This window comes from Onychomys torridus, chromosome 22 (genome assembly GCF_903995425.1).
Source record: "Onychomys torridus chromosome 22, mOncTor1.1, whole genome shotgun sequence".
Lineage (NCBI taxonomy): Eukaryota > Metazoa > Chordata > Mammalia > Rodentia > Cricetidae > Onychomys > Onychomys torridus.
Window position 1 is genome coordinate 15890142 of NC_050464.1, and position 61322 is coordinate 15951463.

Consider the following 61322-nt stretch of genomic DNA (forward strand, 5'->3'; position numbering starts at 1 on the left):
GATCTATCTTTTTTTTTCTTTTGCATATGTGCGCATGTGTGTATGCGTGCGTGCATGCATGCGTGCATGCATGTACATGTGTGTATGTTTGCAGAGGCCCAAGGTTCATGTCAAGTGTCATCCTTGATCACTGTCCCACTTTATTCATTCAGGAAAGTGCTCTCAGCTAAGAGCTCTCTGCTCTGGCTCCACTCACTGGCCACCACACCCTGAGGTTGTATTTACATGTAGGTCATCAAGCCTACCAGACATAAACATGGGTTTCTGAGGACCCAGACTCTGGCCTTAGTATTTGTGCGGCCATTGCTTTCATTGAGCTGTCCCGTGGGGGTGCTGTAAATCAAACCCAGTTCCTCTACAAGAGCAGAAAGTACTCTTAACTGCTGAGCCATTGCTCCAGCCCCATCCCCCCATATATATATATATATATATATATATATATATATATATATATATATATATATATATTTGTCTCAATAAGTAGTCCAGGCTAGCCTGGGACTCTCTATGTAGCTCAGGCTGGCCTCAAACTAAAGGCAGTCATCCTGCCTTGGTCTTCAAAGTGCTAGAATTATAGGTATGCATTTCCTAACCTAGTGTATGTGGAGCTGGGAACTAGGGCCTCAGACATGTGAGGCCAACCAGGCTCCATCCCCAGCCCCTTGTTCTTGGTTTTGGTAGTTCAGGCCTTGAATGCTAACTTCATCTCTTTAAGCCCTTTGAGTGATAGGGTCCCAAGTACATGTGGCCCTGTGTCCTATGGACTCTTTAAATTGGAGTCCCTGTCACCCCGTACCTAGCACCAGTTCTGAAAAAAGACAGTGGCCAAAACTGGCCATTTGGGAAGGAGCCACCTCCACGCCTTTCCCTCTGTGTCCGGACCCAGGGACCCAGTCAGTCCCTGCTGTTTACTCGGCCCAACTCCTCCTGCTGAGAATGACCTATGGAACAGGGAAAGGCCACTAACCTGCTTCCCTCCCCCCAGCCCCAAGCCTTCAACCTATGGGGGCTTCCTGCGCTAGTGAGGTGCAAGGATGTATCTCCCCACCCAAGATAGTGATCTCCAGGGAAGCAGGCCCAGCCCCACGCAGCTCAGCGCATCTCACACACACCCCACCCAGGCCCTCCACCCAGCAGAGCTGCCCGAGCCATAGGATACGCTGTGAGCACGGCTGTCTTGCATAAGAAGAAGGCAGGAATGTTGTACTGCTCAAACATCAGCTCTGTCAGCTTCTCCCGCTTGGCCCGGGTGTTCCACTGTGGAGAGAGCACAGGAGGGGAGGCGACCAGATGGAGGCACAGCCAGAGTACCTGTGTAAGTGTGTGTGTGTGTGTGTGTGTGTGTGTGTGTGTGTGTGGTGTGTATGTGCATATATGCAGGCATACACAGCAACAAATACACTCATAGGAACAAACACACATAGATAGACATCCCTACACAACGTGTTACATGTATGTATGTAAACAGATACATGGATTCAGACACAAATATGTACACCGCTGCAAACACTCCCATACACACATTCACATACATTTCACATACACGTATGCAAACATTCTTACACACATGCACGTACATAAATAACTTAGACTAGGAAACAGGTCAAGGCCCTTGGTCCACACACACCTTTACAATGTAAGAACTGCAAGGAACTTTTTGATTTTATTTTGTCGTGCTGGGGTTAAAACCGGTGGCCTGGTGCACGCAAACAAGCACTCTATCAATGACCTGCATCCTCAGCCTTGTTTTGTTTTACACTTTGGTTTATTTTGACATAAGATCTAGCTGTGGAGCCCAAACTTCTTGCCTCAGATTGTTGATCTTCCTGCTAGGGTCTTCCAAGCTTTGGTGGAACAGGTAGGTATACACCACCATGCCTGGTTAAGAATGTCATTTTCCTATTTGTTTGTCTGTTGGTTTAGTGTGTGTATATGTGTGTGTGTGTGTGTGTGTCTGTCTTTCTGTCTCTCTCTCTCTCTCTCTCTCTCTATGCATATGCATGGGGAGACCAGAAGTTGAATAAGGTGCTTCCATAGCCACTCCCCACCCTATGTTTTGAGGCACGGTCTCTCCTTGAACTTGGAGCTCACCAATTTTGCTAGGTTGGTAGGCAGCAAACTGCAGGGAATCTCTGTCTTCCCAGAGCTGGGTTTGCAGGCATCTGTTGCTGCACTCGGCTTTTTTACACAGATGCGGGGGTGGGGGGGTGGGGGGAGTGGGGGATGGGGGGTGGGGGAGTGGGGGAGTGGGGGGTGTTTGCAGTCAGGTCCTCATGCTTCTTTGGCAAACACTTTACCTACTGAGCCTCCTCTCTGGTTTTTTGTTTTGTTTTTGTTTTTGTGTTTTTTTTTCAGACAAGAACCCTGTAGCCCAGGGTGGCCTTGAACTTGATACTTAGTTGAGAGTGTACTTAAACTTTTGATCCTCCTGCCTCTATCTCTGAGCACTGGGACTGTGGGCCTGCGGTTTACCAGGTGTCAGGAGTGGAAGCCATAGCTTCCCGCATGCTAGCCCAGTGTTCTACCAACTGAGCTACCGCCTCCGTCCCACAGTTCTTAGCGGGGCTGATCTGGAGTCTCCATCCTTCCACGCCTGGCTCAGTGTTTACTGTACACACTACACCTCAGCCTCTTCCAGGCGTCCACCCACCCCCATCCTGGTTATCACAGATGCCAGGACGCAGGAGAAGACGATTTCTGGGTAACGACGGGAGACTGAATACAAACATCTAATTTTCCACCTCTCAAGATTCCAGCGAAAACAGAGACATTTTTAAAAGACAGAAACCTACAAAAGCCAGCAAGCACATGGAGAGATGTGCCACTAGGGGAATGCAAATCTAGCGTCATTAGTCACTGGAGAAATGCAAATCAAAAGCATAATGAAGTCCTACTTCACACCTACATAGACAATGTGGGTAATTAAAAACCAGAAAGGCGGGGCTGGTGAGATGGCTCAGCTGGTAAAAGTGCCTGCTGCCAAGCTTGACGGCCTGAGTTCAATCCCTAGGGTCCACACGGTGGATGGAGAGACCCAACTCCTGCAAGTTGACCTCTGACCTCCACACGTGTGCCATGGCATGCAGGTGCCAACATACAGACACGATAAACAAAGAACTGTCCCCCACATGAAACCTAGAAAGTGACCTGCTGATGAGAAATTGGAAGCGTCTCATCCCTGGCAGGCCGTGTAGAAGGGTCCAGCCACTGCAGAATGCAGCCGTTGGTCCCTCAAAATATATAATAGAGAAGTTCCACAGGACCCAGTGATTCCAGTGATGGTTATGGACCCAAGAGAAATGAAGCGAGGGTCTGGAGAGAAGGCTCCGTGGCTGAGAACGTTGGCTGCTCTTGCTGAGGACACAGGTTGGGTTCCCAGCACAAACGTGGAGGCTCACAATGACCTATAGGGATCCCATGCTCCCTTCTATCATCCACCGGCGCCAAGAACGCCCATGGTGCACACACACACACATGGAAGCTAAATGCTAATACACATTAAATAGGAGAAAAAAATCCTTTTTTAAAAGGTGAAAACAAGTACTAGAGGAAATCTTGGCACACAACAGCTGGTGGCTGGATACGTGAATGGATGGCTGGATAGGTGAACCGTGGTATGTCTTTGAAGGGGAATATTGTTCACCCAAAACAAAGAAATGAAGTGCTGATAAGTATAACAACATGGATAAAATAGAAATATGTTAAGTAAACAAACACAATGCAAGGCAGCAGGCAGCTCCCAGGTAGAAGGCACAATCACCATGCCAGCCTCTGAGTGCCAGTCCCCACTCTCCAAAAGAACACTGACGCAGAGTCATACTGTGCGATGCCATTTTTATGAAACACCCTGAGCAGGTATCTGTACAGGGAAGGAAGCAGTCAGGTATAGTGATGCACACCTGTGATCCCAGCACTGAGGAAGCTGAGGCAGGAGGATCAAGACTTTGAGCCTAAACCAGGTTATGTAATGAGTTCCAGCTCACACAGTCAACTATTTAAGTAATAGATAAACTATTTATCAGACTCCATGTCTTTGGGCTGTTGTCCACTCAAGCTCCCCAAGTTGATTCTTCAAAGAGAGTCAGCCTGAGCGTCCCAGAGCTGGTGGGACCCTTGACACAGATGGAAATGAAAATGTCATACTAATAAATGAGTGACAACATGTATTTTCAGGACCCCCCCTTCCTATCCCATGCCTTCATTGGGCTCTAAGAAACAGGCAATCAGATAAATCTTGGGGTAGAAATATGTGACACCACATTGAAAAATAGGGGCTGGAGAGATGGCTCAGCTGTTAAGAGCATCTGCTACTCTTGCAGAGGACCCATGTTTGGTTCCCAGCACGCACATGGGACAGCTCACAGCCAGCTGTGACTCCAGCTGCCAGGGGATTTGACGTCTTCTGGCCTCTATGGGAACTTGCACACATGTGAGCCTACCCACACACAGACATATTGGCGTGCACATAATTAAAAAATAACATAAATAATCTTACAAAATAAAAGTTTTTTTTGTTTTTTTTTTTTTGGAGCTGAGACTCAAACCCAGGGCCTTGCGCTTGCTAGGCAAGCAGTCTACCACAGAGCTAAATCCCCAACCCCAAAACAGATGTTTTAAAAATCAAAACAATAGGGCTGGAGAGATGGCTCAGAGGTTAAGAGGCTGCTCGTCCTGAGTTCAATTTCCAGCACCCACATGGTGGCTCACAACCATCTATGATGAGATCTGGTGCCCTTTTCTGGCATGCAGACAGAACACTGTATACATAATAAAGAAATAAATCTTAAAAAAAAAAAAACAGTAAGTAAGCTGGGCAGTGGTAGCACAGGCCTTTAGTCTCAGCACTCAGGAAGTAGAGGCTGGTGGATCTCTGAGTTCGAGGCCAACCTGGTCTGCAAAGCTAGTTCTGGGACAGCCAAGACTGTTACACAGTGAAAAAAACCTGTCTCAAAAAACCAAAATAATAATAATAATAATAATAATAATAATAATAATTAGTTAATTTAGTTAAAATGTAATTTAGGGCTGGAGAGTTAGCTCAGCACATAAAGCACTTACTTGTTGCTCTTGCAGAGGACCTGAGTTCAATTCCTAACACTCTCAAGACAGATCACAACCATTGATAACTCTAGACCCTTCTGACCTCCAAGGGCACCAGGCATACATGTGGTCCACATAAACATATACAAGCAGATCACTCATACACATAACAATTTTGGGAAGACTGACCCTTTCTGAATGGAGACAGAGGAGGAGTGGATGGGGAGGAGGGTAGATGGAAGTGGGGGGGGGGGAGGAAACAGGAGGAGAGAAGAAAGGGGAAACTGTGGTTGGTATATAAAATAAATGAAAAATGTTAATAAAATTAAATAAAATTTTAAAAAAACTTTTAAAAATCTAAAAATTTTCAGTTTAATTAAAACATTTATAAAGATGCCAAAGCAGAGATTTCTCTCAAAACTCCCTGCTCAAATAGTCCCATAGCAGAGAACATAGCAAGCCCCATACACCTTACACAGGAATTATCTCTCTCTCTCTAATGTACCACTTTTAAACAAAATCGGGCAATCCATTTCCATCTTCCAAAATAAGATAGACTGGAAAAACAATGTAGGAGAAGGAAGATTCCTAAGGACAAATTAATGATATCTTTAGTAAAGGAACATGATATTGGACCATGAAACAAGAACAAGATACCCCAAAAAAGAACATTCATAGGGATGTGTCCCGGTGGCAGGGCTTCTGCCTAGAATTCTTGAGGCCCTAATTTCCATCGCTGGTATCCCTCTCCCAGGAAAATAAAAATAGCCTTCAGATGTTTTCAGGCTCCAGTCATTTAAAAAGAAGACGGAAATTAAAAAGAATATTCACAGAAAATAAAAGAGCTTGTCGAGATTAAGGATATGGGAGCAGATATAATAAACTCAGTAAAATGGTTGGACAAGACAAAGTCTTGGAAATTAGAAGAAGGGGCAAGGATGAAAAACAGAAGGGAAAACATAAGAAAATTAGGGAACCAATTCAGGGGGTGCAAATTACAAGTAATTGGATTTCCCAAAAGTGGAAACAGAAGAAATGGAGAGAAATAAATAGTAAAAATTTAATTAAAGTTTTTTTTACTCAGTGGGCCAGTGGGTGCTTGCCACCAATCCTGATGACCTAATTTGATTTCCAGATCTTATATGGCAAAAGAGGAGAGCCAAGTCCTGCAAGGTGTCTTCTGATATGCAATATGACACACATCCTCTCTCCCTCTCTCTCTCTCTCACACACACATACACACACACAAATAAGAAACACGATACACACATAGGTAAGAAAATTACATACATTTTTTTTTCACTTAACTGAAAGGCAAAGGTTTCTAGAACAATTTTTCTGTTTTTGTTTTGTTTTGTTTTTGTTTTTGTTTTTCAAGACATGGTTTCTCTGTGTTGCTGGCTGTCCTGGAACTCTGTAGACCGGGCTGGCCTAGAACTCACAGAGATCCACCTGCCTCTGCCTCCCGAGTGCTGGCATTAATGGTGTGCACCACCACTGCCCACCCGGTTGTTTCCAGAACAATTAATGAAATATGCCAACCTCATGACATATCACGGTAAAGTTTCATATAACACTTAGGATAGAGTGAAAATTCTAACTACTTTTGTGGGGGTGGGGAACAGTAAGATGGTTAAAGATTTCTCAGTATTAACAGTAGATGTTCAAGGACAGCAGAAGGCAGAACTTTCAAGATCTGAAGAAATCTGTCTTCCAACTCAGAATGTGATACCTAGCTAAACTATCAATGCCAAGCCTCAGAAGAAATAGTTCCTGTGATCTAAGTGGTTACTGAAGGATCTGCTCCAAGAAAACAAAGGAGCAAGTCAAGAAAAGGACTCAAGGAACAGATACACCTGCTTTTCTCAGAAGAAAAACAAAGAGAATCTCCTAGGTAAGGCTGAAGGGAGAGGTTAGTGTAACCGCTATTTCCCAAATTTAAGCCAGAGTGGAATGTCTGGGCTCTGAGAGAAGTTTCTTCAGTAAGACTAAATTAATAGAATATATCATGGAATTAGTGTCTTGAGAAAATGCATAGATATCTGATGGGTAACCTAGGGTTACACTGATAAATAAAAATTTAAGTAAAATAAAAACCACAATTCTTAGATCTGGGGAAGACAAAAGTTGCCTAAGAATGAAAAGGTAACCGTGGTTTATTCCTGACTCAGCTCCTATTCGCCTGCAAGATAAAAAGAGTATAAACTCAGTTGTTGTTGTTGTTAATTGAGTCAGGGTTTTTCTGTGTTACAGCTCTAGCTGTCCTGGAACTCGCTCTGTAGACCAGGCTGGATTTGAACTCACAGAGATCTGACTGCCTCTGCCTCCTGAGTGCTGGGATTAAGGGTGTGCGCCACCACCCACCTGCTTTTTTTTTTCTTTGTTTAAGTATAAAATATAACTGTACTTAAAGGTGGGAAAATGAGAAACACTTATGATATAGTCTGGTGGGGAAAGAAAGAGCTAAATATTCATCTTCCATAGTAGAAAACCCTTGGATAATGCATCAAATAATACACAAGAGTTGCCATGATGGTTCAGCCTGACAACCTGAACCTGAGTGCAGTCCTCGGGACCTACAGGCTAGAAGGCAAGAACTGACTCTGGCAAGCTGTCCTCTGACCTCCACACTGACACTGTGGCATCCTCACCTCCCCCCCACACACACAAAATAAAAACAATAAAACGCAATTTTTAAAATGCGCAGAAAGGGGCTGGAGAGATGGCTCAATGGTTTAGAGAGCTTGCTCAGGTGAGGACCGGAGTTCAGTTCCCGGCACCCACAATGGGTGTCTCATAACCGCCTTCACCTCTAGTTCCAAGAGATTGGATGCCCTCTTCTGGCTTCCATGGGGAATTCATGCATGTGATGCATCTACAGACAAGTTGGCCTATACACATACACATAATACAATTTTAAAAATACATTAAATAGTCAATGCAGTAATTCAAGTGTGGTGTTCAGAGATATGGAAGGAGTGGGTCCCGATAGTATCCACCAGTAAGCTCAGCACTCAGGAGTCTGAGTCAGAAGGATCTCAAGTTTGAGGCCAGTATGAGCTACACAGGGAGACCTTGTCTCAAAAAATGGCAAATGGGACTGGTAAGAGGACTCGGTGGGTCAGGACACTTGCCACCAAGTCTGACGGCCTGAGCGCAGTCTCAGAGCCCACGTGGCAGAGTTGGGACCTGCAAGTTGTCCTCTGACCCCCCCCCCCACCCACACAAATAAGTAAGAAGACAGACAGACAAAACATATGTGAAAAGCACATAAGAAAAAGAAAAACAAAAAAGTCAACTGAAATCCCAGCGTGGCGGAGGAAATGACTCACGAACCCGAACCCCCCCAACCCCCCCCCACCCCCTGGCTGTATTGTTGACTGACTGCTGAGGGAGAGGCAGAGGGACAGCTCTCTTTGGGGATGAGGTTTCTGGGGCTACTCATGCTCCAGGAGACAGTCTCACACCCACGCACACAGAGACGGTACTAGATGGGCAATACTAAGTGGACTCAGTCTTCTTTGTTTGGTTGGCTGTTTGGTTTTTAAAGCATGTGGAGTTGGGAGAGAAATGCGGGACACGAAATAAGGGGCCGGGTAGTGGTGGCACACGCCTTTAATCCCAGCACTTGGGAGGCAGAGCCAGGTGGATCTCTGTGAGTTCGAGGCCAGCCTGGTCTACCAAAGTGAGTTACAGGAAAGGTGCAAACTACACAGAGAAACCCTGTCTCGAAAAAAAAAAAAAAAAAAAAAAAAAAAGGGAAGAACCGGAAGGGAGGGTGGAGTATATGTAATTTAAAAAACACATTATATGCAAGTATGAAATTCTCAATAACAAAAAAGACAGACAAGGATATATATATATATATGTATGTATGTATGTATGTATGTATGTATGTATATAAACTGAATCTCTTTATGTAGTCCTGGCTGTCCTGGAACTCATTATGTAGTTGAGGATAACCTTGAATTACTGATTCTCCTGCCTCTACCTCCTAAGTACTGGGATGGCAGTATTAACCTTTTTTCCCTTCAATAGTGGGAATTGAACCCAGAGCCTTGTGCATGCCAGGCGAGCACTCTACCAACTGAGCAATATTGGTAATATCGGTAACACTGACCAAAATCTTAAGCATAATGAACAACCATGGGCAATGGAGTAGATGGAGCTGGAAGCGAGAAGGAGGGAATGGAGAGTGAGCCGGGGAGGGGAGACAGCGTGTGGCTGACGGTGACAGGGTGAGAAGGAAAACTCTGGAAAGGAAGGCGAAGTGGCTGAAGGTGGTGGCTCCCTGTGAGAGGTGATGGTGGAAAGAATGTGTCCCGAGGGACCCAGTGTCCCACGTGGCATGAGGCACTCACCGGAGCCTCCGACATGAGTACTGGGTGCAGGTTTGGCTCGGACTTGACATGTTTGCTGTAGGTATGATCCAGGATGGCTCTGAAACACTCCCAATCCTCAACTAGGGACAGAGGACCAGCGTGGAGAGATAGACGGGAAGGTGGGAAGGAAGGCAGGCATCAGAGACAGGAAGTAAAGGAGGGAGGGAGGCCAACTTCAGCTGACAAGCACCCCCTCCCTTAAGTTCCAGAATTCTGGTGGTGGGGAGTAGTCCCGGTCTGAGACCCCTGTAGGGAGCAATGAGGAGGTTCTTGGGACTTGGGCAGCAGCAAGCAGGACTCTGTGGGTGTGGAGATCTGTGTCCATATGTCGGGGGGCGGGGCTCCCAGTCTGTTTCAGAAGGTGGTGGGTGGGGGCCCCTTACTCATGCCATTCTTGAGGGGCGACATGACCTCCGCTCCATCCCGAGGCACGTGCAGGGCGTTGGTGTCGATGTGGAAAATCTTCCCTTTCTTCTCTTTCTCCCCCTCCAGCTCCAGCCCGCCCCCCTCTTCTGCGGCCAGCAGCCCCACAGTGGTGGGGAAGTCAGCCTGGGAATGCGGAACATGAGTGGGGAGCCAGGTTACTCCCTCCCTTTTTTTTTTTTTTTTTTTTTTTTTGGTTTGTTTTCGAGACAGGGTTTCTCTGTAGCTTTGGAGCCTGTCCTGGAACTCGCTTTGTAGACCAGGGTGGCCTCGAACTCACAGAGATCCGCCTGGCTCTGACTCCCGAGTGCTGGGATTACAGGCGTGCGCCACTACCGCTTGGCTAACTCCCTCCTTTTTTGGAGACAGGGTCTCACTGTGAAAGCCCAACTGGCCTGGAACTCTCTATGTAGACCAGGCTGGTTTCGAACTTACAGAGATCCGCGTGTCTCTGCCTGAGTGCTGGGGTTAAAGGAGTGTGCTACCATGCCCAGCTGGATCACCCCTTAGTCTAGTCCCTTGTCCAACTGTACTTAAGGCCCTCAGCCACCCCTCAGCTTCCTCCCCTCCACTCAGGTGAGCTACTTGGATTGAACCGTGCGAGCTGACCCGCCTGGCAGAGGGTGTCCCAGCCCCAGGGATTTGGGGAGGGGACTGGAAGGCTCACCTTGGGGCAGTCCTCCCCAGCGTAGCCAGCTCGGACTGAGAAGGAACCAATGTCAAAGACGAGCGCTCCCACCTCATCTGTGCAAGGAGACAGGTGTGTGAGGAGACCTCTCTCAAACTGTCCCCCCTAAATAGCTTGGAGAGGAGTCTGGGGAGTATAACCACAGTTTGAACTTCAGCACGGACTAGGAAGGGGTATCCACCTGGACTTCAGGGCGTCCTGGAAGTGGAGGGTCAAAGCCACCAAAGTTCCCCCTCTTGCCTATGGCCTGGCAGGGAAAAGAAAGGTCCAGGGCCCCGGGGGCCTGGTGGGGGGCGGGATGGGGGCTAGTGCACGCTTGGGAACCCGAAAAGGATGGAAAGCAGAAGTATGGGGAGACCCAAACCTCAGGCTGGACCTGATGCAGTACGGAGGTGACAGGCCCGGGGATGCTCAGGCCTTGGGACGCGCGGGTTCGGGATGCAGGGCTGGAGACCAGGCCAAGAGCCCCGGTGCCCCAGGCCGGCTCACCTCCGCCGTAGACGCCCCCGCTCATAGTGCCCTCTCTACGCGGCTCGCGGCCCGTGGGCGGCGGCGGGATCAGCACCGAGGCGGCCGGACAGCTCCCGGGATCCGGGCGGGGCGGGGCGCAGCGGCGGCCAATCCGGAGGCTGGATCCCCTGCCCCCAACGGCGCGGCCGATTGGTTACGAAGAGAGACAATAACCCGGCTGGGGGCCGCCGCTTTAAAGGGGCAGCCGCTTCCTCACGCCGAGGTTGGGAGGGGGTGAGGGTCCAGCAGAGGGAACCCTAGAGACTGGCTCAACACAGTAGGGAAGAGATGGAGACTCGGACTCCACAGGGTGACGGAGGGGATGGGACCCTCTGATGGCATGGGACACCTCTTCCCTTAGTGTGTGTGGTTTTTTTTTTTTAATTTTTTAAAAATGCAATTGAAGGAGAGGTCGCCAGAGCTGTCCATCCCTAGACTCCAGAGTCAGAGTCTACCACATTCAGCCTAAATGCAATCCTAGAGAGACGGGGAGCTGGGAGGGTAGAGAGAGGCACCAGAGGAGTACGTCTCTCCATCTCTCCCTGTGCCGTTCCATCTTTATCTTTGGGCTTATTTATTTTGTAGACCAGGCTGGCCTCTGCCTCAGGTGCCACAACAACTGGTTTTTTCTTCTTTTTGGGGGGCAAGGTCTCATTTAGCCCAGACTATGCTCAAACTCACACTGTATCTGAGGATGACTTTGAACTTGTGACTTCCCTACCTCCACTTCCAGAGTGCCAGCATTACAAAGCCTATGCCAGAACCCCAGTTTGTGAGGCTCCAGGGCTGGAACCCAGGGCTTCATGCCTGTTAGATATGAACTCTGCCAAGCGAACCATGTCTCCAGCCCCTTCCCCTTTGTCTTTCTGATGGTCGTTTTTCCTTCCACCATTCCCTGGGTTCTTGACCTTGTACATAACACATAATGTAACTCATGTGTGTTCACGTGTTTACATGTAGGCACCTGGCTAACCCAGCAAACTTTTATTTTTATTGTTTCTTTTATTTATTCTTATTTTATGTGTATTAGTGTTTTGCCATGAGTGTTGGGTGCCCAGGAACTGGAATTACAGAGTTGTGAACTGCCATGTGGGTGCTGGGAATGGAACCCAGGTCCTCTGGAAGAACAGCCAGTGCTCTTAACCACTGAGCCTTCTCTCCAGCCTCTGTTTCTTCTATTTTTGAGATTCTAATACATTACATAATTTCCTCCTTCCCTTTCTTCCCTCCAGACTCTCCCATATACCTTCCCTTGCTCTCTTTCAAATCTATGGATCTATATCTATATCTATATCTATATCTATATCTATACACACACACACACCCATATATATATATATATATATATATATATATATATATATTCCTAAACATAACCTGTTCAATCTGAATATTAATGTACATGCATTTTCAGGGCCGACCATTTGGTATTCAATAACTAACTGGCTTGCTCTTCCTTGGGGAAGACTATTTCCCCTGCTCTCAGCCCTCCAGTGAGCCTTCTTGACTTACCTCTCTACCCAGACGCCTGTGGTCTAACGTCATTCACCAAGAAGTCTTATTCTTTGCCGGGTGTTGTGGCAAATGCCTGTCTTTCCAGCATTTTGAAGTACGTTTGAAGTGATCTGTGCTACACAGGACTTAGATAAACCTTATCTCAAAAAACTAAATAAATAAGACGGTACAGAAAAAAGGAGTGGAGGAGATGGCCCAGTTGGCAAAGCATGAGGACCTGAGTTTGGATCCCTACCTCTCACGTGAAAATCCAAGTGTGGCAGCTTGTGACCCCATGGTGGGGGGTGGGATAGAGATAGGAAGATCCCAAGGGGCTTGTGGGTTGGCCAGTCTCACTGAATCCATGCTCCCCAGGTTCAGTGAGAGATCCTGTCTCAAAAACTAAGGTAAAGGGTGATTGAAAAAGACACTTGACGTTGACCTCTGTCCTTTACACACACACACACACACACACACACACAAAGTGCACGTGCAACTGAACACTCCAGTGCATACACACAGAACACCACATGTGCTCACAAAGTCCATTTTCTGAAAGGTCTCTAAGTTCTTGCGGGTCCCTGGTACCACAGACATACCAATTTTGACAATAACAGTGAAGGAATGACTTCGATCGCCTAGAGAGGCCAAGAGACTCTAGGTAACCTCTATGTCCATGAATATGTGTTGGTGTGTGCTAGTATATGTGCACACAGGTACGATGAATGCATGTGCACATTAGACACACTCCCACCTGCTGCCGGAGGTGGTGCAGGAAGAGGGCACTGTGACAGCCGAGCACTTCTGAAAATGTCTCTACTGACTAGAGGCTCGTTGTTGGAGGGTTGAGTCATGTGTCTGCCATGAGATTTGGTCACTGGAATATTGGTTCCTCCGTGGATGGCTGTTCTGGGAGGATTGGGAGGCGTGGCTCTGGAGGAAGTCTGTCTCTCCGGGAGGAGGGCTTTGAGGTTCCAGATGTGCACTCTCAGCTGCTCCAGCTGCTATGCCTCTGCTCAGGCATCACAATCTCTAACCCCGTGGAACCAAAAGCTGAGCATCTTCTGTAAACTGCCTTGGCCTCTTATCGCTCTGTCACAGCAATAGAAAAGTAACCAATACAGCCGCTCAGTGGCGGCACACACCTTTGATCCCAGCACTCTGGAGGCAGAGGCAGGCGGATCTCTGTGAGTTCGAGGCCAGCCTGGTCTACAGAGCAAGTTCCAGGACAGCCAGGACTACACAGAGAAACCCTGTCTTGAAAAACAAAAACAATGGGCTGGAGAGATGGCTCAGAAGTTAAGAGCACCAACTGCTCTTCCAGAGGTCCCGAGTTCAATTCCCAGCAACCACATGGTGGCTCACAACCACCTGTAATGAGATCTGGTGCCCTCTTCTGTATACATAATAAATACATAAATCTTAAACAACAACAACAACAACAAAGACAAGCAAACAAATGAAAGAGTAATCAATGCATTCACTATGCAGGAGACTCCACTCTTCCTGGCCAAAAGACGGATGGGTTAAGCTGCCTGATTGGTTGTCTGCTGGTGACAGGCGCTTACCATGACCAGCTGTGTCTGACTTCAGACCTGGATCCCTGGGTGGGACAGATCCAGGCATCACTGGGAAGTGGGAAGTGTAGGGGAGAGAGGTGACTCAGGAGCTGGGAGATTGAGATTTCCCCAAGTGACCCCTCAGTTAGTCACTGCTCTCTATACACAGGAGTCACCTCTTAGAGCCTGTATTTCTTCATGCTCCAAAATGCAGGTGTGAGGGTGAAAGGGAAACTGGGGGAGAGGATAATTTTGGTGATGACTTCTAATATCTTCCACTTCCTGTTAGTGTCAGAGATCAAATCTAGACAAGTTCTCTACTATTGAATTGGTCCCCAGCCCCTCACTGGAGGATTCTAGACAGGGGCTCTACCACTGAGCCACATCCCAGTCCCTCACTGGGGGATTCTAGGCAGGGGCTCTACCACTGAGCCACATCCCAGTCCCTCACTGGGGGATTCTAGGCAGGGGCTCTACCACTGAGCCACACCCCAGCCCCTCACTGGGGGATTCTAGGAGGGTGCTCTACCACTGAGCCATACCCCATCCCCTCACTGGGGGATTCTAGGCAGGGGCTCTACTACTGATATGCTTTCCTGTTTTGTTATGCCTAAGTTAGGAATCTGCTGTCCATCCGGTGGTAGGTAGTGTATTTTCTCCGGGCTGAAGGAAAAGATGCATCTGGTTAACTAAGAAGAGAATTCACCTCTCAGTCAACTGTGGCTAATATTCATTTGTTGTGGAACTGGACCTAGATTCTAACATACTATAGACATAGTTAGGTTAAAATAATTACTGCATCTCATTTGTTTCATTCATTAATTCAGGAAACATCTTTTAGCTGGGTATGGTGGCACAGACCTGTCATAACAGCATTTAGGGGACTATGGCAGGAGATTGTAGGTTCAAGGCCAGCCTGGGCTATATAGCAAGATGCTGTATAAACAAACAAACAAATATTTTCTGCTGAATGAGAAGCATGCAATACAAACTGTACTAGCCAAGGGAAGGCATATAAAACACACACTTCCTCTAAAGGAACTTGAAGCAGCGGGAAGCAGAGATACATGTGAAAGCGAGGCGAGGGCTGGCAAGATGGCTCAGAGGGTAAAAGCCTGCGGCCAAGTCTGATGGACCTGAGTTCGATCCCTGGGACCCACATGGTGGAAGAAGAGAATCAATTTCTACAAGTTGTTCTGTGACCTACACACACACACACACACACACACACACACACACACACACACACACAGAGAGAGAGAGAGAGAGAGAGAGAGAGAGAGAGAGAGAGACAGACAGAGACAGAGACAGAGACAGAGAGAGACAGAGAGAGAGGGAGGGAGAGACAGAGAGACAGAGAGAGAGAAAATATAGGGTCATACAGTGAAATCATGTCTCAAAAAAACGTGTGTGTGTGTATGGCTATAATTATTAAAAATTAAATAAAACGAGGTGACATGGATGCTGGGAGTCCAGACAGGCTTAGGTGAGTAAAGTTCATGTTGAACTATTGAGACGTTAGGGGCTCATAAGTGAACAAGGCAGGAAAGGTTCCCGCACAGAACAGCATGGGGAAAGGTCTATAGGTAGGAAGATAGCTGGAATCTGTGGAAAGAGGAGTTTGGCCTAGAAGAAGGGCTATGAGCAGAAGCCATGTTGACGGCAAGCTAGACTGGAAAAGGAACCAGAGGGTCCCCTCTGTGATTTTATTGTTGATGCTGTTCACTTGTCTGTTTGAGGCAGGGACTCATGTGGCCCCAGCTGGCCTCCAGTTCACTCAGCAGATGTAGCTGACTTGAGGCTGACATTGAACTCCTCCTGCCTCTGGCTCTGAAGTGTTAGGTTTGCAACAGTGTACATCACCATATCTGTTAGGAGCTTCCTTCCTTCCTTTCTTTTTTCTTTTTTTGTTTTTTTGAGTCAGGGTTTCTCTGTATAGCTTTGGAACCTGTCCTGGAACTCGCTCTGTAGCCCAGGCTGGCCTCGAACTCACAGAGATCCGTCTGGCTCTGCCACCCGAGTGCTGGGATTAAAGGTGTGCGCCACCACTGCCCAGCTGAGCTTTGTTTCTTTTATTACTGTTGTTATTATCATTATGTGTGTGTGTGTGTGTGTGTGTGCTATGGATGTGTGACTGTGTGTGTGTGTGTGCACTCTGAGTGTGATTGTGTGTGTGTGCTATGGGTGTGGGATTGTGTGCGTGTGTGTGTGTGTGTGTGTGTGTGTGTGTGTGTCTGTGTGTGTCTGTGTGTGTCTGTGTGTGTCTGTGTGCATGCTATGGGTGTGTGAGCACAGGTGTGCACATGCCAGGGCATGCATGTGGAGGTCAGGGAACAACTTTTGGTAGTCAGTTCTCTCCCGCCACCTTGTTGAGGCCAGATCTCTTTCCTTGCTATTGCTCCACCATAAATATTAAGCTAGCTGGTCTGTGAGCTTCTGGGCGATTCTCCTGTCTCTACCTACCACCTCACCACAGGACTGCTGCGATCACACATGCACACCATCACATTTGGGTTCCCTTTATATGGTTCCTCGTCATCAAGCTCAGGTCATGAGGTTTGCACCAGTGAGCTTTCACCACCCACTGGGCCATCTCACAGTCCTAGGAACTCCGTCTCTCACTAAGTACACAAAAGTGTCTACCCTGTGCCCAGAATTTCAATAAATGCTTTACAAACACAAATTTGTTTAGTCCTTAAAACAAACCAACTATGAGCGTGATTTTTCAACAACAAAGGCAAAGAAAGTTTACTGATGAGCTGAGCATGGTAGTACACATCTGTTACCCCAGTGCTAAGAAGCATTGTGCAGGAAGATTGTTAATTCAGGCTCAGCCCGGGCTACAAAGCAACATCTTGTCTCAAAAAGCAAAAGAAGCAGGCTGGAAAGACAGCTCAGTGGTTAAGAGAGCTTGTTGCTCTTGCGGAGGACATGGATTCAATTCCCAGCACCCATATGTGGTTCACGACCACTCATAACTCCAGTTCCAGGGGATCTGACCCCTCTTCTGATCTCCCTGGGTACCAGTCATGCACACGGTGCACAGATATACATTCAGGCAAGAAACTCACACACATTAAATGAACAGCTCTTCTTTTAAAAACACAAAGCAGGCTGGAGAGATGGCTCAGAGGTTAAGAGCACTGACTGTTCTTCCAGAGGTCCTGAGTTCAATTCCCAGCAACCACATGGTGACTCACAACCATCTAGAATGAGATCTGGTGCCCTCTTCTGGCCTGCAGGCGTACACACAGGCAGAACATTGTATACATAGTAAATAAATAAATCTTAAAAAAAAAAAAAAAACACACAAAGCAAAAGAAAAGATAAAGTTAATGAGTTGCCCAAGATCACTCAGCCAGCAATTGATTGCTGATATTTGAATCAAATTGTGTGAAAAGTGCTGATATTAGAGTAAATGTTTTTATTCTTACTGTAACTTAAATTGTTCTGTATTTTAAAATGTTTTTATTTTATTATGTATGTGATGGTGCTTTGTCTGCATGTATATTTGTGCACCATATATACGTCTGGTACCTGTATGTACAAAGGCCAGAAGAGGGATCCCCTAGAACTGGAGTTACCGGCAGTTGTGAGCTGCCATGTGGGTGCTGGGAATCAAACTCAGATCCGCTGGAAGAGCAGCCATGTGTGTGAGTGCATGCGTGTGAGTGTGGGTGTGCATATGTGCTATGGGTGTGTGTGTATGTCTGTGTGCATGCTGTGAGTGTGTGAGTGCAGGTGTGAGTGTGTGTATGTGCAGTGGGTGTGTGTGTATGTCTGTGTGCATGCTGTGAGTGTGTGAGTGCAGGTGTGAGTGTGTGTATGTGCTGTGGGTGTGTGTGTATGTCTGTGTGCATGCTGTGAGTGTGTGAGTGCAGGTGTGAGTGTGTGTATGTGCTGTGGGTGTGTGTGTATGTCTGTGTGCATACTGTGAGTGTGTGAGTGCAGGTGTGAGTGTGTGTATGTGCTGTGGGTGTGTGTGTATGTCTGTGTGCATACTGTGAGTGTGTGAGTGCAGGTGTGCCCATGCTACAACCACTGAGCCACTCCAGCCCCACTCCAAAGTTTTTTAAATCACATTGATGAATTGATTGGCTGACTGTGTGTGTGCGCGTGTGCTCATACATGATCGCAAGTACATGCATACACACAGATACACACACTCATGTGCTACAGTTTGCCTGTGAAGGTTACAGGACAACTTGCAAGACTCGATTCTCTCCTTCTACATGCCTGGGAGGAAGTGGGGAAGCCAAGGGCCCAAGGACCCTCCCCATTCCCTCTTCCTCGACACAGTGTCAACAGCCCACAGGCCCAATTGTGATGAATTTGCATGCAGGCACGGCTGATCTGGCGGAGATAGCAGCTGCTTTGCTGAGCAGACCATATTCTATCTACACTTGGCATCTTGTGAGAGTCTGTTTCTCGCTGGCCCAGGTCTCGTCCTGCCTTCTGCCAGATAACCAAATGCTTTGGCTACACAGGAAGTCCTTGGCCCAGCACAGGTGGCAGGAACTCAAAAGTACCCAGCCTGGTTTTAAAAGGCTGCAGTAGAGGTGGGGCCAGCATTGCAGTGGGATGGAAGATATTCTGAACGGAGGGGGCGTGACCTGGCCTGAGTGTCACGCAGCCAAGTTTGGCCCTCCATGCGGAAGAAGCAACAAGAAATGACCACATGGGTTTTTATTCTACAGAACTGAGGATTGAACCCAGGGCCTTTTACATGGAGTGCAAGCTCTCTATCACTGAGCCACACCCCAGCCCCTCACTGGGGGATTCTAGGCAGGGGCTCTACCACTGAGCCACACTCCAGCCCCTCACTGGGGGATTCTAGACAGCTGCTCTATTTCTCAAGTACTTGATTTGGAACGGGGAAGTTGTAGGATCCAACTTGCATTTAAGGAAGATATCTGGCAGCTGATTAGAGAAGGACCATCCTAGAGCCAGAAAATAAGTAGGAACTAAGGAAACAGCAGTTGGTATAAATTAGAGGGTAGATTTACACTATATCCAAGAGATAGTGATATAAACTGCTAACCTTCACCGAAATCCACCCTCCCTAGCTCAGACAGAGTCTGGCCTTGTAGGCCAAGTTGTCCTTTAACTCTTGGATTTAGGCTTATAGCCACCCACCACCATGCCTACCCATCCTTCTTTGTTTTTCTAATTATATTCTGGATTAATACATGTGTAGCAACTGCATACCCCAACTTTCCTGTGTCTGATCAGCTGTGAGCAGAGGGGAAGGACTTGCGGCCCCACAGTCCTAGAATGTTTCTTTGGGGTGATTTCTTAAGGCATTGCTTAGGGTAGCCCAGGGCGGCCTCAAACCTTCGATCCTCTGGCCTCCGCCTCGATAGCATTTCACACCAGGGTGTACCGCTTCAACTTGTTCTGATTCTCTTTGCTTTGTTTGCCAAGCCAAGAGCTCACCACGCAGCCCAGACTGGCCTTGAGCTCATGGCAACCCTCAGGTTTGGATTCTCAAACACTGAGATTAAAGGCCCAAGCTACCATGCCCAGCTGCTCTCTTTCTTACAGTTGGGTATGAGAGGACGTGGTGCTCCTGAGTGGTTGGTGGTTAGTCTGTACTAGTTAGTCTAAGGCTGACAGGAGAAGATGCTCGGGAAGATGGCAAACTTAATTTAGGATGGCTGGACGTGGAGGTGCACATCTGTAAACTCAGCACTGGAGAGGCCGTGGTAGGAAGAAAGATTTCTCTTTCCTTCTTTTGATTTCTTTCTTTCTTTTTTCTTCCTTCCTTCCTTCCTTCCTTCCTTCCTTCCTTCCTTCCTTCCTTCCTTTTTGGCTTTTAGAGACAGGGTTTCTCTTTGTAGCCCCCCTGGCCATACTGGAACTCACTCTGTAGACCAGGCTGGTCTCAAACTCAGAGATGTGCCTGGCTCTGCCTCCCGAGTGCTGGGATTAAAGGCATGAGCCACCACACCTGACTTAACTTTTTCTTTTCTTAAGACTTACTTTTATTATCTATGTATGTCTCTGTCTGTGCATGTGAGTTTGGGTGCTCACAGAGGCCAGGGTGTGGGATCCCCGGGGCTGGAGTTACAGGAGGTTGTGAGTTACCTGCCATGAATGTTGAGAATGAACTCCTGTCCTCTGCAGGAGCAGCAAGTGAGCAAGTGCACTTTTTTTTTTTTTTTTTGCTAGAGCTGAGGACTGAACCCAGGGCCTTGCGCTCGATAGGCAAGCACTCTACCACTGAGCTAAATCCCCAACCCCACAAGTACAGTTCTTAACTGCTGAGCCGCCTCTTCAGCTCTGTGGAATACTGCTCTAGTTTGAAGCTAACCTACACTACTTTGTTGAGATCTTGTCAAAAAAAATTTAAACTGGGCAGTGGCGGTGCACACCTTTAATCCTAACACTCAGGAGGCAGAGGCGGGCAGGTCTCTGTGAGTTCGAGGCCAGCCTGGTCTACAGAGAGAGTTCCAGGAAATCCAGGGCTACACAGAGAAACCCTGTCTCAAAAAAACAAACAACAACAAAATTCAAGGCGTGGAAAGTCATTCAATTGATCAAGTGCTTGCCTAGCACACACGAAGCCCTCAGTTCGATCCCCAGCACCACGCAGAACTTGACCTGGTGGCACACCCACCCCTGCAGTCCTGGAACTTGTAGTGTAGAGGCAGAAGAGCAGAAGTTCAAGGTCATCCTGAGCTACCCTGTCTCAAAGACACTACAAAAATTCTCTTGAGACTATGTCGAGGCGTCTATGAACAGCAGTGTGTAATGTGTGTGTGTGTGTGCATGCGCGCGCACTGCTCCTGGGCTCACCCATGCATGTATATTCCGAAGCCTGTGGTCCACATTAGGTGGCTTCCTCTATTACCCCCCTCCTTTGGTTTGGAGACAGAGTCTCTCACTTGGCTTGGAACTTGCTGTTTGAGCTAGGCTGGTTATTCTGCAGGTTCTCAGGACCTGTCTGTCCCTGTTGCTCAGTGCTGCGGTGGTGGGTGTGTACTGACTCTCAGGGCTTTTTTTTTTTTTTTTCAACATGGTGCTAGACATGCAAACTTAAGTCCTCCCCCTTTGCACAGTAATCACAGACACATGGAGCCATCTTACCAGCTCCTCTAGTGAGTGTCTCTGCAAAGAGGGGGGCGGGGCTGATGAGAAGCATTCGTTGATTTCCATGATGTAAAATACTCCAGCAGAGACTGGTTTCCAGTTCCTACAATCCACATTGATTCACTGGAGAAGCAGTTAGGGCGTGAGGTGGACAAAGGGCTCTCCCGAGCTGGCATGAGCTGGCACAAGCTGACGCCAACACGCCACGGTTCGTGTATCCAAATGCGGATCTTCAGCCTGCTGTTGGACAGACGCCAGTTCTGGGCACTGAGGAGATTCAACTGGGCTTTGGGTGCTATCAGAGAGCTCAGTGGGTAAAGAGGCCGAGAAGACGATGGAACAGTCAGTAGAAATGCCTGATGCACAAGTGTAAGGACCTGAGTCCACAGCCTTAGCACACACAGCGAGACGAGATGCCAGGGGTGCTGGCACAGCTCTGCACTCAGCCCTGGGAGAGGGGACGGTAAGAGGAGACAGCAGATGTCTGGGACTCACTGGCCAGCCAGCCTAGCTAATTAGTGGATTCCAGGTTCATTGAGAGAACCCTGTCTCAACAAATAAGAGAGTGATAGCACAAGATGCCTGGCTTTGACCTGTGGTCTCTATCTACATACACGTGCACCTACACCTACACACACACACGCACACACACACACACACACACACACACACACACGTGCACGTGCCAGAAACAAATAATAAATATTCCAGTAGGCAACACTAATTGGACTCAGTGGGGTGCAGAAAAATAAAAAGGGAAAAAACAATAAAAAGGTAGAATGGGTGTGTTTTGGGGGGTGTGTAAGATAGAAGGAAGGCAGGAGTTGGGTAGATGTGATCAAGATACTTGTATGAAATAATCTTTGATTAAATAAAAGCTATCCTAAAAAATAATAAAAAAAAAATAGTAAATTTTTAAATTGGGGTTGGGCTAGGAAGATGATTGGGTGGATTTAGGGCACTTACTGGCATTTCAGACAACGTGAGGTTCATCCCTGGAGCCCACCTGGCAGAAGGAGGGGCGGATTCCTGCAAGTGTAACTCCACAGTACAGTACACACGACAACCTGCGCCCACACTCACACACCGCACATCATTAACACACACAACAATAATATTAAAAAAGAAAATGAAATAATAACTAAAGTGGGTTTGGGGTGTGTGAGCTGTGGAAGCAGAAGGTGACTGGGAGAGACGAGAACGAGATCATATGTGAGTGTGTGTGTGCGTGTGTGTGTGTGTGTGTGTGTGTGTGTGTGTATGGAGCTGTGTATGTGTGCAGATGTGCCCACTATGTGTGTGTGCGTGCGTGTGTGTGTGTGTGTGTGTGTGTGTGTGTGTGTGTGTGTGTGTGTGTGTGTGTGTTTGGAGCTGTGTATGTGTGCAGATGTGCCCACTATGTGTGTGTGTATGTGTGTCCACACGCATACAGGTACACAGCATATATGTGGAGGTCAGAGGACATCATGCAAGAGTTGGTTCTCTCCTTCCACCCTGTGGGTCCCAGGGATCAAAAGGAGGCTTGGCACCAAGTGTCTTCATCCCCTGAACCCTCCAACTCCCTCACTGCTCCCACGTCCTCACGTCACTTACGTGAGTTCTCCTGGGTACATAGGAACAAAACATCTACCATAGAAACAAGCCCACCCAAGGGGCTGGGAAGACAGATCCATAGTCAGCACATGGACATGAGTTTCATGCGTAAAAGCCATGTGAAATAGCAGGGCATGGTGGTATGTCTAAAAATCTCAGTATTGGAGAGCTGGAGGCAGGTCGCTCCCTGGACTCACCGGGCAGCCAGCCTTACTGATTCATTGAGTTTCAGGTCAGTGAGAGACAAGCTGGGAGGCTTGGGAGAGAAGTTGTTGGGTAAGATCACTTGCTATGAAAGCCTGATGAACTGAATCTGGAACTTAAGCACCCATGGAAAAAGATCGGCGTGTCCATGCACCTACAGCCGCAGCCCTGTGGGAGACAGAGACTTGAAGACCTCTGAGGCTTGCTGGCTGCCAGCCTAGCTGTAGGTTCAGTGAGAGACTCCGCCTCCAGGGAAGAGGTGGTGAATAATAGAGCAGGACCCCTGACACCACTCTGGCCTCCATGGGTACACCAGAACCAGAACACACACACACACACACACACACACACACACACACACACACACATCCCCAAAAAGAAAAGGATGAAACAAACGTGGATGGCGTTCCTAAGGAACAACACCTGAGCTCTTCCTGGATTTGTACACACGTGCATGTCCCTCTGTACCCTCATACCCACCTGCATACACATAGGAACTTAGAAAGAAGCCACTTGGGCCAGGTGCGGTGGCACACCTTTAATCGCAGCACTCAGGAGCCAGAGGCAAGAGGGTCTCTGTGAGTCTTTAGGCCAGCCAGGTGTATAGTTTGGTAAACTAGCGAGTTTATATAAATTTACTGGGGAGAATGAGTGTCAGCTCGCAAAAGTTGCATCTCTGGAGCTCCCTGCCCAGGTTTCAGAAAGCTCCACCAGAGAGTCTTGTTTCCCCAGCGGTGATCAGCCGCTTATATAAGCATGGGGGAGGGGCCTTGTGGGACCTGTAATGTTGGTAAGTGCTCTGAGCCTTGCAAGTTTCCTTATGATCCTCCTGTCTCCCTCCTGCCGGGAAGGCTTCCACGTGGAGGACACAGCTACACACAGTTACTCTGTCAGCCTCCTCTCAACTCCTTGCAAATGGTCTAGACAAGGCTCCCAGTGGCCTCTGTGCTGCTCAGCCCGGTGCACACACCTCAGTCTCTCTGCGGCATGGAATGACCATTTTTCCGCATTGCCGAATGAGAACATTTTTGGATTCCAGAACCCTACATTCTCCTGAGTTTCTCCGCAGCTCTCTGGCTTCAGCTTTGGCAGTTTGGAGAATGCCTGACCTCTAAATGTTGGAGTTCCTTAGAGGTTGGACTTTGGCCATTTTTGTCTTTTCCCTGAGCCGCCTTATTATTATTATTATTTTAATGACTTCATCTGCTTGAATGTGCCACTCACTCTTAGGGCTCCATTCCAAGCCGGATTTCTGTGTTGAGCCCCAGACCAGCTTCTACACCACACAGTGACCATTTCTCTTGGTGCCTCACATCTAAAACTTTTACCTTCCTCTTCAGGTGTCTCCTCTCTCAAATATATTGTGTTCCCTAGTGCAGTCAGGGAAGAGAATCGATAAAAACCGAGCACCAGGGGATGTCAGTATGAAGACGCCGTTATGGAATCCATCTCTATGTGTGTCCCTTCAGGCTGTGTGGTTGACAGTCTTGAGTGCCAGCTCGATGGGAGTTAGAGGATCACCTGGGAGACAGGCTTCTAGGTGTGTCTGCCAGGGTGTTTCTGGAAAGATTTAGTGGAGGTGGGAAGACCCACTTTGAGCGTGGGCGGTATCACGGCATCACGGCACCAACTGGACCAAATAAAAAGGAGAAAGCGCGTGCTAGCATCAGTGCTCATGTGCTCTGCTTCCTGGCTGTTCGTAAACCATGTGACCAGTTCCTCCTGCCCCTGCCATGAAGCTTTCCCCGTCATGGTGGACTGTGTCCCCTCAAACTGCAAGCCCAAACAAACCAAATAAACCCTTCCTTCCTTAAGTTGCTTCTGTCAGGGCAACAGCAAAGCAGCTGACGCTGGGCATCAACACTGACTTTTCTCCCCCGTGCTCACCTTCCGGCTTTCTCCTCTGCAGACCACAGTCTCCCTTGAAAGGTGAGGGACCCCACTCTCAGTGCCTACGACAGGGCTTCCAGGACATCACCAGGGCTCAAGAGTGAGCTCAGGGCTCAGTTTTAGCTGAGTGAGCTAAAACAGGGAAGCCCATTAGCATCGAAATCATCACAGAGGCGGCAGTTCTGCCAAGGCTGGGGTTAGGCAGCGAGCCCACTTAAGGGGCCTCCAGGAAGTCACTTTGCCCCTTGTACTTTAAGACAATGGGAGTAAAACTATAAAGTCCTTTCCAAATTCCAGTGCTGACTCTATTATCCATATACATCATAGAATTCACAAGTGCACATATGTGCAGTCTGTGAATAATGAATGTTGCTTAAAACAAAACAAAACAAAACAAAACCAGAAGCTGACACACGATTTTCATCCAAGCACAAGGGAGGCAGAGGCAGGAGCTATCTGAGTTCAAGGCCAGCCTGGTCTACAGAGCAGAGTTCCAGGACAGCCAGGGCTACACAGTCTTTTAAAGAGAAACCCTGTCTTTAAAAAAAAAAAAAAAAAAAACTAACAAAACAAAACAAAAACTGAATGACTAGTGTTACTTCTTTGTTTTGCTTTAGGTCCTGTGTTTTTGAGACAGGGTGTTGCTATGTAGGTCTGGAGTTACAAGTGTGGGCAACCACTTCTGATGACTAGGTGGTTTAAGTGGGTAGTGGTGGATGGTGTCTTCCTCAATTACTCCGAACCTTACGTTTATTTTATTTTATTTTATGTGTTTGCATATTTTGCTTGTACGTATGTGTGTGCCTTGCATGTGAACCCGATGCACCAGAAGAGGGCATTTGATTCCCTGGAACTGGCGTTACAGAAGGTTGTGAGCCACCATGGAAGTCCTGGCAACTGACCGCAGATCCTCTGGAAGAGCAGTAAGGGCTTTTAACTGCGGAACCACCTCTCCAGCTCCCGCCTTGATGTTTGAAGATAGCTCACTGAACCTTGAACTCCCTGGCTGAGTGAGATTGACTGCCCCAGCAATTCCTCAGGTTTGCCCCAAGTTTCAGTCTCTGTCTCCCAGATGTTGAGACTATAGGCATGATCATTGTGCCTGGATTTCTTTTTTCTTTTTTTGGTTTTTTGAGACAGGGTTTCTCTATGTAGCTTTGGAGCCTGTCCTAGAACTCTGTAGACCAGGCTGGCCTCGAACTCACAGAGATCCACCTGCCTCTGCCTCCTGAGTGCCTGGATTAAAGGTGTGCGCCGCCACTGCCTGGCCTTTACTTTTTTTTTTTTTTTTTAACATGTTTTTGGGGATCAAACTCTGGTCTTCATGTTTGCATGGCAAGAACTTTGCTGACTGAGCCACCAACCAAGTCTCCCCCCACCACACACTTTTTGAGACAGGGTCTCATGTAGCCCAGCCTGGCCTCCAACTCAACATGCAGGTAGAGATGAATGTGAACTCTTGATTCTTCTGTGTCCACGAAATCCACCACAGTCTATTCTGAATAGTGTGTTTTGACCCACTCAACTATGAGGGCTGTCCGAAGGCCATTCGGCAACTTGAATTTTCCCCAAACATTTTCATGATCTGTGGTGACAGGCCTTCCAACAATCCAGGAGACTTGAGGATAATCGTCAATGCACTCATAGAACGGGTTTGGGAACCAAGTCTCAATCTTTTATTGTGCCCTCTCGGAGGAGGTGCTCCACGATGAAGTTTCCTTCAACGGCTGCACAGTCAAGTTATGAAAGCTGCCTGAGATCGTAATCTCAACTGGTCCGTAAACAGTATCGTGAGGATTAATAAGCAAAGCACAGGCTGGAGAGGTGGTTCGGTTGATAGAACCTTTGCCTAGCATTCTGGAAGCCCAGCGTTCCACCGTGCATAAACCAGGCACGGTGGTGCAGACATTCTAATCCCAGCACTGGGGAGGTAGAAGCAGGCACGGTGGTGCAGACATTCTACTTGAGAGGTAGAAGCAAGGGGAGTTCATCAGATCAGGGTCATCCTTGGCTGTGAGTAGTGGGCTCACGATACAAAACAAAACCCTTTAGCCGTGCAAATCAATGAATATGAACTGTTATTGCTGCGGTGTGAGGCCTAGTCTAGGAGCCCACAACGCCCCACAGGGCTGCGCTGGAGAACTGTTTGGGTGTCATTCCCTCCAACCGCACTAGCGGTCACCAAACGCTGTCTCTTTTTTAATTTTTTTTTTTTTTTGCCCCTCTGTCCAAAACTGGCTTGGACTCCTTTAGCTCCTCCTCCGGGAAGGGGCGTGGCCTCAGCCAGAGGGGCGTGGCCAAAGCCGAGAACTGGGCCTTCAAGCCTCCAGTCTGGAGCCGCCCAATGTCGGGGGGTTGAGAGTGGGGGGGGGGGAGGAAGAATGGAAGGAGGCCGGTCACGTGACCGGAGAGAGGAGGGGGGGTGTCACCCTCCCCTTTGCCCAGACCACCTCTGCCGTCCCTGGGGAGGATGTTCTTTGCTCCCTTTTCACGAAGTCGACTACTTATCGTGGTCCTGGCCGAGCCGGGAAACCACGGCGTGCTGCTTTTCTCCCGGCGGAGTCCGCGAGCGCCCCTGCCGCTCCCCCGCTCCCCCCCATGCACTCGGGTAGTTGGTCTCGCCCAGCCCGGCCCTGGGCGCGGCGGCGGCGGCGGCCGCGTCACTGGCGGGCGGGATCCCTCCGCTCTGGGGAGAGCTGCGCTGGACGGTGGAGTTGGGGTGACTGAGGAAATCCATCCGCGCCGCCGCCGCTGCCGCCGCCGCCGCCGCCGCCGCCGCCGCCTCCGCCGCGGAGGAAGACAGGACCTCCCGCGCTCCTCCAGGCGACCCCTTGGCAGAGTCCCACCACCCTCAGGTACCTCCGCTGACAAAAGGAGTCCTCCTCGCCCCCAGCCCCAAATCCCCACGGGTGTGCGCGCGGCCCGGGGAAGCCCCCGTCGCTCCCGTCTCCCGGGCTTGGCTCTTGGGAGACGGACGTAACTCCCCAGACCTCCCCTCCCTTCCTCTGGCCCGGACGCTGCCGAACCCGGAAGGGGAACTGGGGGGACCCTCGCCTTCGATAATGCATGCGTTCCCTGCGGGATCAGGGGCAATTTTTTTTTTTTTTTTTGGACCCGAAACCCCCCTCCCAGCCCCGCCTGCCTCTTGCTCCCTTCGTAGCTGGGGGGCTAAATTCCGGGTTTCTTCTCAGCCCCGTCCCGCCCCCTTTCCCCCACCACCACCCTGCTGCCTGCCCCCGGGTAGCAGCCCTCGCGCCCACTCGTTTCAAAGCCTTGCTTGCTTTGGGCTTGCAGAACTCCAGAATCCTCGGAGCTACAGCCCAGGCCTCAAGGCCACCCTTGCCCTTCGTCTCCACCCTACTGTCTGTGCCTTGATCTGGGCTCTGGCTGTGTTGTTTTTCCCTCTGAGTCCCTACCCCGACCTGGAGATCTCAGCACCTTTTTCTTTTTACAAATCCCTACCCCAGGTCTAGCTCCTAGTCGCCTGTCCCCTTTGCCCAGCCTTCTTTTGGGCAAAATGGAGGTCCTAGGAACTGGAGGGCCTGGCCCACTGCACTTCCCAGCACGGCACCAGCCTGCGCCTTCCAGCTGCCAGATCTGAGGACCCTTCCTTGTCTCCTCTCCCACCTGCGGAGGCGGTGGCAACCCCCCTTTTTGTTTTCTTTGGGGGCTGTGGTGGTTTTATCCCTAGACTCTAGGAGCTGCTGAGGCTGTCTTGGAGGAGGATGGGGAATCTTAGGACTAGGAGCATGGCCCCCGACCCAGTGGCTGGCTTCTTCCTGGCCTGTTTTCCCTCTGCCCCAGGCCTGTGTCATTGCGGCTAGTCCTGGGCTGCTGGAAGCTGGAAGGAAGGAGCTTCTGTCCACAGCTGGAGTGGGGTGGTGGCAGTGTCGTTGTCCGCTGCCACTCTCATTTTGGAGGGGCATCCCCTGGCACTGGCGCAGAAAGCTGAACTCACCGAGGGGGAAATATCAGCTGGGGAAGAGGAACGCCCAGTGGTTGGGGAAGTGGGAGCTGGGTGGGGGACGCCTGGGTCGCCAGAGTGCAGTGTGCACGGCCAGATCGTACAGGTGTCCCGGGGAAGGCAGGACGTCGGAGGCTGGAGCGCTGCCAGCTAGGCCTCGGGGGCTCCTGGGCGTAGAGCTGGGCTCTTGGGGCGCCTAGGGGCATCGGGCCAAGCCGTCTGGGGCCGCTTGCCGGCGCCTGGGAGAGAACAGCTCCGCGCCCCGGGGCCGAGGGCCTCTCTCCGGAGCCCTAATTACTCCTGAGCGGCTCCCACGAGCTTTGTGCGGGCGCGGCGGGGCGGGCGACCTCGGTGCTGCAGGGAGCAGGCTGCTTGGGGGCTTGCCTGCCCCGCTACCCTCCGCGGCTAATGGGGTGCAGCCGGCCCGGAATGGGGATTATCCGGGGTTGAGCCGCCCCGAACCTATTAGTGCTCAATCGGCTTTCCCCAAATCCTGTAAACAGCCACCCTGGCCGGTTCTGGGGAAGAGGCGGGAGACTAGGTCGGGCGGGGGCGATGGGGGCCGGGGGTGGGGTCACCCACCCTACAGGTCTCTGCCGCGGATGCGGTTGCCTTGGCAACGAGGCTAGGGTGGGGGCCCTTCACCAATGAGGTGCTCTCAGTCCGGGTGACGGTTGCCTAGGCAACCCCACGAACAGCCTCGCTTCTCCCCTCAGCCCCCCCCCCCATCACCACCTCTGTCTTAGCTGGGGGGTGTGTGTGGAGGGCGTGCGGTGTGTGGGGGTGCGTTTAAAGAGGCACCGCCCCTTTTTAAAATTAGGTGCTGGGAGGGCGGCGCCTTGTGCGGGCTGGGGCGGACGCCAGGTCTGTTTTCGAAGGGACTCCCCCCCCTCCCCATCCCCAGTTCCTGCCGCCCGAGTGTCCCGCCCGGGCTGCTGTCCGAGGGAGGGGTTTCCCCCGGTCTTCCTCTTGCACTTCCCACTCCGTTTCCGGGGGCCCGGGAGGAAGATTGGGGAAGTCGTCTGTTCCTTGGCAACGTCTCTCGGCCGCCCGAGACCCCCATCCTGCCCCGGGGACCGCGTCCTCTGCTCCCCCTGCCCAGCTGACCCCTTCCGGGCCGCACGGGCTTCCACCCCGCCTTTCCCGGCTGCTTCCCGGGCGGTCTTGGGGCCTGACGTCAGCCTTGCATCCCCCCCCTCCCAGGCCTCGGGCCAGCGGCCAGGAGCTGCCTCCCCCAGCCCCCGTCCCGCGGCCCCCAGCCGCCCCCAACCCCGCCCCACGGGCCCGGCGCCATGAGTGAGCTGGAGCAACTGAGACAGGAGGCCGAGCAGCTCCGGAACCAGATCCGGGTGAGGGCCTGGCGGCCGTGATGGGGAGGCCGAGCCCGGCCAGGCGTGGCTTGAGTGTGCTGCTTCCCTTTGACCTGAGCAGAGTGGGTTGCCTGTGGCCGGGGTGTGTGTGTGTGTGTGTGTATGTATGTGTGTGTGTATGTATGTATGTGTGCGTGTGTGTTCTGCAGAGAGGAGAAAGGGGATGCTAATCTCCCACTGTCTCTTTTCATCCTCACTTGCCGCTGCCTTCTCGGTTTCCCTTACTCCTTCCTCACCGCCCCCCCCCCCTTCCTGTCTCCTGCTCTGCCCATCACTTGCAGGACGCCAGAAAAGCATGCGGGGATTCCACACTGACCCAGGTGAGGTGACTGCAGAGTTACTGGGGGCACCGAAGGGAGGGCATTGGATGGGCGTCTGTTGCTTGGGTCTCCTTGTACCATCGGTCTCTCTGTCGTTCCAGATCACAGCTGGGCTGGACCCAGTGGGGAGAATTCAGATGAGAACACGGAGGACCCTCCGTGGACACCTGGCAAAAATCTATGCCATGCACTGGGGGACAGACTCAAGGTGCGTGGGTGGCCCCTGCTTTAGTGCCCCTAGGCTCTGGGGTGATTTTATAGATTTTATATAATGGGTAGAATGGTGGCACAGGATGTGGGGGGGACCCCAGGTCCCCTCCCCCGCAAGTCTGATGGGGAGGACCTTTGCCCGCAAGTTTGGGAATATTGATTCCCAGTATCCCTAGTGGACCAGAGATGCAGGTTGATACTGAGGATTTGGGGGATGTCTAAAGAGCGTCTCCAGATGGGAGGGGATAGGGCCAGGTGTTGTCCTCACTGTGACCTGTCTGCATCCTCTTGCCACTGCCCACCAGGCTGCTGGTCAGCGCCTCCCAGGATGGAAAGCTCATCATATGGGACAGCTACACCACCAACAAGGTAAAATTGGCACTCCAAGTGGGTAGGTTAGGGCTGCCAGTCCCTGACTGGTTCTAACCTGGGGTGCTGCTCTCCTCTAGGTCCATGCTATCCCTCTACGCTCCTCCTGGGTCATGACCTGTGCCTACGCCCCCTCAGGGAACTTTGTAGCCTGTGGGGGTTTGGACAACATCTGCTCCATCTATAGCCTCAAGACCCGAGAGGGCAATGTCAGGGTCAGCAGAGAGCTGCCTGGCCACACTGGTGAGTGGAGCCTGAAGGCAAGGCAAGAACGTGGTCTGGGAAGGGAGGGGATGCACTGGTCTCTGAAATGTCTGACCACAACCTCCTTTCTCAAGGGTACCTTTCATGCTGCCGCTTCCTGGATGACAACCAAATCATCACCAGCTCTGGGGATACCACCTGGTGAGGCTCTGCCAGGCTGGGTTCCCTGCCCCCGGTTGATCCAGGGCCCAGCAGGTGGCACATTCCTGAGCACCTAGTCCTCCCCCTGGGTAGGGGCCAAGTGGCTCCCCCACCACTTAGGGCTCCAGGCCTTCTTTCTAGACGCTCGTGGGGTGGGAGAGCCAGGGCTTCTGTCCTGATCCTTTCTGATCTTCTTCCTGTCTCTCCAGTGCCCTGTGGGACATTGAGACAGGCCAGCAGACTGTGGGTTTTGCTGGACACAGTGGGGATGTGATGTCCCTGTCACTGGCCCCCGATGGCCGCACCTTTGTGTCAGGCGCCTGTGACGCCTCCATCAAGCTGTGGGATGTTCGGGATTCCATGTGCCGACAGACATTCATAGGTCATGAATCTGACATCAATGCTGTGGCTGTAAGTTGGGAGAACGGTGGACAGCCCCCCTACTCCATGGCCCTGGCCTCGCCCCACATCCTCACGGTCACCGGTCCAAATCTTGCAGTTCTTCCCCAATGGCTATGCCTTCACCACGGGATCAGATGACGCCACATGTCGCCTGTTTGACCTGCGGGCTGATCAGGAGCTGCTCATGTATTCCCATGACAACATCATCTGCGGCATCACCTCGGTTGCCTTCTCGCGCAGCGGCCGGCTGCTGCTGGCGGGGTATGATGACTTCAACTGCAACATCTGGGATGCCATGAAGGGTGACCGTGCAGGTGAGGCTCGTGTCGGGGCCCTCAGAGGGGAGGTGCAGAGTGTGGGCCAGACTAGTCCCCATGCCCTTCTCTTCTCCAGGCGTCCTCGCTGGCCACGATAACCGCGTGAGCTGCCTTGGGGTCACAGATGATGGGATGGCCGTGGCCACAGGCTCCTGGGACTCCTTCCTCAAGATCTGGAACTAACCACCCCCAACCCCAGATGGGCCTAGGCAGGGGGCATCCCTGCCCATGCCCACACTACAGGCCCGGGGCTTTGCAGCTGGGTACACATGCCAAGCCTCCCTCCCTGGGCTACAGGGCCTTGGGTCCTGCTCCTATACCCAGGTTTGGTTCCTCCCGGGGGGGGCCCCCACTGTGGAGATAAAAGTCGGGATGGAATGGGGGAAGAGGAAGGGCAGGAAAGCCCTCACCCTTTGCTGCCCTGGGGCTGGGGCCTCACCCCTCTGGAGGGCCAGAGGCAAGAGGTGGAAACTCCAGGGGCTGGCTTTTTTAACTGGTTTTATTTTAATTTTTATTATATTTTCAGTTTTTCCATAAAGGAACCACTTCCAACTCTGTACCTAGTCTCCTTGCTTGCTGTTCCCCTCCCCCACAAAGCAGACAGGCAGTGGGTGTGAGGCTCCTCCAGGCTATAGACAGAGGGTACCCGAGGCCAGCAGTTCCCAGAGGTGTACAGCCCTACCCGACTCTGCCCTCACCCCAGCTCAGTACCATGAAAAAGCCAGCAGATGAGGCAGACTGGGGGAACACACCGAGTTTTATTGGGAGTATTTACAAGGGTGGGCAGAAGGGAAGTCACATGGGGGTAGAGGTAGGGTAAACTGGGGCACACAGGACACCAACACTACCCTGAACCCCAGGAGGGTGTGGAGTAGCTAAGGGCCCTGTAAGACTGGATGGGGAAAGGATCAGGATGGGGGTGGGGTGTCTGAGTCCCTGGGCTAGGGGCTCAGGGCTTGTAAACATTGACCACTCTCAGAGGGGATGGGGTGGGAGAGGGCTCCCCCTACACTTCCTCACAGGGTTAAGGCCTCTCCAGGCTCATGGGCCCCCAAGTTCAAAGTCTCTTTAGCTGGGGGAAGGGGTAGGAAGAGACAAGTGCCCCCCCTGCCCCTGCATTGGCTGTGGCAGGGGCAGGGAGGTTACATTCAGTCACAACAGGAGGCTCTCCCACCCTCCAATGCCACCGTGATGGCAAGAGGGACAGGGAGCTGGGGGCCAGCAGCAGCAAGACATTCCCCCTGGCCCATCACCCCCTTATTGCTTTAGAGAGAATATTGTCTTTTCACAGACGCTAACACTGTCAAAACCAGGGAGAAGTAGGTGGAGGGGCCCTTCGACCCAGAGGCCAGCCTTATCCCCAACACTGACCCAGTTGCCACTTTGGTGCAAAAACAAAAAACAAAACAAAACAAAACAAAAAAAAAAAGGAAAACAACAACAAAAAACAAAAAAGAAAAGTCAAAACAAAAGGTCATCTCTGGAGACGGATGGGAAAGGAGAAACTGGGGCCATTCCCCACTTCCCCAGGCCAGAAAAGAGAAATACATTCATGGAGGGAGGTGGTGGCAGTCTCGCCCTAATACTGCTTTCTGAGCAATGAGGTCGATGGGAGAATTCACTAACGTAAGAGGGTATTTTAAGAAAAGAAAGAAAGAAAGAAAGCCGCCAATAAGGGAGACAAGCCCAGGCGGGGATGGGGCAGGAGTGAAGTCGGTGAGCAACAGCAAGGCAGCCCCAGCCTGGACAGGCGCGAGGCCTCCAGCTCCACACCCAATGGGAAAAACACAGCAAGGAGAGGGCTGCTTGCCCCTCTCCCATTTGGTCAATGGAGGGGTCAAGGTGCAGAGCTGTGGTCCGCTTCCCACGCAGCTGGCTGCAGGCAGGGGCTCCCACAATGGTCCGCCACCATGGGTTCAACCCCAAGCCACCCTTCTTCCCTCACACAAGCAAGGACTCGGCCATGATAAAGGGAGGAGGGGTTCTCCAGCTGCTGAAGAAGGGCTGTGTCCCTTCTCGGAGGGGGTGAGACGGGAGTGGGGGGCCAGAGAATACATTCATGTGGCAAAGGCAGGGAGCCGGGGTTTCAGTGTCGCACCCAGGCTGTCCCCCGAAATGGCAGCAGTGGGGGCAGCCCCTCAGCAGGTCTGAGTGCAGACCCCACATCTGACAGGCTGGCACTGACAGGTCCTTCCCAGGCTCCCCTCAGCCAGTGTGGGAGGCTGTCTGGGGGTTGAGGGAGAGGGAGCTGAGGCAGCTCGGCCAATTTGTGCAATGTTCCTCCAAAAGCAGCTGAGGCGAAGGGCAACTCTGGCCCCCTTACCAGACACCTGCCATAGTAACCACCACAGGGAGCTGCTCACATCGGGTCCAGTGGGCAGGGCTTCTGGAGAGGGCCTCGCTGTGCCAACTGCCAGCACCCAACTTCCAGTTACCCCAGTGACCACCTTCTGGGGGCAGCAGCGGGTAAGTGCAGCCTTAGGGAGGCCAGGCAGGACAGTTCCATGGGGCCTGGTATCCACTGCCCCAAAATAACAGTGTGATTTTTTTTCTTTCATCCTAACTTTTTTTTTTCATTATTTTTCATCTTTTCTTAAAAAAAAAAAAAACAAAAAAACAAAACAAAACAAAAAACCAACCCCAAAACAAAACCTCTTGTGGACCTTCCAATGTCACACCCATTATCCCCAAAGGGGTGAAGGGGTCTACAGTCTAGTTTTTGAATGACACTTTTGTCTCTCCTAACATTTAAAATTAAAGAGAAAAAAGCCCCTCCCCCATCTGTAAAGTGCCTCGTGGTGGGTGAGTTAAGGTGCATCGTGTGGTTTGTAACAAGTGCTGGGGACCCTGCCCCACTTGCTTCCTCCTCTGCTCCTTGTTGGGAGCCTGCAGGCTGGAGACCCAAGGGTCCATGCCGCCGCCGCCACCCAAGCCTAAAGCCCAGAGGGCTGGTGGGACAGGCTGGTCAGTAGTCATCCACGCTCTCGATCTCACCGGAAGGGCCGTGCAGGGAGTACCCTGAAGCCAGGGGAGAAGTGAGGGTGAGCTCCCCAGGTCCTGTGCGGCCTGTGCAGGGACAGCAGAGCTCCCCAGCACCCCTATGCTTACCCAAGATGCTGGGGTCTGAGTGGAGCATCAGCGCCCGCCTCTTGGCCTTGCTGCCCTCCCCAGGGCCCAGTTTGGTGCTGTGGTTGGCCTGAAAGGCTGTCTGTAGGGAGGAGCCGCTGAGCCAGGCCTCCTAAGGCAGGAGAGCGGAGTCAGGAGAGTCCTAGGCACCCTGCCCCCCCAGGCCCCACAAGACTCCACCTGCTGCTGCTGCTGCCGCTGTTGGCTGGCTTTCTGCTTGGCCCTCCGCTCCAGGAATTGTTTGGCAAATTCTTTGGCTTCCAGCGTGTCCCCCAGGCAGGAACGGATATAGTCATGGACATCATAGGGGGACTCCACCTCCTTGAGGATCGCTACAGCCATGGGCACTATGGGGAGGGGGGACAGTCAAGCGTGCTGGACAGGTCTGGAGTCCCTAGTGCCAACATGGCTCCAACGATTGCCTTCATACCATCCAGGCTGCCTGTGGTGCTCAGGGTGTGTAACATCTGCTCACACCACTGGGTGAAGCCGTCCTGGGGCCGAGGGATGCCCTGGAGTAGCTTCAGCAACTTCTCTTCCTCTTCTGTCTTTTTGCGAACAGGACGACCTGACAGGTGGCTGTACGAGTCACTGAGGTGGGTGGGCAATTGGAGGCCAGAGATGAGCCCAGGAGCTTGGCACCCTTCCCTCCCTGACAGACCCCAGCCTAACAGGTCATCTCACCCACCTGAGAGACGGGCTGCTCCGACTATTCTTTAGGCCCAAGCTTCGGGCCAGGCTCCCGCCACTCTTGAGGGTGTCTTCCCAGAGTCCCAGGCTGCCACTGCTGCTGCCCCCACTCTTGTCTGGCCCGCCCCACAGTGGCCCAGCCTCAGACACCCACTGGTTCAGAGGGGCAGTGCCCAAGCCCCCAAGCTGCTGCAAATGGCAGGAAGTCAGGGGCGTCTAAAATGGAGCCCCGGACACCTAGGCAGGGAGGCTCATTGGGGGCTGAGGGGAGGGGATGAGGGAAAGACTAGGGAGAGGGAACATCCTTCCATCATGGAAAGAACTAGGTCCCCAGCTGGGGCAGAGTCTGCACTCAAGGACAAAACCCCGCCCCCACCTCCCTGAGTGCTGGACACTGCATTGGGGGGGTTGGTTCCCTGGGGCCGCTGCTGCTGCTTACCACTCGGTGGTTGGGGGCCTGGGCCCGCAGAGGCTCCCGGGGTGCAGACTGCTTGTGCAGCTGCCGCTCGCTCTCCATCTGCAGCTCCAGCAGAGTCTTCATGGACAGACCCTGCTTGGCAAGGCCAGCCCAGAGTGGGGGCGGGGAGCTGGGTGCAGGGGGCACAGGGACACTGGTGGCCTGCTGCTGCTGTAGCAGCTTCAGCAGCAGTTCCTGCTGCCGCACCTGGGGGAGGACACAGGGGGGGGGGGGGTGTTGGCGGCCGGCTGGCACCAGGCCCAGGCCAGGCCCGGGGCAGGTGGGACTTGAACCTGCTTGCGCCGGAAGAGCTCCTCCTCCTCCTGCCGCCGCTTCTGCTCCTGCTGCTGCTGCTGCTGCTGCTGGCGGCGCTTCTCCTCACGGCGTTTGCGCTCCTCCTCCTCCCGCTTCGCCCTGAGCTCCACTTCTCTGCGCTCTTGAAACTGCGGTGACAAGGACTTCGTTAGCTGGGAGGTGGCGCCAGCTTCCGCCGGCCTTCCACAGGCCGGCCCGCTACTTACTTTATGCTGCAGCTGGAGCTGTTCTAGAATTGGACCCTGAGTCGAAGAGTTAATTGGTATGTCCCAAAGACTGGCCTCACCACCTGCGGGAGGAAGGGCAGCTGCGGAGGCCCGGGCCCAGCGGATCCACCCAGAGAGGAAGCAGAGCCACCGAGTGTAACAAGCAGAGACTCGGGGTAAGGGGTCCAGGATGTCGCATGGGGCCGGCTGGCCACTCACCTGACTGTGATGAAGCTGAGGTATGTAAGTCCCAGAGGGGGCCTGAATCTGGCACCGACAAGGACCGGCTCATCGTCGGGAGCAGGTTCTGGTCCCCACCCCTAAGAAGCAAACCACTGGCCCTCAGGACACTACATTCACTTGTAGCCTGACCTCCTCCATCTGTCTCACACCAGCACACATCACACATGCACGCATGCACACATGCACAGACACACACAGACACACACACACACACACACCTGGGGGTTTTGAGAGCCTGGAGCTGCTGCAGGAACGTTGTGAGCTGCTGCTGCTGCTGCTGCTGCTGCTGCTGCTGCGGCGGCGTCAGGTCCCCCATAGCTGCCTTTTCCCGGAGTGTGCACTGCGGGAGCTGGCGGCTACAGACAGACTAGGCTCAGACAGCAGACACCCCAGGACCACTGCCCGGCCCACGTCCGGCCCGAAGCTCCCCATACCTGCCCGGCCCACGTCGGCCCCGAAGCTCCCCATACCTGCCAGCCAGCTGCAGGAAGTGCTGCTGCTGCAGCTGCTGGTAGAGGGCCGCAGCGGCGGCCAGCTCCTGCTGCTTCTTCAGCCGCTCCTGATCCATGTTCCCCTGCGGGAGGTCAGAGCAGGCCCCTGTGAGCGTGCCCAGCGGGAGCAGCCGAGCAAGCCAGGCAGTGGGGAAGCCTGCGGTCGGTCCTGCTGCTGCCCCCACTGGCCTTCCCTGCAACCTGCAGAGCAGACAGTGCTCACCAGCAGCGGGGGTGGCGAGGGCCCGGGGGCAAAGGGCACGCGGCCCCACATCTTGATCACCTCTCCCAGAGGCTGGAAACCCTCATCACAGCCTCGCTTCACTAGGAGTGACATGGAGAAATAGCCGGCCTGGAACCACTCAGCCATCTCCTGGGTGGTGAAAGGGCCTGGAACACGGGCGTGAGAGGGTTGGGAGGTGGCCACAACAGGCGGAGAGCACACTCAAGTCTGCCCGAGCAAATCAGCTCCCAGCAGTCTGCCCCCACAGCTACCTTGGATTTCCCCCTGTGGGTCCTTGTAGAACCACTTTCCGGGCAGCGCCATGGCTGAGGGGAAGGGCAGTGGCGGCTGTGGAGTGGCGAAGGCCCTGGGTCTGCATGGCAGCCGTAAACTGCTCCTCCTCCAGGGAGCTTTCCTGCAGGGAGGCCACCAGCTTCTCCGCCTCCTGGGAGCCCACAAAGAGAAGCAAGTCTGAGCGGACAGCACAAATACCACACTGAGGCTGGGCTCAGGAGGGCAGGCCAAGACCTTGTTGGACCTTGTCAGACAGATCTGGGGCGGATGGGGCGAGGGACTCTGCAACCCCGAGTGGAGGCCCCTCGAGCACGCACAGGCGCCCCCTCCAAACCTGCTGCAGGTGCTTCAAGCCTTCTTCATCTTCGAGATCTCCAGCTGGGCCAGGAGGTGAGCCGACTCCAGGGCTCAGTGACAGTCCCCCCATCTCGTCTCCTGGGAGGAGAGTTGGGAAAGCAGGGAGGGGCAGAGAAGGGGACGAGGTGGCTCTTCTCCCTGCTAGGAGAACAGGCTCTTGCCACAGCCCCACTTCCACACCCACGCCCCGGCACGCCCTTTCGCATTAGCTCTCGCTGGTCTACCTTCAGCTGGCGGAAGCTCCTTCTCCATTGCTTCATCACCATCCTCCTGCGTTGTCCAGAGAGGGCCCAAGGCAGGCAGTGCAGATGGGGAGCTAGACTTCTCTGGAGGAGGCAGCGGGGTCACCTCCTTCCCACCTGGAACAAACAGGTGACTGCTTGAACTCAAACCTGAAGGGGCCAAGGCTAAGGAGTCGGCTCAGCGAGGAAGTGTTTGCCTCACAACCATGAGGACCTGTGTTGAAATCCCAAGAACCTGTACAGAAGCCCCACGTGGGACTGTCTGTAATCCAGCTTTTCTATGAAATGGGGGAGGCAGAGACAGGAGATTCTCCACAAGTTGGTAGGCCCAACTGGGCACAATGGAAAAAGAACAGACATCGAACGCCTTTAATCCCAGTACTCGGGAGGCAGAGGCAGGCGGATCTCTGTGAGTTCAAGGCCAGCCTGGTCTCCAAAACGAGTTCCAGGAAAGACGCAAAGCTACACAGAGAAACTCTGTCTCGAAAAACGAAAAACAAAAAGCAAACAAAAAGAACAGAGAGCCTACCTCAAACAAGGTGAAAGGCAGGGCCCTGTACCCAGTTGCATACCCTCTGACCTCCACATACATGGTGGCACATGCATTTATACACATACAGATGCAATCCAAAGAAAAGAACAGGGGAAACCATGTGAGTGAGGTCCACAGCCAGCCCCCAGACCTCGGGTGGTGTGTCTGTCCTCTGTAACTTCCCGAACCCAGCATGAAGCATGACGCCTAACTGAACTGTCTGCACTGGGCACACTGGCTCCTAGCCCTGCTCTGTGAGCTATCAGTTAGGGCTCACAAGTGGGGAGGGCTGTGTGGACGCCTGCAGGCTCCACCGCTTCCAAAGGTCATTCTGTTCACACCCTCCGACTACTGGCTTGGCACATGCACGCACGCACAGGTGCACCGATGTTGCAGATTAGAGGACAACTTGGCAAGGGTTTACGGGCTCACCTGCCTCAGGCCCCTCTTCATCTACCCCTTCTGAAGGCTCCTCCTCCTCTTCCTCCAGGCCCTGGAAATCAAGCTCTTGCTCCTCGGGAATAGGTTCCTTGGGGCCCTTCTGTGTGAGAAAAGGCAGAATGGATACAGTGGGAGAGGAGCCAGGGGAAGCTTCCACCAACCCCAGCTGGCTCCTGAGAGGGTACCTTAAGAGGCAGGAAGGCCCCAGAGGCATCAAAAGTGCCCATCTCCTCATCTTCATCATCCAGGCACCACTCAGGGAGCCCATCCTTGTCATCTTCAAACCCATCAAGCCCCCGGCATCGCCGGAGGTGGGAGCTGCCTCCCCCAACCCGCCCGTCTTCTTCACCACACCCTCCTCGTTCCCCTCGTAAGTCAAAATCAAACTTGCGCCTCCGCTCCCCATGCTCCCGCCAGCCAGCAGAGCGGGGACCACCATCTGGAAGAGGAATTGGAGAAGGGAAACAAAACCAAACACAAAAATCAGTGTCCGGCCCAACTACGTATGGTCTGCCTTCCTCGGCTCACCAGGCCTTCCCAACTAGCATGCCGTCCTGGGATGTTCTCACTCCTCACATGCATGGCCACCTGCTTCCCCAGCCCCAGCCCCTCCTTGGAGCCACAGTCAGCAGAGGGGCAGGCCTGCACCCCACCTTGCTCCGTCTTACCAGGGCTGGTGGAGCGCCAGCGATCACCGTCCCTTCGGGGTCCTGCCCCGAGCCTCCAGCTGCCATCCTCCTCCTGCTCCTCCCGCAGTGAGCGCCAGTTCTCACTGTCCGAGCGTGCGTGCTCCTTCCTCGGGCCAGCCCCTCCCTCCTCGAACCCAGATCGTGCTGGTGTGGGGGAGACAGACAATGAGCACCAAGGCCCTCAGGACAACTTACTCCTGTCTCTCCCCACCCCTACCTGGGAACCCTACCTCAGTGGCCTCCCTACCCGACACTCTCATACCTCCATCCCTCCTTGCAGACTTCTCAAAGCGCCTCTCACCCCTGTGGAAGACAGACGTGGGTCAAGGACACACACCGCCTCCCCCGCTCTAAGGGGGACATCGGGCTGGGGAGAAGACGACAGGACCCCCCCCAAACAACCAGAATGAAAAGGACAGGCAGGACCCAGGGGGCTCTGGCCAGGGCTGGCTTGTTCCTGGTCCCTCTACAGTCACCCCACCACCTGCCCAGCCCCCACCGCCCTCTCTGAAGCCGTCTGCACTCCTCAGTTTCCACTCCACCTGTCATCCCAGCTCTGGCTTCGCTGGATCTCCCGGGGATTGCGTCCGAAGGCTCCTTCGCCTTCCTCAATGCTTCTTTGGTAAAAGCAGCTGTCCCCACGGCCACGGCCTGAAGGAAGAGGGGTCACACCTGGGTGTGGGACCTTCCAGTGCCCCTCTATATCCTTAGCACCGCCCTTCCCACTCGGCCCATCTCCTCCCCTACAAACCACGGGGAGTCATCCTCTACCTCGGCTCCGCGTGCTGCCCCTGCCACGGGAGGTGGCAGCCAGAGGGGGCCCCGTCCCTTTCCCCGTCAGCCTCAGCACAGCCACACTGTTCACTGACAGGGAGAAGTTTCTCTGAGGAGGGAGCCAGGGATGGGAGTGAGGACGTATCACGCAGTCAGACCCCAGCCTCTCAAGCCCAGCTCGTTCTTCCTCCACCCGAGGCCCATCGGCCCGGCCCGGCCCGGCCCCACCTGCTCCTCCTCAGTCAGAGGTTCCAGGGCCAGAGGTTGCAACGGCTCCTCCTGCAACACTGCAGCAAACTCCTTGTCCTGCAGCTCCTCGGGGACCTGAGACGGGGCAGGAGGCCCCGGACATTACACACCCGGGGCCACTGGCTGCTAAGGCAACCGGGACGGACGGTGCCCCACCCCAACCTCACCTTGTTCTCCTTGACATAGAGGGCCAGCATCTCCTCTCGCCCGTAGCGGTAATCCGCCAGCTTGTATTTGGGCATGGCAGGGGATGGAGGTGGAGAGGCCACACTGCCACCACTCGAAAGGGCCCTCAGCCTACAACGGGCACAGAAAGGAAGAAGGGAGAGGGAGGTCCGCATGGCCCTTTCCCACTGCCCAGCTTCTTCCCATGAGCCCCAGCTTGAGCAACCCACCACTCAGGCCCAAAGTTGAGTGTCTCCGCTGCCATCGTGGAGTTGAGACGCTTCTCACAGGTCAAGGATGAGGAGAGAAGGGAGGACCAGGTGTGCACTGTCCAAATACCTGCAGGGCCACAGACGGCCATCAGTGACCGTCTGCAGGTTAGTCATGGGGCCAGGACCATATGGGCCAGTCACAGGCCTCCTCTATATGGTCAGTCATTTTGGCACTGAAGAACTCACCTACACCAGACACGAGACCACGCACACCATGAGTTAACCAGCCGAGTCAGGGTGAGGGAGAGTCCTAGGGAGTGAGAGAACAAGGAAGCTTGAGCCCTTTCTGCCTCAGAGGGGCGCCCTCTGGTGGCCCAACACTCACCTGACAGTCCGGCCCTGGGAAGCAGAGGTGGCAAGGGCTCTCTTCTGGCAGGGCCTGGGCTGAGCTGAACTGGAGTCCCCAAGCAACTAGCTATCGTCTATGGCCTCAGTAGTGCCAGGGAGAAACTTTCACATCTGGGAAAGATCCTTAGGGAGAAGAAGAGGAAGGGGGCGGTTACACCAGTGAGTTAGATGGCCTCCCAACCTCTGGCCCACATCTGGGGGTACAGTGAACTCAGGACAGAGGTACAGGCGTGATCATTAGTCAGTGGTGCTCTCATGGGGTGATGGAGGTAGCCGTGCGTGCAGCACGGAACACAGTGAGGAGGGAAGGAAGGCAGTGATGGCCTTTCAGGACTACAAACCAGCTAAGTAGGCCACCAGGACCAGGCATGGTGGGGACCACGCTTGCAAGCCAGCACTCTGGAGGCAGAGGCAGGAGGACTGGAAGTTTAGGGCCGGCCTGGGACACACTGTAGGACCTTGATGCAGAAACAGCCAACAGACTGGGGATTTAGTTCAGCTGGTACAGTGCTTATTTACCACAGAGGCAGCCCCGAGTTCTGCCCCCAGCACCACACAGACAAAGTGAAAAACTTGGGAGATGGAGTCAGAAGGTTCAGAAATGTTATGGTCATTCCTGGTGATATACAAGTTTAGAGTCAGCCTGGGCTGCATGAGGCCTATTTCAAAAAATAAAACACAAAGGCACTGGGACCACTCATGTCCTACAGGGGAATGGTCCATTTTGGAGAGCATCACAGTTAATCTTGCAACAAGATGACTTCTTTAAAGAAAAAAATTTGGAGCACCTGTCTGGAAATCCGACTCAGGGACTGGGTCTGGTCAGAAACCAAACAAAAAAAGGAGCGGACAGGCAGGCACTGCCCGAGCCAAGCAGGCAGGCTTAGAGCAGGGGGTGTGGCCACAGCACCCCAGGCTCATCTACAAAATGGGAATCAAGCCCTCGACTCCTTCCCTTACAGCAAGAACTGTCCCTCCGAACAAAGTTCAAGGTGGGAATTGTTCTCAGATGGTTGCTGGCAAAAGGCTCCCTCACCATACGGAAAGAGGCAAGTTCAGTCTCTGAGGCTGATGAGGCAGCAGGGGCAACAGCTGGGGCAGGTTCCTCTAGGAGCCCGGTTAGGTAGGAGACTCTCAGGAGGGGTTCATCCAGGAAGGGCGGAGTAGAGGAGGAGGGCAGACAGTGTCCAGAGGGTGTGCGTGAGTTTCTATCACTGGCTGGACAGGAGGCTGGACCAGTGTGCCTCTGCAGGCCCCATCCGCTGCTGGATGCCAGGAGTCTAGAGGAAGAAGGAAGAGAGTTTCCCCTGTAGCTAAACTGAGACACCATGGCAGACAATGGGGTGACCCAGAATCCCAGCACCCTGGGATCTAGGGTGACTTCATGTGGCTATCTGGAGACAAGAGCCTGGGCTGGCCCAGAGCCCCTGTGCTGCATCGTACTCTGGAGGCCTCTATAACCACAACTTTGTAAACTACCACCCCGAGGAGATCTGGGACTAGGCAGACCCTGAAGACCTGACACTAAGTGTAACAAGTCAGGCAGAGAGCTCAGCTCTGGGCTTGGGGATGTTGCCAAACTGGCAGAGTGCTTGCCTAGCATACAGGGAGCCCTGGGCTGGACCTCAGCATCACATAAACCAGATGTGGTGGTGGTATACACCTGTAGTCCTAGCACTCAGGTGGGGGGTGCGGAAGGATCACAAGTTCAAACTCCCCCATTCTCCACTGCAAGGAAAAACAGAGAACTAAAGGCTCTGGAGATTTCACTGGTCAGGCACTTGCCTAGCATGCACAGGCCCTGTCTTCAACCACCAGAACTGCCAAAAAAGGGACTTGGGGCTGGAGAGACAGCTCAGTGGTTGGGAGTGCTTGCAGCTCACCTAAAGGACCTGCGTTCAGTTCCCAGCACTGGTGGGGGAGGGGGGAATAAAACCTCTGTAGGATGTTTCTTACAGAGGAGCCAGGGGCTAGGGGCAGGTCAAACACAAAGGCCTGGAGTTGGGACAGAACCACCAGCAAATGCTGAATGGGTCCAGGGTTTCAGCTGGGCACGGGGAGGGGTGTGGAGGTATCAGTGGTAAAATCATAAAAACCTGCTGGGCAGTGGTGGCGCATGCCCGTAATCCCAGCACTCGGGAGGCAGAGGCAGGCGGACCTCTGTGAGTTCGAGGCCAGCCTGGGCTACAGAGCTAGTCCAGGACAGGCTCCAAAGCTCCAGAGAAATGATGAAAACTTTTAAAGAGTCCTTTTGTCTCAACCTTCTGAGTACTGTGATTAGAAGCATTCACTACCATGCCTGGCTTACACCCATCATTTTATTTTTACTTCTTAATTATGTGTATATGTGTGGGAGTGGGGAAATGATGGTATGTGCCCTTGAATGCGGGTGGCTGTGAGCACACCTGACATGGGTGTTGGGAATCACACTCTGCAAGGGTTGTATGTGCCCTTAACTGTTGAGCCATCTCTCCAGCCCCTACACCAACAATCATTTTAAGAAAGGGAGGCTGGTGGCATTGGACATGCTTAGCATGCACAAGCCCTGGGCTCCTGCCCTCGGCATTTATTTAAAAAAAAAAAAAAATGTTTTAGGGCTGGAGAGGAGGCTCAGTGGTTAAGAGAACTGGCTGCTCTTCCAGAGGACTGGAGGAGTCCAGTTCCCAGCACCCACGTGGCAGCTCACAACTGTCTGTAACTCCAGTTCCAGTGGCTCTAACTCTCTCACACAGACACAGATGCAGGCCAAATACCAATGCATAAAAAATAAAAATAAATCCTTAAAAAAATAAACGTTTTGTAGGGCAGGGTAGATGGCTCAGTCAGAAAAGTGCTGTACAAACACAGGACCTGAGTTCAAGTCCCAACACTCACATAAAATCCAAGCACTCCTGCCTATAACCCTAGCACTACCCGAGGGAGGCAGAAGAGGAGGATCTCTGGGACTCGCTGGCCATCCAATCTAACCAAATTGGTAACTCCAGGTTTAAGCAGATGGCTGGAGAGATGGCTCAGTAGGTAAAGTGCTTGCTGCACATGCATGAGGACCTGAGTTCTAATCCCCAGAACCCATGTAAAGACAGACATATGGTGTTCCTACAGGGAGATGGGAGGTGGACACAAGAGGACCCCTGGGAGACCGTGGACCCATCAACCTGATGAATGATGCCTCCAGCAAGACACCCTGTCTCCAACAAGGTGGAGAGGCCAACATCCGAGGTTCCCTGACCTCCGTGTGTACACACTCATACATGCATATACACAAAGCAGTAAGAGAGATAGTCACACGTTTGTTTGCACATGCCTCGGTGGAGCCAAAGACTTTCCCCATTCCAAACAAACAACCTCCAAAGTGATACTCTTGAGCCTTCTCAGTCCATCCTGGCGGAGCAGGCATTGGTCTTGGCAATGTGGAAGTGCTGTCCAGTAGGGAATGTCAGGAGTATCCTACCCACAGCCCCTGCATCCCCCCACCCTTCACGGAGCTGCCCTGGTTGGAAAGTACAAGGAGAGGTGGGCTGGCAATGCAGCTCAGCCTGGTAAAGGTGCTTGCTGCCAAGCCTGACAACCCAAGTTTGATCCCTTAGAATCTACATGGTGGAAAGGAAGAAGCAAGTCTTCCAAGTTATCCTCAGACCTCCACATGCATGCTGTGGTGCATACACACACCCACACACAGAGTGGAGGGTGGGGTGGGAAGGAGGTGGACACAATGACGCCCTTAACTTAAAAAGAGAGAAACAAAAAAAAAAGCATAAGCAGCGGCCACATGGAGGGAGCAGGACCACTGAGGGGCAGGGAGGCCCAGGGGAAAGAGAGCAAGCAGGCAGCACAATGTGGGCTGCCATATGCTCTCTGAGGGAGATTCTAGTCCCCGAGGAATATAGACAACGACTTCAGACACTTCAGGCTGCCACAGCTGGGCAGAAGTGCTACTGACTTCTAGCAGGTAGAGACCAGGGGTGCTGTGGGCCACCTTACAATCCACAGGACCACCCAGAACAAAGACGTACATGGCTCAGTTGGTAGAATGGGGGGATGTGCCTCAGTTGGTAGAATGCTTGTCTAGCATGCACAAGGCCTTGGGTTCAGTCCCCAGCAGCGCATCCATCAGGCAGATGGGGTGCAGGCCTGCCATCCAGCACGGATCCAGGCAGAGGCACTTGGCCTGAGATGCCAATAATGCAAGACTGGCAAACGCCCTTCTGCCCACGAGCCCAGGAGGAGACCCTGGAGCATTTCAATAGGAGAAACCTGTAGGCTCCCATGCCCGTCCACCGCAGGGAAGGGCTGCCCTCACACTGTCCCATGAGAAAGTCCAAAGTCCTGCCAGGAGGCAAGTCCTGGGGAAAATAGATTGAAAAAACAACAGCATCCAGCTGGCAAAATGGTTCGGCTGATAAAGGAGCTTGTGGCCAAGCCTGATGACCTGAGTTTGAGGCTCAGGACCCACATGGTGGAAGGAGAGAACCATCTCCTCCAAGTTTTCCCCTGACCCCACACACCAGGAGACACACAATTTAAAAATTAGAGAAAAAAACCAAATTTGCCCACCCCAACTCCTCTAAGGTAAGTAACCGAGCCCCTTTCTAGTAAAGCAAACAGGACGTCAGGGCTGGGGACCACATCTTTTCCCACCTCAACTTCTACTGGCTGCCTAGTGGGGGTCTTTTCCTCCCAGGCCACCTCTGCTTCGCAAGGCCCCTCCCCACAGCCCACCTCAACTCCCCCAGCGTCTATGCGCTCTTGATATTCAAAGAGTGACCCCTGCTGGAGGCACCCGCTGGAGCTGGCAGCTAGCAGCTTCCTGAAGCACCTGGGCGCACAACTCCAAACACAAGCTGAACACAGTTAGAGATGATGGTTCCTCACTCGATCACCCCCAAACTTTGTCCCAGTGTAACATCCTGTACCACTGTTAACAGAGTCAAACCCCCAATGTCCCAAAGTGGAGCAATCATCCAGCCACCCAGCCTGTGGAAGACCACTTTCTATGGATGGATGGATGGATGGATGGATGGATGGATGGATGGACACTGTGTGCACGTATTCTCCCTCCATGTGTAGTGGGAGGAGGAAGGGCTACAGGGCCCCACCAGCCCCAGGGCAGCGGTTATTCTCCCCCAACCTCTACTCTGAGCCACAGTGACAAATAACCCTAGCGCTTGGCAATTGTGAACTAACTTCACAGTTTTCAAAGCATTTTCACGCTTTACCTCATGGGATCCCTTCTGCCAGCTTGCCTAGCCAGGGGACTCCAGTACATAGAAAATAAAGTTACAGCTTCCCTGACAGGGCACCCCGACACCCTCACTATCACCGGAGACCACAGAGATGTGATAGGTGGCGGGAGCCATCTGAATGTTCAGGCCTCCTACGGGAGTGAGTCTGGAGCCGTTTCGAATTCCTTCTTAGACTTTGGGCAGATGATGCTTGCTGAGACAAGGTCTCATGCCCTACCCGAGGCTGGCCTCAAACTTACAGCAGCCCTCCTGCTTCCTGAATGTTCCCATGATTGGCACAGTCTTCCAAGTCAAGAGTTTTCTCAATACCTTCATGTTTTGCATGTGTGTACGGTGTCCGTGCATGTATTCAAATTCATGTGTGAATGCACACACACGTGTGCATGAATGTAGAGGCCTGAGGTTGACACCTAGTGTCTTCAGTTGCTCTCCACTGTATTTATTGAGGCAGGGTCTCTCGCTGAGGCAGAGTATGCTGTTTTGACTCATCTAGCCAGCCCTCTTCCAAGAGGGATTGTCTTCCTGGGATGGCTGGGATGACAGGCGAGCCTCTACGGCCACCTAGCATTATGTGGCACTGGAGGACCCAACTGCTCTCTGGTCCTCACGCTTGCTCAAGCACTTTAACCATGAGCATCCTTCTGCATCACCCTCTCTCACCTAATGCTGGGCTGTTTTTCTTTTCCTCTCTTTTTATTATTATTATTGTTGTTGTTGTTGTTGTATGATGTGGGGGAGGGGCACACAGGGCAGAGGACAACTTCATGGAGTCTCTGTTCTCTACTCCCACCATCAAATGGGTTCTTGGTCAACAGGCTTGCAAACCAAGTGTCTTGTCTTGCTGAGCCATCTCACCATTGGGCTATGTTTCCTATGCCAATGCCAACAACAGACGTACAAGGCTCAGGTTAACTTGGGGTCTCTTATTCACTATCCCCACAAGCCACTAATTTGCAATCACTAGCTGACAAAGTCAGTCAACAAAGGTGAACATACTGTAAAATTTTACTAGCATCCCCATGTGGGACAGACACTCAAGGCCCCCGAGCTCACCTAAGTCAACGGAGAGAAAGAATAAGCCAGCTTGCACAAACCCTCCCCAAATTCGAGATACTGATGTACCATCACCCACCACCTATGAAATCAAAGTTGAGCTGGGACGGAGGGTGGCTGGCCTGGGGCTGCAAGGGGAATAGTTGGATGGGTAGTTGCCAGGACAAACCAGACATTGGTCCTAGATGGATTGGGGGCTTGAGTACAAAGTGGTGTGCCAGCCTGGAGGGCCAATGGCTGTTGGGAAGGGGCTTTTCCGGAGGGGCAGCACCTTGAACTATGACATGGGAGAAGGACCGGGGTGGGTGGAGGAAAGATCTGGCCACCAAGTATTCATTGAACATCTATCTCCCTGGCCCAGCACTGCAAGCTGCTTGGGAACTGTAGTAACTATTGGGTCTAAGAGGGGACACAGAAGGGTCTTTCAACTTGAAAAAACAAAATGTAACAGAAAGAATTCTAGGCAAACTGTGAGGGGCAGTGACCTGCAGCTGTCCCATCTAGCGGGGACATAGGGACCCGGGAAGAGCCTGGTCAAGTGTCAGGGACGCCCAGCAGCCCCAGCTCCGACAGACAGGTGTCTCACGCGCCCGGACAACCGAGGAGGGAAGCGGGACCTCGATGACCAAGCAGTTAGGTGACCGCTGAGAACGCAAGAAACCCGGGGTGTCGATCCGAGAGGCGAGGCGCTCGGGCAGAAAAAGATCTTCCATGTTAGCCAAAGTGCTGGAACGCTTGCACCAGCCAGCAAGCCCCGCCAGGCCCCGGTTCGGCTCCCAGAACCGTGCTTGGCACGGAGAATGTGGGGGGGAAGGAGGGGGAAGAGGGGACACCGCCAAAAGGGGAGGGAGGTCGGGGACGCGCGCACAGCACACCAGCCCGCGAGGCCCGGGCCCGGGCGGGACATTCCGGGGAGCCTGGGAGGGGGACCCCAGAGACGCGACCGTTACTTAAGGACGGAGCACGGGGAGGTGCGGGAAAGCGCGGGCCGGGGAGGACGGCGTGCCCTTCAGGGAGGGGCGCCAGGTGCGCGGGGCGCGCGCGGGGACGGCCACTCGTCCGTCCCCCTCTCCCTCGCCGTCCTCCCGCCCGAGGCACCGAGGGGCAGCAGGGCCCCTCCTCCTCCTCCATCACCCCACCACCGGAGCCCAGGAGCCCCGGAGCCGAGGCCGCGGGGGCCGCTCCGGAGAGATAGGGAGGGTCGGGAGGGAGGGCTGGCAGCGCCGGGCAAGCGACCTGGACGAGGAGGAGGAGGAGGGGGAGGAGGAGGGGGAGGCCCGCGCGCGCCGCGGCTCCGGCGGCCGCTGCTGCCCGCAAAGGCTCCCGGGCGGCCCGCCGCTGGCGTCGGGGGCGGGCCTGCTCCGGGGCTCGCCAGGGCTTACCGGGGGCACGAGGTTCCCGGTCCTCCCCGGGGCGTTGGTGACCCGAGCGCGGCGGCGGCGGCGGCGGTGACGGGCGGGTGGCGCGCGGCGGGGCCGGGACGGCGGCGGCAAGGGGGGGGACCGGAGGGGGGGCGCTGGCGCTCCCGCGGCGGCCGCTCCTCTCTGTTTGTGTTTGTAGCAAGATGGCTGCCCGCCTCGTACCACGTGACACGGACGCGGGGCCGCCCCCTCCAACGCCACCGCGGCCGCCGCCGCCGCCGCCGCCGCCGCGGCTCCCGCGGGCCACCTCGCTCTCGGACTCCGCCGCGATCTCCACCCCGTCCCCCTGCAACCCCGACCGCCACCCACCCACCCACCCACCCACGGTGCACCCCGCCGCCTAATGCAAAGCCCCCACCACCCCGTGCACGTTGACCCGGGAGCGTGTCCCCCCCCCCAACCTCCCGACACACACACACACACACACACACACACACACACACACGCACGCACACACACACACGCACACATGCACACATGCACACACACACACACCCTGCACTCGTCACGTGATGGGGGTGCCTGTGCAACCTGAGGCTTGGTGAAGTGCTGGTGCGCGTGTGCGCGCGCGTGTGCGTGTGTGTGTGTGTCGGGGTGGGGGTGTGTGGGGGTGTGGGTATGGGGTGGGGGTGTCCCCACTTGCCCCGCCCTCTCCTGGCCAAGCCCCGCCTCCTCCAGGGAGCCCGCCGGGGTTAGAGGTGAGACAGTCCAATCCAGACTGGCCCGCCCCGCCCCACTCCCACTCCCACCCCGGGACTCCCGGGACTCCGCCGCCGTGGGGGTTCGGGGTAACGCGAATGCGCCGTGATTTAGAAGCGGTCTGATCTGTCTTTCGGGTGAGAGGGTTTTCTTGCTTAGGCTGGGAAGTGGGAGCAGGAGGGTGAGTGAGTTGTGCAAAGCCAGCCTGGGCTACAGAGTACGTGCGCGTGCCGAGAGAGGGGCATCCTGCACTTCCAGCGTTTAGGAGCAGTTTCCACCACCAGCCTGGGCATGAGACCTCGTCTCCAAGAATAAACCAAAGGAAGTTGATGTGATAATCCCAGCACTTGGGAGGTAGCGGCAGAAGGGTCAGGAGTTCAAGGCTAGCCTTGGCTACGAATGATTGCGTCTGAGAGTGTTTTAAAAAAAATCTCAAAGATTCAGAAATGACTTTTCCTCGAGACTGATGAACTCAGGATGTCGAAGTTTGGTGTGTGTCTCCATGGTTTTCTTTGGAAGAGTATTTCCTCCCATCCTTCCTTTTTTTCTTCTTGTCTTCTACTGTGTTCCTGTTTGTTTTGAGACACAGTTTCACTTTGTAGCCTTGCAGAGGACCCAAGTTCAGTTCCCAGTCCCAGGATGGACTGGAGCTTGCTATGTAGACCAGGCTGGCCTTGAACTCAGAGAACCACCTGCCTCTGCCTCCCAGTGACTTGGTTTTTGAAACTGAGTCTCACACACTGTAGCCCACCGGGTGGCCCTTCTACCAGCTTGGAAATCGTGGTAGTCTTCTTGCCTCTGCCTCCCAGGCGCTCGGCTTTACAGGCATGCAGCTCCATGCTGGACACCGTTTTGAACATTGTTTCTGGGAAGTGCCAAGGAGGGCTCTCCAGGTGTGGCAGTTGGGAGTTCGTTCCTGCAGTCTTAGTTAGGAAGTAGGTGGAGACAGGAGGATCAGAAGTTCAAGGGCTGCCCAGGCAACCTGAGCCCTTGTCTATAAAAACAAACAGAAAGAGCCCCAAATACACAAAAGGTTCATGATTTTGCCCCAAGCCAAAAGCGGTAAAGTTGGAATCAACATAGATATCCTTTTTCTTCTTTTTAAAAAGAAATTTTTAAAAAGTAATTCTGTGAATGTGTTTTGTCTGTGTAAGGTGTGTGCACGTAAGTGCAGGTGCCTAAGGAGGCCAGCAGAGGGCACCCAGTCCCCTGAAACCGGAGTTACAGGCAGTTGTGAGCTGCCTGACAAGGGTACTGGGAACTGAACTTGGGTCCTCTGCAAGCCATCCTCTAGTTTAGTGGTTTTCAACCTGGGTGCTGTGACACCAAAAGGACCCTCAGAAAACACAGATATTTACGTTATGATTCCTAACAGTAGCAGAATTGCAGTTATGATGTAGCAATGAAATCAACATGAGGAGCTGCACTAAAGGGCTGCAGCATTGGGAAGGTTGAGAACCACTGAGATAGCCCTCATGATATAGTTTTATCTAAAGCTTTCATTGGGGCACTGATGTGGCTCAGTGGTAGAGCACCTGCCTAGAATCCCCCAGTGAGGGGCTGGGGTGTGGCTCAGTGGTAGAGCCCCTGCCTAGAATCCCCCAGTGAGGGGCTGGGGTGTGGCTCAGTGGTAGGGTGCTTGCATAGCTTGTGCAAGAACCTGAATTCAATATATAATTGAATATACACACAAACACAGGCACTGTGTGTGTGTGTGTGTGTGTGTGTGTGTGAGTGAGAGAGAGAGAGAGAGAGAGAGAGAGAGAGCAAATTTTGTCAGTGCCAGATGGAAAACTGGGGGTGGGTCGTTAGTTTAAGAAAGGTGGATGAGGAGGGAAAAGTGAATGGACGTGAACTGGAGGATGCAGCCAGGCACTGTGATGGGAGAGGGAACCCAGCAGAAAAGCGTGAACACCGAATTTTGGTTGAGAGTTTTGATTCCCGTTGTGAAGCCCAGATAGGTATTTAATCTTTTTAACGGTTGTGTGTGCTCATCATGTGTGTGAACCTGCCATGGCAACACATGTAGAGGTCAGAGGACAAACTGCAGGAGTTGGCATCCCTGGATTCAAGCTCAGATCATCAGCCTTGGTACTGAGTGCCTTCCCACTGGCCACACACTTAGACTTACACATGTATATGTTTGTTTTATGGTTGGTTGGTTTATATGTGTGTGTGTGTGTGTGTGTGTGTGTGTGTGTGTGTGTGTGTGTATGTGTGTGTGTGTGTGTTCTCTCTCTCTCTCTCATGGTGTTTTCTTTTTGGCAGTGGTAGGTACTCAACCCAGAGTTTCAAGTATATTAAACAGGTACTCTACCACTGAGATAGGTCCCCAGTTCCTGGGGTTTGTTTAGGTAGTTGGTTGGTTGGTTGGGTTTTGGTTTTCTTGAGACAAGGTGTCTCTGTATGTAGCTCAGGCTGGCCTCAAATCTACAGGAATTTTCTGCTTCTGCCGCCTGAGTTTTGGGGCTACAGGCATGCACCACCATATATCTAGCTTTTGTAAAACAGGATTTTAAATACCTTGGAAAGACACACAGCTTGAGTCATGGAATGCTCATTTAAAAACTGTGTTTATTGTTTTGTGAGTGAGTTTTGTTCTTGTTTCTGTTTGTCTGTTTTTGGTTTTTCAAGACAAAATTTCTCTGTGTAGCCCTGGCTGTCCTGGAACTTACTCTGTAGTCCAGGCTGGCCTCAAACTCACAAACATCCACCTGCCTCTGCCTTGAGAGTGCTGGGATTAAAGGCATGTACCACCACCACTAACAACACCAGGCTTTAGAAGTGTTTTCTAGAATGATACCTTGATAACTTTTCCTAAGAAGATACACACAGATGTCTATTCACCCACAAAGCAAACAATTCCACCAAAGTCCAACTTGGAGAAACTGTGAATTTCTTAGGGTTACTTGCAGGAGCATGGATGACCAAAGGCAGCTATGGCACTGGAAGGTCTACTTCACATGGGTGATGACTCACAAAAGCTGCATCCCTGGAGCTCCCTGTGGGACTTGTGGAGGGAGCTTGGGTTTTTCAACTTCAGGCTATTATATATATAAACTACTGAGAACATGCCAAGATCGATCGAGCTATCTATCTATCTATCTATCTATCTATCAATCAATCTACCTATCTAATCATCTATCAAGTCCTGTGTATAGGACTGAGAACTAGTTCTATCAAGACCCACCCCCCCCTTATGAATTTTGTTAGTTTCAGGAACTTTCTGAGCTTTCTGTGTTTTATCTACTTCCCGAGTCTTAAAGAGCCTCTTTCCAAGACAGAATGTTTTCATTTGGAGGGAAAAACCACACAATAAATGACTGGACCATTTAACATTTCCAGAAATCTAGCAAGTGAGATCCTGTTTTTTCTGCATCTCAATCTGCACTTTGATATCGTCAAGATTTTCGTTTTTTTTTTTTTTTTTTTTACACTTACTGTGTAACTGAGAATGACCTTGAACTTCTGATCCTCCTCCTCCTCCTACCTCCTGAGTGCTAGGATTACAGGTGCCCCCTGTTTTCTGGTTTATGCCTGGCTGGGGATGGAACCCAGGGTTTCCTGTACACTAGGCAAGCACTCTGTCAGTAGGGCCACATCCCAGCCCTTCACTGTGCTTTCAGTGTGCATTTCTCTAATGGCCAACCATGCTGAACATCTTGTGAAGTACTTACCATCTTTATGCCCCCTTGGTGAAATGTCCAAGATGTCTGCTAATTTTTTGTTTTGTTTTGTTTTTCGAGACAGGGTTTCCCTGTGTAGCTTTGTGACTTTCCTGAAACTCACTCTGTAGCCCAGGCTGGCCTCCAACTCACAGAGATCCGCCTGGCTCTGCCTCCCAAGTGCTGGGATTACAGGCGTGCGCCACCACCGCCCGGCTGATGTCTGCTAATTTTGTAATTGAGTTGTCTTTTCTTTCTTTCTTTGTTTTTTTTTTGTTTTGTTTTGTTTTGTTTTGTTTATGTTTGAGACAGGGTTTCTCTATGTAGTCCTGGCTCTCCTGGAACTCCCTCTGTAGACCAGGCTGGTCTGGAACTCAGAGATTCTCCTGCCTCTGTATCGTGAGTGGTGAGATTAAAGGTGTGCACCACCAGTGCCCATAGTGTCTTTTTGGTGTTTTTTTTTTGTTTGTTTGTTTTGTTGTTTTTTTTCTTTTAGCTTTACCTACTGATACATGGTCTTTGCTTTCCTGAAACATGTCCCTGCTTTCTCAGCCTTCAGAGAGCTCGGCTTACGGGCACCGTGCTGCTACTCATGAGAGTCAAACTCTTCAGTTCCCAGAAATCTGTGTACAGTCTAGATGTAAATGTTTTATTGAATGTGCGATTGCAAATGTGGCTTTCTGCCGGGTGGTGGTGGCGGCGGCAGCGCACGCCTTTAATCCCAGCACTCGGGAGGCAGAGGCAGGCGGATCTCTGTGAATTCGAGGCCAGCCTGGTCTACAGAGTGAGATCCAGGAAAGATGCAAAGCTACACAGAGAAACTCTGTCTTGGAAAAACCAAAAAAAGAAAAGGAAAGCAAATGTGGCCTCCTGCACCTTGTCCCCCTTTATAATTCACTTATTATTATTATTATTATTATTATTATTATTATTATTATCGCATGTGCATGTGTGTATGGTATACAATGGAGGAGAGATACGTGTGCCAGCCCCATCACCGTGTGGAGGTCAGAGGACAACTGTGGACTTGGTTCTCTTCTTCTACCTTTCAGTAGGTTCTGGGGCTCAAACTCAGGTCATCAGGCTTGGACAGAATTCACTTTACCCATTCAGCCATCTCTCCAACCCTTCTCTCTCTAGACAGGGTCTCACATGCCCAAGCTGGCCTCGAACTTGCTACGCAGTCAAGGATGGAATTGAACCCCTTAGTCTCTGGCCTCCACCTCCCGAGTGCCAGGACCAAACATGGGGCACCGCACCCAGGATCCTGTTTTCGTACTGTTTTGGTCTTTCATAAAAGCTTACTTTCCAAGACAGGGTCGTATGTTGTAGTTTGGAGCCCTCTGGCTCAAGATGGCCTCAAACCCATGGCAATCCTCCTGCCTCAGCTTCCTAAGTGCTTGTATTGCAGGCATGAGGCATCGTGCCCAGCCTTAATGGTTTTTCAATTTTATTTTTACATTTATTTTGAATGTGTTTGGGGAGTGTATGTGTGTAGAGGTCAGAGGATAACTTGTAGGAGTGCATTTTTTTTCCTCTTTTCTCCTACTATATGGCCCCTAGGGACATAGCTATGATCCTTAGGCTTCAAAGCATGTGGCTTTACTCATAGACCCTCCAAGTTTGAAATTCTTTTTTTTTTTTTTTTAAGATTTATTTATTTATTATGTATACAGAAGAGGGTGCCAGATCTCTTTACAGATAGTTGTGAGCCACCATGTGGGTGCTGGGAATTGAACTCAGGACCTCTGGAAGGACAGCCAGTGCTCTTAACCGATGAGCCATCTCTCCAGCCCCAAGTTTGAAATTCTAATGAACCAGTTTGTCTTCGTCCTCCACACTCAGCCATCTCCGGACTTGTTTTGACTACCCTATTAGAATTATTGTTGTTGTTGTTGTTGTTGTTATTATTATTATTATTATTGTTTTTTTGAGACAAAGTTTCTCTGTGTAGCCTTGCGCCTTTCCTGGAACTCACTTTGGAAACCAGGCTGGCCTCGAATTCACAGAGATCCGCCTGCCTCTGCCTCCCGAGTGCTGGGATTAAAAGGGTGCACCACCACCGCCCAGCTTTTTATATTTTATGTGCTTTAGTGTTTTGCCGTGGGTTTTGGGTCCCCTGGAACTGGAATTACAGGCAGTTGTGGACTGTCACGTAGGTGCTGGGAATTGAACTCAGATCCTCTGGAAGAGCAGTCAGTGCTTTTAACTATTGAGCCATTTCTCTAGCCCTCAACTGGCCTCTTGAAGAACTCCCTTACATTCCCTGGCTGTCATGGAACTCACTCTGTAGACCAGGCTGGCCTCGAACTCACAGAGATCCACCTGCCCCTGCCTCCAGAGTGCTGGGGTTAAAGGCGTGCACCACCACTGCTGGTGGCTCCATGCTATCATCCTAAGGCTCTTTTCTTTCCCTGGCTTGTTTCTGCAGTATTTGAAACAGAATTATTTTTGCACTGTGCTATGTCTATATTTCTGCCAGAAAATGAATTGGCTGGGGATATAATTCGGATGATAGCAAGTTCAAAGCCCTGGGTTCCATCCCTAGCGCTGCATAAATCAGGTGTGCTGGCCCACACCTGTAATTCCCACACTTGGCAGACAGAGGCAGAAGGATCAGAACTTCAAGAGCATTCTCAGTAAGTTTGATGTCAGCCTGTCTAGAAGGGACCCTTTTTCAAAAGGGTTTATTTTACTTGTTCGTTTCTGAGTTCTCTATTTCATTGACTTTTGTAACTATACATCTGCCAACAGCACACTTTTCTTTCTTTATTTGGATTTATTTTATTAAAATAATTATTTTCTCATGCAATATATCCTGTTTAGAGTTTCCCTTTCCTCCACTCCCAACCTCCCACCTACTCTCCCTTCCATATCAAGCTAGTGGCTGACTCTGTCCTCCGATCCCCAGGCAAGTTTGTTAGGGAACACAATATATTACAACTCCCTTTCTGTCTCTGATTAGAAAAGAACAGGATTCTAAAAGATAACAACCAAACATGACAAAATAAAATATGATAAGATGAAGCAAAAACTATTATCTCAAAGTTGGTCATGGTACCCCAAAAGGAGATCTAAGAACAGGCACAAGGATCGGAGACAAACTCATTCTTAGCGTCGGGAATCCCATAAAAACACTAAGCTAGTAACTATAAGGTATATGTAGAGGACCTGACACAGACGTGTGTAGGAGCTGCAGCACACTTTTCTGAATGACTGTATTTACATAGTTAAGTCTTAAGGGGCCAGCAAGATGGTTCAGAGTGTAAAGTGGTTGCTGTGTGAGGCTTTGGTCCCCAGAACCTTGACTCCATAAAGTGTCACAGTATGCTCCCCATTATCATACACACAATAATCATAAAGATTTTTTTAAGGTACATTATTTATTTATTTATTTATTTAGGTTTTTTCGAGACAGGGTTTCTCTATGTAGCCCTGGCTGTCCTGGAACCACTCTGTAGACCAGGGTGGCCTTGGACTCATAGAAATTCTCCTGTCCTTGCCAAAAGCTGGGATTAAAGGAATGTGTTACCACTACATAGCCTAAATTTTTTTTTTTTTTTTTTGTGTGTGTGTGTGTGTGTGCGTCTGAGCACCCACATAAGCCAGAAGAGGGTGTCAGGTCTCCTGAAGCTGGAGTTATAGGTGGTTGTGAGCCACCCAACATGGATACTGGGAACTAAACTCAGATGCTCTGGGAGTCATCTCTGAAGACCAGCAAGTAGCTTAACTGCTGAGACAATATTAGTCCAACAACTTTGCAAAATTATTTTATTTTTCTTTTCATAAGTTTTAGGATAAATCCATCAAGATGGCACAGTGGTGCACACCTGTAATGCTAGCACTCACGAGGGGCATGAGTTCTAGGCTAGCTGAGCTACATTGCTAAACCCTATCCTCCCCACAAGAGATTTATTTGTGTTTTATATCTGCAAGTCTTCCTGAGGTTTCACCTAAAACATTCATTAAATATAGAGATCAACTTGGAGCAAACTGACGTCTAGAATGTCAAACCTTCCATTTCAACACAAACCCCAGAGGCTAGGGATGTAGCTCAGTGGACGGTGCCTGCTAATCCCAACATTCACAAGGGGGGGGAGGCACAGGGATCAGAAGTTCATGGTCATCTTTGTCTATATAACACGGAACAAAGTTCTCTTTCCAACCTTCAATCAGATTCTGCCCAGGTAGGTGGCCTGGGGGTGTAGTACGAGTTCCCAAATACAGGTTTCACTCATTTCTGTAGGGAACTGTCCAAGGCTTTACCTATCTGGACGGAGAGCCAGGTCCCCGCTGTGAAGGGACTAGGAACCCAAGTATTTGCAGTCCCTGTCCCTTCCGCCAGGGGGCAGCCCGTCACGACCCGCAGCTCGCGGGTAGCAGCTGGTGGAGTGCTGCGTGGAGAGGTGTGGCGGGAAGCTGCAAACGCTCGGCACCTCGCGTGGGTCCCGGGCAAGAGGGAGGAGCCCAAGGTGGACATCCGGCCTTAACTCGATCCCCTCGATCTCTCTGCGTCCGGGGCTGCCAGGACCCCAGCAGGCAGGTCAGCTGTCAATCCCGGGGTTCAGAAGTGCGATAGATGCGGACTCCAGACTTGCCCCCGGGACCTGGGCGATCCCAGCTCCTACACCGACCCGATCCCCGCCTTTCCCAATCCTGCAGATCTCGAGAGCTGCCTCCCTCCTGGATCCTCGAGTCCCGCCCAGTCGAGGGGGGCGACGACAACCTGGGATACCCGCACCACGCCCCTCTCGGCCCCGCCTTTATCGACGAGTCCCGCCTCTGACAGCTAGCCCCGCCCACGCTGCGCTCAAGACTAGAACGCCTCGAGTCCGGAAGTCTCGCGAGACTGCAGCGCCCGTGCGCAGGCGCCTGAGGCAAGCGGGGGTGGGGGAGTGGGCCGGAGGACGGAGGCCGGGAAGGCTACCAGCGGATGGGTTCCGGCTTGCGAACGGGGGTGCGCGTGCGCAGTGCGTAGTCCTTGCGGGCGCCGCTCTCCGGCGTCCCTGGTGCGGCCGCTTCTTCTTCTTCCTTCTTTCTCTGGGTGTCTGGGGCAGCAGCGCCCGGCGGGGTCGGCCGGCCAGGCGCACGCGAGTGAAGGGCACCGTGGAACGGAGAAGGTAGGCGGGGAAGCGCCGGGAATGGGAACCACGTGACGAATGAATTAAAACTGGGACTGGAGAAAGCGGAAGTGGGGGGGGGAACTGAGAGGCTGGGGCGGGAGAGGGTCGCCGAGGGCGCCCCCTTCTGGTTGCACCCTTCGAAAGCCGGGCAAGAAGGGGTTCTCTTGTCATTCTCCCTGCATCTCGACCCTTCTCCGTGCCAGGACTCAGAGCATGGCGGAAAACAGAGAGCCCCGTGGTGCCCTCGAGGCCGAGCTGGACCCCGTGGAGTACACCCTTCGGAAACGACTTCCTCACCGCCTGCCCCGGAGGCCCAATGACATCTACGTCAACATGAAGACTGATTTTAAGGCCCAGCTAGCCCGCTGTCAAAAGCTGCTGGACGGAGGCAGTCGGGGGCAGAACGCGTGCACTGAGATCTACATTCATGGCTTGGGCCTGGCCATTAACCGCGCCATCAACATCGCCCTGCAGCTGCAGGCAGGCAGCTTTGGCTCCCTACAGGTGGCTGCCAACACCTCCACCGTGGAGCTGGTGGATGAGTTGGAACCAGAGACTGACTCCCGAGAGCCACTGACCAGGATCCGGAACAACTCGGCCATCCACATCCGGGTCTTCAGGGTCACGCCCAAGTAATGGAAGGGAAGCTGACTTTCATCCTCCAACTCCTTTGTGCACACACATCCATGTGGCTGAGGTTTCTACTGATTCATACGGCTCTTGTTTGGGCATGGACCTCTTGTCACGTTACCTCAGCCTAGAGAACTGTAAATGGAGAGCCCCAGAAGGGAATCCTCCTTGTCCTGTACAGTAAAAGTATCAAGTTGTGTTGGTGCCGGGCGTCCCGTGGCCTCTGCTTCCTTGTGTAATTCTGTGTGGACTTGAATAGGAACGGTCGGAAACAAGTACCTAGGCCAGGAAAGGAGCCCACATTGTACTACAGTGTGACGTGAATCCAGTTTGTTGAGTGTATCACGGAGGCTCAGTGTGCTCTCGGGAAGACTAGAGAGTAGACGCTCATCTGTTGAGCTAACTGCAGCTGGGGTGTATCAGGCTCCTCTCTCTCTCATGGTTCCCAAGGGTGGGAATAGAGAAGGTTTAAAGGAAGGAAGTGAGTTGTGGATGTAACTCAATGGGGGAACTGTCCTAGTGTTCCCTAGTTGCCTAGCACAGGATTGGGCCCTAGGTTCGAGCCCTACTAACCACAAGAATTAAGATGGAGGGTGACTGGGGAGATGGCTCCATGGGAAAAAACACTTGCTGAACAATCCACAAATCCTTGAGTTTGGATACTCAGGACCCATTTTACACTGGGCACTGTAGCTCTCAAATTGACTTCCCTTGCTTCTGTAGGGAGATGGGTGTCGCGTGGGATCCTCTGCAGCTTGTGGGCTAGCCAACAAGAAGAAACCCTGTTTCAAAGTGAAGGTCAGGATTGATGCATGAAGCCCTTTGTCTTAGATGTAGCACATGTACCCATACTCACATAGAATAAGGGCATGCAAAAATAAAAATAAATAAAAAAAGATGAAGATTGTAGTTTTCTAAAATCAGCTTCCTTGAACTGACAGTTTTGTTTGCTGGAAGCCAAACCTAGATCCAAGGTGTGCTAAGTAAGTGTACTGATGCTGAGCCACAGCCCAGCTCTTCAATGGTGGATTCTAGGTAACTCCTCTCTCTACTGCTGAGCTAGGCCCCAGCTCTTGAACACCTTTGACTGTGCCACTTAATTCCAGTTTCTGTAGAGCCCACATGTTTCTGGACGTTTTTTT

At 52.3% G+C, this 61322-nt stretch overlaps 4 protein-coding genes across 5 annotated transcripts in view; 2 read left to right on the forward strand and 2 right to left on the reverse strand.

Moving 5' to 3' along the window:
- Positions 1-11156, reverse strand: part of Actl6b (actin like 6B) — a 16981-nt gene extending 5825 nt beyond the window's left edge. Inside the window, exons 1-5 of one of the 2 annotated variants that reach the window (XM_036171879.1) lie at positions 11023-11155; positions 10513-10589; positions 9806-9971; positions 9402-9502; positions 1160-1257 (exon numbers count right to left, since the gene is read on the reverse strand). In XM_036171879.1, coding sequence (XP_036027772.1) covers positions 1160-1257; positions 9402-9502; positions 9806-9971; positions 10513-10589; positions 11023-11047 — 467 coding nt within the window. In that variant the 5' untranslated portion in view covers positions 11048-11155. Of the gene's footprint in view, positions 1-1159; positions 1258-9401; positions 9503-9805; positions 9972-10512; positions 10590-11022 lie in introns of both variants that reach the window. The other variant, XM_036171880.1, reaches the window with a different exon arrangement.
- Positions 11157-27510: 16354 nt separating this feature from the next.
- On the forward strand, positions 27511-32791 carry Gnb2 (G protein subunit beta 2). Its single transcript, XM_036172065.1, has 10 exons — positions 27511-27730; positions 30043-30188; positions 30491-30529; positions 30631-30737; positions 31045-31108; positions 31189-31351; positions 31447-31513; positions 31723-31924; positions 32013-32229; positions 32309-32791. Exons 2-10 carry the CDS (start codon positions 30132-30134, stop codon positions 32413-32415), a joined length of 1023 nt encoding a protein of 340 aa, XP_036027958.1. The 5' UTR covers positions 27511-27730; positions 30043-30131; the 3' UTR covers positions 32416-32791.
- Positions 32792-35133: 2342 nt separating this feature from the next.
- Gigyf1 (GRB10 interacting GYF protein 1) lies at positions 35134-50229 on the reverse strand. The gene is given in 29 exon segments (XM_036172116.1): positions 35134-35250; positions 35341-35470; positions 35539-35705; positions 35789-35949; positions 36047-36237; positions 36488-36712; positions 36799-36948; positions 37027-37109; positions 37246-37346; positions 37488-37625; positions 37740-37843; positions 37984-38150; positions 38256-38292; positions 38294-38428; positions 38612-38712; positions 38859-38993; positions 39841-39949; positions 40035-40288; positions 40518-40682; positions 40801-40841; positions 41081-41189; positions 41310-41421; positions 41541-41636; positions 41729-41858; positions 41957-42065; positions 42185-42248; positions 42324-42469; positions 43383-43626; positions 50025-50229. Coding segments are annotated over 25 exon segments (3129 nt in total). The 5' UTR covers positions 41992-42065; positions 42185-42248; positions 42324-42469; positions 43383-43626; positions 50025-50229; the 3' UTR covers positions 35134-35197.
- An 8893-nt stretch (positions 50230-59122) lies between these two features.
- On the forward strand, positions 59123-60391 carry Pop7 (POP7 homolog, ribonuclease P/MRP subunit). Its single transcript, XM_036171954.1, has 2 exons — positions 59123-59547; positions 59754-60391. The coding sequence occupies exon 2, from the start codon at positions 59764-59766 to the stop codon at positions 60184-60186; it is 423 nt and encodes a 140-aa protein (XP_036027847.1). The 5' UTR covers positions 59123-59547; positions 59754-59763; the 3' UTR covers positions 60187-60391.
- The last annotated feature ends 931 nt before the right edge of the window (positions 60392-61322 follow it).

Excerpts from the sequence above, each read along its gene's own strand:
- Gnb2 (XM_036172065.1), top strand. The coding sequence starts at position 30,132 with ATGAGTGAGCTGGAGCAACTGAGACAGGAGGCCGAGCAGCTCCGGAAC. Across the intron at positions 30,530-30,630 it reads GGGATTCCACACTGACCCAG|ATCACAGCTGGGCTGGACCC; the intron begins GTGAGGTGACTG and ends CTGTCGTTCCAG. Across the intron at positions 31,109-31,188 it reads ACAGCTACACCACCAACAAG|GTCCATGCTATCCCTCTACG; the intron begins GTAAAATTGGCA and ends GCTCTCCTCTAG.
- Pop7 (XM_036171954.1), top strand. The coding sequence starts at position 59,764 with ATGGCGGAAAACAGAGAGCCCCGTGGTGCCCTCGAGGCCGAGCTGGAC.